At 58.8% G+C, this 60,948-nt stretch overlaps 2 protein-coding genes across 7 annotated transcripts; one reads left to right on the top strand and one right to left on the bottom strand.

Annotated features, from left to right (window-relative positions):
- The first annotated feature begins 207 nt into the window (after nt 1–207).
- On the top strand, nt 208–22,053 carry ATP8B3 (ATPase phospholipid transporting 8B3). 5 transcript variants are annotated; one of them, XM_068997115.1, is made up of 28 exons: nt 208–271; nt 4,230–4,304; nt 4,808–4,899; nt 5,505–5,618; nt 6,571–6,669; nt 7,079–7,140; nt 7,710–7,782; nt 7,908–7,978; nt 8,440–8,522; nt 9,007–9,165; nt 9,619–9,707; nt 10,292–10,485; nt 11,161–11,369; nt 12,675–12,709; nt 13,066–13,222; nt 13,914–14,102; nt 14,541–14,653; nt 15,030–15,194; nt 15,491–15,602; nt 15,851–15,926; nt 16,338–16,476; nt 16,902–17,169; nt 17,644–17,867; nt 18,425–18,508; nt 18,891–19,130; nt 19,331–19,469; nt 19,717–19,847; nt 20,644–22,053. In XM_068997115.1, exons 2-28 carry the CDS (start codon nt 4,250–4,252, stop codon nt 20,866–20,868), a joined length of 3,597 nt encoding a protein of 1,198 aa, XP_068853216.1. In that variant the 5' UTR covers nt 208–271; nt 4,230–4,249; the 3' UTR covers nt 20,869–22,053. The 5 variants fall into 5 exon arrangements, with proteins under 5 accessions (XP_068853216.1, XP_068853215.1, XP_068853213.1 ...); XM_068997114.1 differs by lacking the exon at nt 208–271 and having other exon boundaries at nt 3,953–4,304; nt 15,074–15,194; nt 15,882–15,926; XM_068997112.1 differs by lacking the exon at nt 208–271 and having other exon boundaries at nt 3,953–4,304.
- An 8,445-nt stretch (nt 22,054–30,498) lies between these two features.
- ONECUT3 (one cut homeobox 3) lies at nt 30,499–52,433 on the bottom strand. Of its 2 annotated transcripts, XM_068997119.1 has the most exons (3): nt 52,408–52,433; nt 51,298–52,211; nt 30,499–30,791 (listed from the first exon to the last, which is right to left on the bottom strand). In XM_068997119.1, exons 2-3 carry the CDS (start codon nt 52,196–52,198, stop codon nt 30,499–30,501), a joined length of 1,194 nt encoding a protein of 397 aa, XP_068853220.1. In that variant the 5' UTR covers nt 52,199–52,211; nt 52,408–52,433. The 2 variants fall into 2 exon arrangements, with proteins under 2 accessions (XP_068853220.1, XP_068853219.1); XM_068997118.1 differs by lacking the exon at nt 52,408–52,433 and having other exon boundaries at nt 51,298–52,327.
- Between the last annotated feature and the right edge of the window lie 8,515 nt (nt 52,434–60,948).

Genomic DNA, 60,948 nt, shown 5'->3' with positions numbered 1-60,948 from the left:
CTGACCGTGTCACCGCGTGCCGGAGCCCGGACAGATCGCACGGGAACGGCTCCTGCAGCAGCAGCCGGACAAATCCGGGCAGGGGAGCGCAGCGGGGGCGCCCGGCCGCGGGCAGGGATGGGCAGGAGGGGAGGCGGGCAGGTCCCCGCGGAGGTGTGGCATGGGCTGTCCCCGCGGTCCCGCGTGGGGCAGGACGGGTGGCAGCAGTCCCGCTCGCGGAGGTGGCAGGAGCTCGGCGCTGCCCGGGGTTGTCGCTGGGCATCGGTGCAAGGTACGGGGACCCCGGGCGCAGCGTGGCACGGTGACAGCCACCCACCCCGGCTGGGACAGCGGGGGCTGCGGGGGGACATGGCTGGCGGGTCCCGTGGGGTGTCCGGGGAGCTGCATCTCCCCCCGGGAGGAGCGGGGTGCCAGGGCAGCCCCTCGGCCGATGGTGCCCCGGGATGCCGGGCACGGAGGGGCGTTTGGGGATGGCGGAGCCGCCTTTTCACCTGCAACCGCATCAAAGCAGCTGGAAAATAGGGCGAGGGGAGGGAAACTCATGGCTCGGGCACGTCCTGGGAGCTGGGGAAATAACCCTCGAGAGGCTTTAATGATCCACCCGGCCGGAGCGCGGGGGCGTTTCCGGCGTGCCGGGGACGGGAGGTGACACCCACCCACCCGCTCAGCCCGTCCTGGGCCGCTGTCACTGTCGCCTGTCGTGATGGGTGACACGGGCTGGCCCGGGGGCGATGCCGGAGCGGGGTTGGCGCTGGAGGCGTCCCCGGGGTGGCTCTGGCTGGGGTCCCACTGGGACACTGGGATCAGGGAAACAACAGCAGCACTCACGGGGAGGGTGACGGGACCGAGTGCCAGCCCCGGGAGGGGGACAAGGGTCAGGCTGGTCCTGTCCCCGCCGGTTTTCGCCCGGGAAGGAGCAGGAGGGTACAGAGGTGACCGGGAACTCCCAGCTGTGGGCACTGCCTGTGCCGGACCTGCCGGGCGCTCCCCGGGAACGCGGCACTCCCGCACCGACTCCTGCTCTGAGCGAGAGCTCGGCGCTGATCCGGTGATTTCAGGAACAAAACCTCCACAGAATTCCCGTGGCAGCGGTCGGGTCAGCCAGGGACATAAATCTCCGCGTGTTTCACCACCCTGGGCCAAATCCTCGTGGCGCCGTGCCCGGTCCTCCTTAAACCTGACTTTTGTTCAGCCATGCGAACCTCCAATAGCCCAGAACGGCATTTTTGGGGTGAGAAAGCCCTGCTTTGGGGCTTCTCAGCAGCCGGCAGCACCACGGAGATGCTTTACAGCTGGAGACCTCAGGGATGGGACGTTCCCTGCGGGGCAGGGCAGGGGCCAGCTGGCTCATCCCAGGTGTTGATTTGGGGACATCCCGTGAGTTAAGAACTCACTTCTGAGGTGTGGGGCTGTGGTCACAGGATGTCCTGTGCCTTTGGCCATCGCTAACCCTCCCTGGCCCCCCAGGGAGCTCCGGGCTGGGGCCGGAGCAGGGTTTGGCTGTCCAGGCTGTCCACCCGTGTGACTGGGGCTGGCAGGGAGCCCTGGCACCCACTCCCAGCCTGTTCCCGCCTCCCCAAAGTGCACTTTTTATCTCTAATTACTGAGGCGATGAGTGAGCTTCGTTGAGAGCTTTCTTGGAACTGAGATTTCTTGGATACCTCCTCGAAAATATTTTTCCAGTGCTTTGAATCACCTTTTTTTCCCCCCTTTCCCCCTGCTCCAGGCCCTGGCAAGAGGCAGCATTCCTGGCTGCCTTTGCAGGGCGCTGAGCCCTGTGGAGTGTCCTGCCTGTGCCAGCTGCAGGTGCTTGACAAGCCATGTTTTGTTTGGCACCGACTGGGAGCAGGGATGCTCTGGAGCTGCCACGGGGAGCACGGCTGGGGGGAGTGGTGATCCTGGCTGGGCACAGCGGGGCTCAGGGATGCCAGGCGTGGTGGGGACAGGATGGATCAGCAGCTTCAGGCCTGATCCTGAGCGTGGTGGGGACCAGGATCACCACAAATAAAGGCAGGAATTCCAGCGTGTTGGTGAGGCTCAGGGCAGGGTCCAGCCCTGACGTCGCAAGTCTGGAAGCAGCAAGCCCGGGAAAGCACCTTGGCATTTCTCAGTGTCAGCCTCGCCTCAAATATCAGTGTCCTGGAGAGAGGAGTGAGGGCAGAAGATGCTTTGAGCCCCTGATCAGGGCCCTGAGGGCACAACCGGGGGTTACTGGCCCTGAGCAGCCACACTGGGACCCCCCCACCCATCACCCTGGGCTCGGGGAGCTCAGCCAGGGCTCAGTTCTAGACCAAGCCCCCGAAGGTGGGTCTGGCTCTGGCTTGGCCACAATCCTGGGCCTTGCTGTGGGCCCTTGGCCTTGGAGGTGTCTTGTCCCAATGGATGGGCTGTGCCTCACCTCGGCCTTTGTCCCCTTTGGAATCCTGACGCTGGACTCCCAAGCTTGAATCGGGACCTCTGGAGCTTGACTGAGGCTGAGGCTCAGGGCTCATCCTGGCTGCCAGCCCTGGCCCTGCCCTGACTGCCCTCACTTGGGGCCTTAGAAGCGGTGGGGTTGGGTTGGGAGGGACCTTAGAGCTCATCCCATCCACCTTCCACTGTCCCAAGCCCCGTCCAGCCTGGCCTTGGACACTGCCAGGGATGGGATCAGGGCAGGGATTGTCACCTCCAGCAGTCAAAGCAAGGGGCTCTGCCTGGCTTCGAGGGCTGTGAGTAGGTGACTCAGTTTCCTCCATTCTGGGTACCCTGAGGTCTCCTCTTGGATGTTCCCTATGGAGCAGCTGCCTCCACAGAGCCTGTATCCCTTGGCCTGTTTATGGTCTCTGAGGGATACCCCACATCCCTATCCCAGGGGAGCCCATCCCTCAGTTAGGAGGAGAGAGGGCGATGTGCCTGCCAGGAGCAGGAGATGGAGGGGTTTGGTGTCCCCCCGTTGTCCCTCTGCAATCAGATCCAGCCCTGTCTGTCTGCAGGGAGAGGTGTCCCCAGCTGGCAGCACCCTGGGGCAAGGACACAGGTGGGGGCACAGCAGGGAGGGAGGTGGGAGATTTGCATTTCTCTGAGTCAAATCCTACTTTGCCTAAATTAAGCGGGGGCAGCCAGTCTGGGCACCGAGGGGCTCCCGTGGGCTTTCTGTATGGAAGAGATCTCATCTCTCCAGGGATCCACCTGCTCTTCCTGCTCCCTCTTACCTGTGGGACAGATGGTAGCAGGAGCTTTGGGATGTAGCACGAGCATCCCACCACCCCCACAGCAGCTCCCTGAAACCCTTCCTTCCTCCTCAGCCGTGCTGTGAAAACAAAGAAAGCAACATTTGGATCCCAAATTTTCCCAGAGCAGCTGGGGCTGCCCCTGGATCCCTGGCAGTGCCCAGGCCCAGGCTGGACATTGGGGCTTGGAGCAGCCTGGGACAGTGGGAGGTGTCCCTGCCATGCCACTGGATGGAATGGGATGAGCTTTAAGGTTCCTTCCAACCCAAACCATTCCTTGATTCTGGGATTGTGTGCTGAGCTCATTTAGGATCCAAGCACAGTGACAGCACCAAGTCCTTGGTGGTAAAGAAGGATTTTGTGGATCAAAGCTTTTTTCAAGCTCTTTGCTGCAGGGGCTGAGCTGCTGTTGGTGTTTGGGGTCTCTTTCACCTGGAATGAGGATGGATGCCCAGCCAGTGGCATCTGTGGTGAGTTGGGATGAACCAATACCCACGAGGAGCAAGAGAGAAGTTGAGACTTTGGGTAAAAGAATGGAAAAAGTGATCAAAGAAGTGAGATAAGAAATAACGGCAGGGGCTGACTTCTGGTGGGATTATTTAATAATAAGGTAATTAATGCTTTATCCCTCACTGGCTCCTTTCATGTGAGGATCACAAAGCACTTCACAAACATTAATTAATCTTCCCCACCATCCCTGCAGGAAGGTCACAGAGCCACCGAGCGTGAGGGAAATCTTGTCATTGATGGAGCTGCTGCTCTCCCGGCACGATGGGAGCTCGAGTGGGATGGCAGGACAGGGAGAGCTCCAATTCCTCACCAATGACTGAAAATGATTTCCCATAACTTCCCCAGAGGGCAAAAATTGTCACAGGCAGCCAGGATGGGCGAAGGCTGCTTGGGAGAATGTCCCTCCGATGGGGTGTCCTGCCCTGGAGCCTTGGGAAGCTGGAGCATCCCAGTGGGATCACGCTGTCACCGCTCAGTGTTTCAAATGTCTGTGGTTGTCCTTGTCCCCAGGTCCTGGCAGTGGTGCCAGCATGGCTGAGCAGGACCCAGCCACAGGCTGCCCACGTGGGAAGCAGCAGCTGCCAGGTCAGTGTGCACTGGGTGTGGTTTGGGGGATTTCCCTGGTTTCAGACAGCTGATGAGGAAGCCGAATGTGGGGCACGGGGGAAGAAGAAGATCTGGGGTGAGGATGAGCTGGGGGCAGGTGTTGGGAACAGCGCTGGGATGTTCCCAGCTCGGCAGGGTCTGCACTGGGACGGCACAAACGGAACTGGGAGAGGAATGACCGTGACCAGAACAGGCTGGGGGCTCATCCTGCACGTGGCCTGAGCCCAAGGAGTGACCCTGAGGCTCGGGGGGGTGCGGGCAGAGCTCCTGCAGCTCTGGAATGTTCTGGTCTCCTGCTCTCTCTGTCCCCTGTCACTGACCATGAGACCCAGCCCCGTCCCAGCTGTGCCTGCAGCTCTCAAGGTCCCTGTGCCCTTGGAAGGCCACGCCAGCAGTGACCATCGCAGGTCCTTGTGCCCAGGGGGGCCGAGGGCAGGGCCTGGCTGCCATGGGAACTGCTGGATGCCCACTTGCTTTTCCAGCTTTCACCTGGGAGGTGAGGGCCAACGACCACGGCTACCACAGGCAGTTCAAGAAGAAATTTGCCTTCTGCCTGAGCAAGAGGAAATATTCGGTGAGCCAGGAGGGGCCTGGGCTTCCCTTCCCCAGCCCCTCACCCCGGAGCCAGTGGTGGCTGTGGGGGCACGGCAGAGATGCTCCAGAGGGGGGGAGAGTCACACACACAATCCCCAGGGAGGAGAAGCGCTGCTCCCTCCCTGCCTGGGGCCCCCCAGAGCTGTCAGAGAAGGAGCAGAGCTGTGGGAAGTGTTTTAGGCTGGTGGTCTAATCAAGAGAAAGATTTTTCAAAATGTGTTGAGGCAGCAAAACCAGATTATTTTTTTTTGCTGCTAAATACCATGGAGGTCAGTTAGCTGGGGCTCAGGTCACAGAATCACAGAATATCCTGAGCTGGAATGCACCCACAAGGACCCAAGAGCCCAACTCTTGTTCCCCACATGGGGAGCAAACCCACAAGCGAATGATTTTGTTCTCAATTTTACACAGCCCTTGGACCTGATAAATCCCTCTTTTCCCTTATGGCTTTGATAATTCTTTTGAGGCATCTCTTGTGCTGCGAAAAATCCTAAAACCACCAGAATGTTTTGGCACTTGCAGAGCAGGTCCCTGATTTCCCATGGCTGACCCTGGCAGTGGCTGTGACTCCCCTCTCCTCCGCAGGGCAATGCCATCAGGACAGCCAAGTACAACCTCCTCACCTTCCTGCCCCTCAACCTCTACGAGCAGTTCCACCGCATGGCCAATGTCTACTTCGTCTTCGTCATCCTCCTCCAGGTGGGGTGGCCACCACGGGAACACTGAGTGTGAGCCAGGGGTTTGCCCAAGGAGGCTTCTCTGGAGTTCAGAGAAGTCAGGCTAAAAGGTTTCCCAGGATGTGGCTTTTCCGTGGTGTTCGGGGTCTTTCAGGAGCTCAGAGGGGTTTAACCTGTGTTAGGTGTGGTTGCTTTAAATTAAAGCCTCCCAGCATCAGGAGCACGTGGAGCTGCTGGAGCCACTCCAGAGGAGGCCATGGAGATGCCCCAAGGGCTGGAGCCCCTCTGCTCTGGAGCCAGGCTGGGAGAGCTGGGGGTGCTCACCTGGAGAGGAGAAGGCTCCAGGGAGAGCTCAGAGCCCCTTGCAGGGCCTAAAGGGGCTCCAGGAGAGCTGCAGAGGGACTGGGGACAAGGCCTGGAGGGACAGGACCCAGGGAATGGCTTCCCAGTGCCAGAGGGCAGGGCTGGATGGGATCTTGGGAAGGAATTGTTCCCTGGCAGGGTGGGCAGGCCCTGGCACAGGGTGCCCAGAGCAGCTGGGGCTGCCCCTGGATCCCTGGCAGTGTCCAAGGCCAGGCTGGACATTGGGGCTTGGAGCAGCCTGGGACAGTGGGAGATGTCCCTGCCCATGGCAGGGGTGGCACTGGACGGGCTTTGAGATCCCTCCCAACCCAAACCATTCCATGATTCTATCAAATGGGTTTGGTTTGCCACGTAGGCGAAGTCACACTGGCCACACCAAAACAGAAATTCATCCCTCCAAATGCAGAGGCCCAGGAGCATTTCACACCTCAAGAAGAGGTGGAAGCCCAGCAGAACAGGCGTCTGTAGCAGAGGTGTTGATTTGATGATTCTGAGATGGGTTCCGGCCACCCTTGGGCGCTGGCTGGGGAGCAAGGGCATCACTCAGTCCCCTCAAGTGTCCCAAGGTGGGGTAGGACTTGTGTCAGTGGTGTAAAATTCTCCTTCTCTAGACCTTCCCTGAGATCTCCACGCTGCCCTGGTACACTCTGCTGTTCCCCCTGAGCTGCCTTCTCATCATCCGGGGGCTGCGAGACCTCATCGATGACATTGTGAGTGAGGGGGGTGGCCCTGGGTGACACGGCAGGAAGGGGCCCTTTGCTGTGAGCTGAACTTTGGAGCTCAGGAGCTGCTGTCACCCATCAGCCCTGAGCTATCACCTACCCCACCACATCCACTTTTCTTTTAGTTTCCCTTGGGAAAAATGTGGCTGCTTTCCTTGGGGTCTAAACCTCCACTTCTGCCATCTTTAACACCTTGGCCACTGGCTGTAGTGCCGGGTTGGTCCCCAGAAATACCTGGGGGGGAATTCAGCCTCTTTATTCATCAGAACACATCTCCCCGTGGCTCAGAACGCAGGTCTGGGGCTGAGGAGGGAGGTTGGTGCTGTTAAGTTGTTTTTGTGGGACAGGACAGCCTGGCATGGCCCATCCTTGGCCTCTCTGTCTCTCCTCCGTGCAGGGTCGTCACCAGAGTGACAGGAACATCAACAGCAGGCCGTGTGAAATCCTGGCAGGGACGAGGTGAGGGGCTTTGGGAAGCTCTGGCCGTATTTTCCACACCTTTGTGGAACGATGGAGCAGCTGAAGTGCTGAGAATCCTTGAGCAGCTGAGAAGGGGTTTGGTGGGACTGTCCCAGGCTCTGCAAACTCCCATCACCTCCCAAAATGTGCCACAGGTCCTCCTGGAGGATTGGTGACATTCCAGTCACGGGCAGCAGGATTACAAAAGGCCCAGTTTGCTGTGGTGTGCCGGGGGAGGCTTTCCTTGGCCACGGAATTCCTCCGGGGCATCAAATCCAACCCATGGGGCCGTGTCCCTGCTCAGCACTGGGCCAGGGAAGGATGAGCTTTTCCCACCTGTGGCCAGGGTGCCGAAAGTCCCTGTCACCTGTAGGTACAGGGACATGGATGTGGCACACGGGTCCTGTGCCACCCTCGGTGCTCAGCCCTCTGGAGGTCACCACGGTGGCACAGCGATCTGGAGGCCCAGATCCTACAGGAATTTGGGACAGACACGGGCTGAAACACCCCCAGCCCCCACTCCCACTGCTCTGCAGGGACAAAAAGTTGTCCCCTGAATCCCCCTGCAGCTTCCACTGGCAGAAGTGGCGCGACATCTGCGTTGGGGACATCGTCCGGCTGCGCAAGGACAGCGTCGTCCCGGTGAGCGGTGCCCGGAGCTGGTGGTGCCCAGGGCTGGCTGTGCCCGGAGCTGGCTGTGCCCCGGGCAGGGCTTGGTGACCAGGGGCTCATCCAGGTGCTGTCTGCCCCCTTTTTTGCTCCTCAAGGCTGACCTGCTCCTGCTGCGCAGCTCCGAGCCCAGCAGCCTGTGCTATGTGGAGACTGCCGACATTGATGGGTGAGGACAGGGACAGGGACCCCTCTGGCTGTGGGGGGACAGGGGCAGAGGCCGGAGACCCTGCTCTTGGGGACCCCCCAGCGCTGGGAGGGTTCAGCAGAAACCACAGGATGTGGGAGATCCTCCAAAACCCAAACCTGCAGACAGCCCAGAAATGGGGATTTGAGCCCCAGATTTTGAAAATGGGAGTCCAAAAGCTCTGGTGAGGCTTCCACAGAGCACCTGGCAACCTCCAGCCAGAGGCTCCATCTCCCAGCCCATCCTCCTGTGCAGGGTGATTTAATGGCAGGGCCCTTGGGCCAGGGCTCTTCCTGCGCCAGTGCTCCGTGTGTGGCACCACAGGTCCCTCCCTGGCATTCCACTGCCACCACTCGTGCGACCACCTGGTAATTCATGGCTATGAACAGCTCTGTCACCCCACGGGGTTGTTTTATTTCCCCTTCCCTGGCTCTTGCTCACAGGGAAACAAACCTGAAGTTCAGACAGGCCCTGCTGGTCACCCACCAGGAGCTGGGCAGCGAGGAGAGCATGGCTGCCTTCGATGGTGAGTCCGCTGGGTGGGGGGGATGTGGCCAATGCCACTGGGAGGGGATGGATTCACCTTGGGAATTCTCTGATCCCCTGTCGCCATCAGCCCAACAAGAGCCTGGCAGCCCAAGGCCTCGTGTGGAGGCACTGCCCATCTCTGCCACGATGGATCCACCAGGGTTGGGCACCTTCCCCCTGCCCTGGAGCTGGATTTTCCCGCTGGAACCACGCCCTGGTTCCCAAACCTGAGCTCAGACCCTGCTGCTCCTGCACAGGGTGCGGAACTCCCTTCTCCAAAGCCTCGGGGATGAGGGGGGTTGTGTTTGTACCTTCTCCAGTGAGCTTCCTACACTGACCAACCTCCCAGTGCCTCCTTAACCTGAGCCACCCAAATCCCACCCTGAATCTCCCGAGAGGCCCCACTTTGGGGGGGGACGGACACGTGGGGCTGAGAGGGGGGGAGGAAGGCTCTCTCTCGCCCCTGCCCTTCGCCGTGCCAGGGCGAGTGACGTGCGAGGAGCCCAACAGCCGCATGCACACCTTCACGGGCACCCTGCGGTGGCAGGGCCGCGCCCACGCCCTGGACATCGACCGGCTCCTGCTGCGGGGCTGCCGCGTCCGCAACACCGCGCTCTGCTACGGCCTGGTGCTCTACGCAGGCGAGTGTCCCTGCCCGGGCGGGAAGGGCAGGAATTGCCTGGCATCGCGGGGGTTTTAAGCTGCCCAAGCTGTTCCCAGCTGGCACAAGGTGGTGGAGGAGCTGCCACGGTGTGTTCCTGATGGTGGTGGGGTCGCTGGTGGGAGGTGAGGTGGTGCCAAACCTCTCCTCAGCCCAGGTTATCTGCCAGCTGCACCTCGACCCGGATCCAACCCATCCAGGGCAGCTCAGGGCTGGGCTGTGGGGAGCTGTGGGGAGAGGGAGGGTGAGATCTGCTGTGAGAATCATGTTTTGGAGCGTGCAGCCACGGCTCGATGGACGCTGATGGAGGGAGGGGCTCCTCTGGACTCTTCAGGGGAGGGGAGGTGTCGTTATGGAGGGGAGCAGCCTCACTGAGCTGCAGCTGAGCCTTCTGGGGACTTGCATTTTTACTTTGGAAATGTTTCTTGCCCAGGGTTTGATTCCAAAATTATGAGGAACTGTGGAAAGATCAAGAGGAAGAAGACCAAGCTGGACCACATGATGGACCGGCTGGTGGTCATGGTGGGTGTGGTGCAAACACCTCTGCCCAGCTCCTGGGGTGGCTCACAGGGCTCCTCATGAGAGGCCTCCTGCTTGGGTGGTGCTGATTTTCTTCATCCCACAATATTTGGCCCAAAATACCTTGGGTTTAACGTGTTCAGAGAATCAGAGAATCCCAGAGCGGTTTGGTTTGAAAGGGACCTCAAAGCCCATCCAGTGCCACCCCTGCCATGGGCAGGGACACCTCCCACTGTCCCAGGCTGCTCCAAGCCCCAATGTCCAGCCTGGCCTTGGGCACTGCCAGGGATCCAGGGGCAGCCCCAGCTGCTCTGGGCACCCTGTGCCAGGGCCTGCCCACCCTCCCAGGGAACAATTCCTGCCCAATCTCCCATCCAGCCCTGCCCTCTGGCACTGGGAAGCCATTCCCTGGGTCCTGTCCCTCCATGCCTTGTTCCCAGTCCCTCTGCAGCTCTCCTGGAGCCCCTTTAGGCCCTGCAAGGGGGCTCTAAATTCTCTTTGGAGCCTTCTAGAGAAGAGTCTGGTGGGCTCTGTGATCCTGGGACTTTCTCATCTTGGGACCTTCTCATCTTGGCTTCCCACCCCAGATCTTTCTGGTGCTGTTATTGACATCCCTGGGCCTCGCTGTCGCCTCTGGGTTCTGGGCCAGGACATTCCAGGAGAAGCACAGCTACCTGGCTGCCCTCTACAAGCACACAACCCCTGCCCAGCAAGCCTTCCTCAACTTCTGGGGCTTCACCATCCTCCTGAGCATCATCATTCCCATGTCCATGTACATAACGTAAGGACCACGGAGCTTGGAAGGGATCAGGGCTCAGCACCCACCCCCTCACCTGGAACTGGGGTCATGGCCCCAAAATGGGGCTGCACCGAAGGTCAGGGTGTGGCCAAGGTCATTCCCAGGTGCTCTCTTAGCTGGGAGAGGGGAGGGATGGATGGGGTGTGTATCCTACAAACACCGAGGATGTGCTCTGAGATCTTCCCAGGGGAAAAGCAGAGCAGGGATCCAAGCCCTGTGCTGGTGTTGGGCATCGTGGGCAGGCTGAGGATGGCTCTGAGGAAGGTGCTGCTCCCCAGGAGATATCTGGGATATTCCTGTGCTTCCTGTGGACAGCAGCAGGGTGGGGAGGAGAAAGACACAGCTGCTCTGTGCAGGCAACAATCACAATTTGTGTTGGAAAAAGCTGTTTCCAAACTTTTGGGCCCTTCACTGGACCTCCAGGTCTGTGAATTTGGTCACCAAGGGCCAGAATTCCAGACAGGACCCAGTGGGTGATGAGCCTTTTGGAAGCCTGGCCACAAGCAATGAAAACCCTCTGGCCCCCCCAAGCCCAGAGCAGTAGGATCAAGGTGGGGAGCTCCTCCTGCCTCTTCTTCCTGTGCCAGGTGCCCAGTGCCCCTGGGCTGGGAGGAACACCACCTCCTTCTCCTTGTTTTCTCCTCCTGGATTCCTTAGGCTTGAATTCATCTACCTGCTGAACAGCTGTTTTATTAACTGGGATCTGGAGATGTATTACGGTGCCAAGGACATTCCAGCCGAGGCCAGGAGCACCAGCCTCAGCGACCAGCTGGGCCAGGTCGAGTACATCTTCTCGGACAAGACGGGCACCCTGACACAGAACATCATGAGCTTCAAGAAATGCTGCGTCAATGGGACCATCTATGGTAACCTGGGCTGGGATAAGTTTGTAGAGGATCAGCTGAACCTGGAGCTGGTTCTTTCCACTCCTCCTGGCTTGCCAGGGTGCTTGGGACACGTGGATTGGTGTTGGTGGTGCAGGTGGTGCTGTAGGAATTCTCCTTCTCCTCATCCCCCACGTTTTTGGGGCTTTGCCACCCCTGAGGTCCCTCTGGCCTGGTGTTCCCAGCACACAGAGCCAGGGCACGGTCCTGGCCTCCAGCATGGGAGAGGTTTGGTGGCCCAAACTCAGCTGAGATCAGCAAAGTTTTCCCTGATAAAAAAGGGAGCCTGGGGCAGGACCCTGGGGCAGCTGCACCACGCACGGTGGGGGTGAGCTGGATCCCACCTGGAATCCTGAGCTGATGCTGGCCCAGGCAGGGGAGTAACGGGAGAGGGGCCAGGGGAGCCCGTGGATTTCTGTTTCCTCTTAAGGTCTCGTAGAGAAGGAGGAGCTGTTGATTTTCTTCTTTGCGTCGTTTTCTGGGGAATCTCCAGCTCGGTTTCCAAATCTGGGAAACTTTGGGGCTTTCAGGTGACCTGTGGAGGAGGCGAGGAACTTAACATTGTTTAATTAGAGTGAACATATGTAATTGCTCTTTGCTTTTTTGGGGTTGGGGTTTTTTTATTTGTCTGTTTGGGGTTTTTTGTTTTTTTTTTTTTACATTTTTTTTACATTTAAAAAAACTGTTATTTTTAATGATTCTGCTTGATTTTCCCCATAAAATCTTGAAAATTGCCAAGTCCTTCCTCTTCTCCTTGCTGTACTTGCTCCAGCTCTTGGCTCACTTTGGGAGCTGTCATGATGCTTAATTAGTGAAACTCAACGAGCAGGGCAGGCCCAAGCTTTAGCATGGAGCTCTGTTTGCCTGAGATAAGCATCATGTGCTTGAGACAAATGGACAGTGGTAAAAGCAAAAAGGAGGGCCAAAAAAACCTCACAAAGCTTTTAAGCAGGAACAAACCAAATTTTCCCTGCCTGGTGCAGCGCATTCCACCTCTGTGGAGCAGCCTCACCCTAATCCCAGCAAGTCTTTGGCCAAATGCAGAATCTCCCAGGAAATGGAGGTGAAAGTAGCCCTGAATTTTTAACATTAAAATCATGGTGAAAATCTGAACAAAAAGCCAAAAAAGTGAGGCCTGGGTATCCCAGCGGGGTCTGACACTGAGGAGATGCTGAATTGGTGACTTTCGGCCATTTTTTTGGCCAGCAGGAGCAGGAGTCCCTCCAGAGAAGCTGCTCCAAGCCCCCTGCCAGCCCTCTATTAACTGGGTTGGTTTTATTTTGGCAGGTCCAGGCACAGGCCACGAGAACAAACAGCCACCGGTGCGTAAGTCCCCCCTCCCACATGCCACGGGGCCGTCACTGGTGGCCCAGCCTGGTGCTGAGGAGCTCAGCTGGCTCCCAGAGGGGTCCAGGCTCTCAGAGGGGCCTGCCGAGTTTGCCCCTCCTCAGCTGCCATTAAGGATGGGGGAACCGGGGTTATAAAGTAATGCAGTTCTGATTTTTTGGGTTTTTTCGTTCCCACCCCCTTGGCGTGGGCAGTGCAGAGCTGGGCTCAGCCTCTGCCCTGGGTCTGTGCCAGCAGAGTGCCACTGTGTCCCATCCCCGGTGCTCCTGAGGACACAGAGCCCCGTGCTCAGTCCCACCGGGTTCCTGCATCCTGCCTGTTCCTCTTGCAGGGCTCGGGGCTGAGCTGGGAGCACCCCGGCGAGCAGAAGTCGGATGTTTGCGATGTGGCGCTGCTGGAAGCCGCCCAGAGGGACGATGACCCGGTGCTGAGGGAGTTCCTGAGGCTGCTGGCCCTCTGCCACACCGTCATGGTGGAGGACAGGGGCGGTGGGTTGAGGTGCCGGGAGCGGGGCCGAGCTGCTCCTCGGGGCAGTGGGGCTGTGGTGGGGTTTGGCAGCACCCAGCAAAGCTCAGCTGTGGGAAGCAGCGGGTGTGAGAGCCCAGGCGTGGCTCGTGCCGCTGCCCCTGTGTCGTGGATTTGTGTTCGGGGCTGTTTTAAAGCTCATGGGTGGCAATAGAAGCACCAGGGGGATAATCCTGTCTGGGACAAGGAGCAAAAGGGGTCATAGAATCCCAGAATGGTTTGGGCTTGAAGGCACCTTAAAGCTCATCCAGTGCCACCCCTGCCATGGCAGGGACACCTCCCACTGTCCCAGGCTGCTCCAAGCCCCAGTGTCCAGCCTGGCCTTGGGCACTGCCAGGGATCCAGGGGCAGCCCCAGCTGCTCTGGGCACCCTGTGCCAGGGCCTGCCCACCCTCCCAGGGAACAATTCCTGATTCCCAAGATCCCATCCAGCCCTGCCCTCTGGCACTGGGAAGCCATTCCCTGTGTCCTGTCACCCCAGGCCCTTGCCCCAGGTCTCTCTCCAGATGAAACAAGCAGCACTGAGTTTCCCCAGCCTGGTAGCTCAGGCTTCAGGGTGTCACAGCTGCTGCTGGGCAAGAACGGGGTGTTTCAGCTGTCCCAGTGTGGTTTGGCTGGGAATCCCTGTGTGCAATCCCTACCCCTCTCCTGCAGACCAGCTGGTTTACCAGGCAGCTTCCCCAGATGAGGAGGCGCTGGTGTTGGCAGCCAAGAACTTGGGCTACGTCTTCCTGGCCCGGACACAGGACACCATCACCATCAGGGAGCTGGGCAGCACCAGGACGTACGAGGTGCTGGCCATGCTGGACTTCAACAGCGACCGCAAGAGGATGTCTGTGCTGGGTGAGTGACGGGGGCTGTCTCAGGGGGACCTCCAGGGTCCCTTCCGTGCTCAGCCCTATAAGGGATGGCACCGGGATGGCTGCAGGTGGCCACAACTGGCACCGGGCTCCTAAGGGTCATCCTGGTCATGCCTGTGGATTTGCTCACCCTTGGTGAAGGCAGCCAAAGAAGGGTTTGAGCAGCCAAGAGAGAGGGGGTAAACGCAGGGCTCAGAGGAGTTGTGTGAGGAGCTGACAGTCCCTGAGGCCTGGTCCTGCCCAGTGGTGGTGCAGATCTGGGATATTCCTGTGCTTCCCATGGCCACAGATGGAAAAGCACCAGCGAGCCCTGTGGTGCCTTCTGGGGGTCAACACGGGCCAGTGTGGCCTCTGTGCAGGGGCAGTGATGAATGGGAGCCATCTCTGAGGGGACCTAAGGTGTCCTTCCCCTCCCTGCCAGTGCGAGACCCCCAGGGCACCATCCGGCTCTACACCAAGGGTGCCGACACCGTCATCCTGGACAGGCTGCGGAGGCGGGGGCCCAACGAGACCCTCACCGAGAGGGCGCTGGATGTGAGTCCCACACCAGCCCGGGGTGACAGGACCGCTCTCCCTCCTGCTGGCTTTGGGCTGGGTGTCCTGCAGTGCCCTGCTGCTCTTCCTCCCTCTGCATTAGGGATTTGGGTTCTGCCTTCTGCCCTAGGAGCCCCACCTGCATATGGGACAGGGGGTAAGAGGGCATGGAATCCACCTTCGGTGTTCTGCGTGGACCAGCTGCATCCGAGGATGCTCATGGGGATGCTCTAGGATGGGGGGAGTCAGAGCCCAGAGAGAGACGCCCAGGACCTGGAGTGTCTCTGGCTCTGCCCATGCCCCGCCTGGGGTGATCCCTGGTCCTGTGAGAGTGATCCTGGGGAGGGAGGAGAGTCCTGATGTCTCCTCCCTGCAGCGCTTTGCAGAGGAGACGCTGAGGACGCTGTGCGTGGCCAGCAGGGAGGTGAGCGAGGCCGAGTTCCGCGCCTGGAGCCGGAGGCACCGCGAGGCCACGGTGCTGCTGCAGGACTGCGCGCGGGAGCTGGACAGGCTCTACGAGGAGATGGAGCAGAACCTGCAGGTGCGATGGGGCTGGGGTCAGGAGGAGCTCTCTGTGCTCCAGAGGGCAAGCACGTGGGGTTTGGCTCTCCAGGATGAGGTGTGAGTGTCCAACCCAATGCCCATTCCCTGGGTGGGAGGACAGGAGGAGTTTTCCCCCAGGGTGACTTTGTGACGTGCCAGCGGACACCGGGGTGTGAAGCTGTAGCTGTCAAGTTGTGTCTACCCCCAGCAAGGGCTGCTGGTTGGATCCAGGGGTGATTCCCACCCCCGTATCCTGCCCTGCCCCATGCCATGACACCCCATCACCCCCTCCAGCTGCTCGGGGCCACGGCCATCGAGGACAAGCTGCAAGACGGAGTCCCCGAGACCATCCAGCTGCTGAAACTGGGCAACATCAAAGTGTGGGTGCTGACAGGAGACAAACAAGGTCAGTGGGGGCACCCCTAGACCCCCCAACACATTTCAGCTTCTCCCCTAACCAGGACCAGAGAGGAGAAGGGCCGCTGGGAGTGGGCAGGAACTGGTTCTGCTGCTCCCTTTACTCTCCAGTAGCAGCAGGGGAAACTGAGGCAGGGGAAGCAGCTGCTGCCCACCAAGGGCTCTTGGAGCCAAGGGCTGGGGGCTGCCCTGGGCTGGGGGGCAGCACCATAGCCCATTGACAGCTGGGTGTTGCAGAGACTGCAGTGAACATCGGCTACGCCTGCAGGCTGCTGACAGACGACATGGAGATCCTGGAGGAGAAGGAGGTCAGGTGAGGAATTGTCACCTCCTGGCTCAGGACAGCGCTGCCCCTACTGAGGACACCCGAGGGCAGAGGGGCCAGGGCAGGGTGGGCAGAGCTCAGCTCAGCCAGAGGTGCTTCTCCTTCCCTGTGCCAGCCTGGATGTTCATGGTCCTCATCTGATGCTTTTCCAGGCCTCCCCACCTGTTTCTGCCCCCCACGCTCTTCCTTGGCAGGCTTTGACCAGAAAGGGTTTCAGATTCTCTCCAGCCTCTAAACCAGGCTGATTTCTGTTATCAGCGAGCCTCCTCTTTGTCCCCTCTGTTCCCACCACAGTCCCATCTCCCTGGCTTTGAGTTTTGAGATGACCAAGCCCACTGTGGGTCTCACCAGCATTCCCAGTGTCCCCAGCTCACGTCCAACCCCCGCTTCCTCCCACAGTGAGATCCTCCAGCTTTACTGGGAGAGCAACAACAACCTCAGTGGCAGTGGGGACGCCCCGTGCAGCCGCCACCTCTCCCAGCAGCGCCCAGAGGCTCCGTGCCACCAGAGAGCCATCATCATCAGCGGGGACTTCCTGGTAAGGTGGCACCTGGATGTTGTTCTCTGCTCCCTGCCTGATGGTTGTTCCCACCCTGGCGGTATCAAAGTCCTGGGTGGCACCAGCACGTGTAGGACGTGGCGCTCCTCCTGCTGAAAGGTGGGAAAAGCCCATTTGGGGCTGGGGAACAAAGGGTGGAGAGGAGAACAACCTTGCACTGACCATTTGGTGTTGGGGGCTTTGACCAAAGCTGCCCAGTGTTCTGGGGTGACGTGGGCTGGGTGACACAAGCTCTTGTGGTCATACTGGGACATGCTGGGCTCATACTGGGTCACAGCACCTGCTCTGTGGTGAACGTGGAGAAAATCAGAGGCACTCTTTCGGAGCATTCAAGAGCATTGTTGAGGAGCTGAGGGCTCTGAGGGCTATGGGTGAGGTCCCAACCACGTGTGCTCTCCCCCAAGGACAAAATCCTCCACACGGGAGAGGTGCTGAAGGAGAAGAAGGGGTGGCCATGGCGGTGGCTGTGCTGTGACAGGGCTGAGGCCTCGCAGGACCAGGGAGGTCTGGTGGAGAAGGCCTTTGTAGAGCTGGCCACCAGCTGCCAGGCCATGATCTGCTGCAGGGTGACCCCCAAGCAGAAAGCCCTGATGGTGCAGCTGGTGAAGAAGCACAAGAAGGCCGTCACCTTGGCCATCGGGGACGGGGCCAACGATGTCAACATGATCAAAAGTGAGGCTTGGGGAGGGGGGTTTGGGGTCCATTTGGTGTGTCCCACTGGTGCTGGTGCTGCCCCGTTTGTCATCTCCACCACCTCAGCCTCCCCTTTGGGGTGAGGAGCTGGGAGGGGAAGCCCCAAACCTGTTCCCCACATTGCTGTGCTGGGAGGGGAGCGAGAGGCACAGGACAGGGACCAGCCCCAGACAAGTGCAGGGTGGCCTGCATGCTTTTGGCATCTGGGATGAACCTTGATGAACCTTCAAACCCCAACGTGGGCAGCTGGCAGAGCCGTCCCTGCCCCTCCCAGCAGCCTTGACATGCAGCTGTGCTCTTGGCACACCACGCCTGGAATATCCAGGACATGGGATAGAGGGGGATGGTTCCCTTTGCCTGTCACTCCTGGATTCACATTCCTGGGGACAACCCACGGGGAAATCAAGCCCCCAGCTCGCCCCAAACCTCCCGACGTGCGTTTGCCACCCGCAGCCGCGGACATCGGGGTGGGCATCAGCGGGCTGGAGGGGCTGCAGGCCGTGCAGTGCAGCGACTACGCCCTGGCCCAGTTCTCCTTCCTGCAGCGCCTGCTGCTCGTCCACGGCCGCTGGAATTACCTGCGCATCTGCAAGTTCCTCCGCTACTTCTTCTACAAGACCTTCGCTGGCCTCCTGGCCCAGGTGTGGTTCGCTTTCCACAGCGGATTCACAGCTCAGGTGAGGGCTGCAGGGGTCACATCCATCCCGTGGAGGTCTCTACACCAGAGTTACAACTCCCCCTGCAGGGATCGTGCCTGGGACTGCCTGCAGGACACGTGTCCACATCACCACCTCAGTCCCCTTTTCTCCCTTGCCAAGTCCAGTTTCTTGGGGTTGCCTGGCTGAGGCACAGCTGGTTATCTGCACCAGTTATCTGCTTGTCACCTGGCTGAATTGGGAAAAGCACCCTGGGGAAATTCAGGGTCTCCTTGTAAGCTGCAGTTCAGCCTTGGACAGATGCAGGATCCCACGTGCATTAAGCTGGTTTCCTCCACAATGGGAGCTTTGATCCCAAGGGCCATCATCAAGTGTGACTTGACCAGCAGCGTGGGGGGCTCCAGCCCCCATCTCTGTCTGCAGCATGGCCCTACAGACAGTGTGGGGCTGATGCAGGGGATGGGGCAAGTCCATGGGGATTTCCATGTTTGGATCTGAGTGTCCTGGGGCCTGGGCATCCTTTGTGAGTCTTTCCAAAAGCACCTCTGAGCTCACAGCTTCTCCCTGTTCCCTTCTAGCCTCTCTATGAGGGCTGGTTCCTTGCACTCTACAACATTTTCTACACTGCCTACCCCGTGCTGTCCGTGGGCCTTTTGGAGCAGGTACGGCTTCACCGGGCTCACCCAGCCCCATGCCACCCTCGGCAGGTGGGAATCAGCCTGGCAGTCCCTGCACCCATCTGCACAGCCCTTGGTGCCAGGACACAAAGGCACAATTGGCAGCTCGGTGGGCATTTGGAGCTCACCCTCAGTCCTGGGGTACCTGTCCCCCATCACCCCAGAGCCATTGGGCAGAGGGACCCGCACTGCGTGTGTCCATCTCTACTGCTGTCCCAGAGGGTGTGTGGGGTGGGGTGGCCCCATCCTGCTCCCCCCGTCCCTGCACCCTCTCTGGGATGCTCTCCCTCCCCTAATCCCTGCATCCCGTGTGGGATTCTCTCCCTCTCCCAATCCCTGCATCCCCTCTGGGATGCTCTCCTGGCAGGACGTGAGTGCCAAGAAGAGCCTGGAGTTCCCTGAGCTCTACACGGTCGGGCAGCAGGACGAGCTCTTCAATTACCGCGTTTTTGGTGTCACCCTCCTGCACGGGGTGGGCACCTCCCTCATCAGCTTCTACGTCGCCTTCTGGGCCTTTGAAGACCGCGTTGGCACCAAGGCTGTGGGTGACTATGAGTCCTTCTCTGTCACAGTGGCCCTGTCAGCCTTGCTGTCGGTCCTTGTGGAGGTGAGCACTGATCTGCTCTTCCTCATCCTGCCCCACAGCTGATCTTTAGGGTCCCTGGGTTCTGGCACTATCCCCCAGTGGCTTTATGGCTGGGGGTTGATCTCCCTGGGCTGGAGGAGGAATTTGGGAACAGCAGCTGAATGGACAAGGGTCACCATGGCCCTCATAGGACTCTGCCTGCTCTGCCCTTGTCCCCACAGATCATCCTGGACACTAAGTACTGGACAGTGTTGTCCTTCCTGATGGTCACAGCCAGCCTGCTCCTCTACTGCCTCTTCTCCTTCCTGACCCAAAGTGTTGATGCCTTCAGGATAGCCCCTGCCATCTTCCGCTTCCCAGGTGAGGTACCCCGGGGATCCTTCCCTTCCCTGCCCGTGGTGCTAGGAGCTGTTTCCCACGCTGTAGATCATCTCCTCGTTGCCACTTCTCGATCTGCTGTCTTGACTTTGAACTCCAATTTAGATGCCATCTCCTCTTTAGAGCCCCCAGCACCTTCCCAGGTGGGGGCCTGTCCCCCAGCACTTGTTCCCTCTGCCCCCTCCCCCTTCCCCGCCCAAACATCACCCCCAGCTCCCTGTGTTGACAGATGCCAGCTGGAATGCCCTGACTGACCCCTATGTCCTGCTCGTGGTCCTGCTGTCCCTGGTGGTCAACACCCTCCCCTCGCTCACTGTCCACGCCTTCCGTGCCACCCTGGGCAGAGCCACCACCCAGCAGGTGAGGCCTGGGGGGCACCGACAGGGGCGGGTCCTGCTTCCCACCGGTGTCGGTGTCTGGGACTGGTGATGGCAAGGGCAGGTTCTCCAGGGGTGTAGTGCTGGGACATGTCGCCTCTCCTTGATGGCCCCACTCATGGTGGTGCTCCATGACACTGGCACCCAGCTCTGATTCCAGGGGCTCTCCCCAAATTGTTCCATGGCCCAGCAGGGGGGCCTGGGCCAAGAGACCCGATTCAGGTCTTGGAGAGGGTCTGCCTTTGGCTGAAGTAAGAGTTGTCCTCCAGGAGGACAGGGTCTGGGGTCTGGTGCAGGTCCCGGTGCCACCCCAGCCTTGGTGGAGCTCAACCATCAGGGTTGTGGGTTCAAAAGAGTCCCAGGCGGAAGCTAGGGTTGGGATTGTGCTCCAGAGCTCTGGGAGCTTTGCAGACCCCTGGGAGAGTCCCCACATTCCTCATCCCACCATGGAAAATGAAGTCATGGTGGAGCTGGGATCCAAACCCTATCCTGCTGGAGGGTGTCCCTGTGTGTCCCACCTCGGGGTGAGGGCTTGCCTGGAGTTGTCCACAGCCTGTGTGGGAGCAGGGGTTGACACTGTGCTCCAGAGCTCCCTGAGCTTTGCAGATCCCCGGGAAAATCCCCACGTCTCTCACCCCCATGGAAAATCAGCTCACTGCAGAGCTGAGAGCCAAACCGGCTCCTGGTGGAGGTGCCCCTACGCTCCCTTCCTGTCCCCCCTTGGGGTGAGGTCTCTCCTGGCACGTGTCCCCAGCCCTGATGTCCCCTTGTCCTTGCAGAAGATCCACCTGAAGGCCAAGCGGGATCCCGAGCCCTCGGTGGAGCTGCGATCCCACGTCCCCCGCGGCTCCCTCCGCCGCCGCTCCAGCTACGCCTTCTCGCACCAGGAGGGCTACGCCGGCCTCATCACCCGCGGGGACAGCCTGCGAGCCCGGGCCACCGCCGGCACCGCCCCGGCTGCCCTGCGCCCCGAGGAGACCCTGGCCGTGTCCTCCCTGCCCTGAGCTGCCCCTCGGTGTAGCATCCCCGGCCATCAGCCTGCCACCCCGCTGGGACAGGGCAGGGCCAGCGGGGCACACACCTGGCTGCTCCCCTCCTTTCAGGGGCCACCTTTAATCGTATTTGGTGGTTTTGCAGCCCCCGCGGTCGCAGAGGGGCTGGCCCAGCCTGGGGGAGCTGCTGCTGCAGGCGCTGAGCCCTGGGCTCAGTGTCCCCCCCAGTGTCCCCTGCAGTGGCTGCGTGGCCTTTGCCACTGCCCGCTGCCACCAGGATTGTCCCCTCACCCTGTGCCCCCCCTGGCTGGCAGCCCAGCCCCCTTCCCTCTGCTGAGCCCTCGGAGCCAGAGCTTCCCCCTGTGAGAGGCTCATCCCACCCCAGGCTGGACCCACAGAAGCAATGCTGCTGACCCAGGCTCATTAACCCACCTGTGAATTAATTAAATGCCCCGATGGAGAGCAGCGGTGGGGCTGGGTGGGGGTGCAGCCCCTCACCCCTGCTCATTCCCACCCACAGGGACTGAGCTGCAGTGGCTGCACGAAGAACCTTGTTTTGTGTTCTCCACCAGGGGCTGGTTTTGGTCCTGTGGCTTTTCTGTCACAGAACAGGTCCCAGAATCCCAGAATCCCAGAGTGGTTTGGGTGGGAAAGGACCTTAAAGCTCAACTCATGCCACCCTCTGCCATGGGCAGGGTCACCTCCACCAGCCCAGGTGGCTCAGGCTCGAGCAGTGTAACTTTAAAATGTCCCCTAACTTCTGGAGGGGCAGTCAGGTGTGATTGATTGATTGATTGATTGATTGATCACCTGCAGGTTCCTCTTCTCCAGCCAGACCAGCCTGGCTCCTGCAGCCCCTCCTTGTCACTCCCCACCGCTCCCACCTCCTGCCTTTGCTGTCCCTGCACCAGGGCCAGGTGTCCTCTCTGTGCCTTGCCCCATCTCCACATGGCTCCCCCAGGCCTGGTGTCCCCGCCTTTGGGGACAGCTTATGGCCACAGGCTCTGCAAAGCCCCAAAAAGCACTTCTGGGGGGAATGTGGATAAGTTCTGCCTGGTGGGCACAGGGGCTAAGTCCCACAGAGCCAGGGCCACCAGCACGGGCTGCTGGAGAAGTTGTGTGTGAACAACTGACTGGTGACTGGGTCACCCTTTTATTTGGATTTGGTTTTTAATTAAAAGGACTTTTTAGCTCTTCTCTCCTCTCCTGGAAATCTCTGCTACACCACGAAGGGTGAAAGAGGCACAGGAAAGTCCCGTGGTGCCTTGGTCTGTGCCAGCAGTGCTCGTGCAGTGGCAAAAGGCACAGTAGGACAAGAAATTTGGGCAAAATGATACACAATTAAATCATCCACGGGTACTTGGCCCTGCCTGCAGCACACGTGATTCGATGGGTTTGTTTTACAAGTGCTTTGGCCTCATCTGCACCGGGTTTGTGGGAATTAAAGTGTTTCCCTTGGGCTCTGGCCAGAAGGGCCTGGATGGTGCCAAGAAATAAAAATCTTTCCTCTGGGAAAGCTCTCACTGCTGCAACTGCCAGGTGGAAAATGGGGAGAAACTTTCCCCAGCTTCCTGGGCATGATCCCCGAATCTCCCAGGCCGGGTCTGGGAGAGGAGCGAGGTGGTGAAGGGGGCACGGGGAGGGAACTGAGCCCCTCACCACCGCAGGACACCACACACGCCAGGGTGAATGACTAGAAAATAATTTATTGAAGAAACAGAAAGCTGCAGAAATTACAACACAGTCATGACCAGTAGAGGATGAACAAATAGAGATTAATTTTTTTCTCTCTTTTAAAACCTGTTGACAGGCTGGAGTTAAGTTTCCTGATAACTTCCCCTGCATGAGTCATTGCAAAGAACAAGGAACAAACTCCAGAGCACACAGCACAGTTTGGATAAAGTGCCTGACACATAAGACTCTTTTTTATTTTATTTTTTTTTCTTTTTTAACGTTTGTAAATAGCTTAAACAAATATAGTTGCAAGACACAGAGGAGTAACAATTGCATTTCGCTGTAGAATAAAACTTATCCCATGAGAGTAACAATGAAGCAGCAGCAGCAAAAAAATTAAATTAATTTAATTAGAAGGAAAAAGTCATTTAAAAACTCAGAGATGTGGCCCTCGGACTGCACAGGACGAGGACGAGCGTCACCTATTGCTATACAGAAAAATGAGCAATGTTTTCTGGAGGAGGCTGGGCTGGCAGAGCCGAGGCTGTGGGTTCTCCCTGGCCAGGCTGGATTCTGTCTGACTCCTTTGTTTCCTTTAGAAATCAAAAGGGAAAAAGGAAAACCAAAAAAACCAAACCAAACCAAACCCAAATTTTGTTCTTTGCGTTTTTAATTTCCTCTCTTTAAAAACCCCAAAGAAAGACACGAGAGGAAGTGGGTTCCTCGTGGCAGCTCCTGCAGGTCTGGCCCCGTGGCCAGGTGTCCTCTGAGACAAGGGAAAGGAGCCAGCTCCACGCTGGGGGCTGTGGTGGTGCCAGGGACAGGCAGATGGGGCAGTGACCACCCAACGGTGCCCAACGTGGGTTGGGGAGAGGGGTAACGAGGAGCTGATCGTCTTCCCCACCCAGACTCAGCATGTTCAGGAAAAAGGGTGAACGGTGATTTTTTTGGCAAAGCCGTTTCTCTCCCTCTGTGCCAATGTCCTACCAGCACAGCTGTTGTTGGAGCTTGGCTCTGCTTGTGCCAGAGTGGGGTAAAGATGTTTAAAATCAACCCCAAGAGCCTCCTGCTTTCCCGGTGGGATGGGGACGGCGCTGCCCCACTGCCGGCGGTGGGGTTTCAAAGCATAAAAGCCATCGTTGGAAAACTTCCACCCGAGGAACAGCTGGGGTGGCCGAGGGCACCACAGGTAATGGAATGACCCAAATCCCTGAAAACTTCCACAATTCAAGTAGGAGACAGCGGCCAGGATGAACCAGTAGGTGTCAGTGGGAGATCCCAGGTCTCCTCCTCTTCCTCACTGCCCTCTGTCACCCTCGCAGGTGTTCCCGGGGCCCCGTTTTCGCTCCTGCTCCCCATAGCACAAAAATGCCCTTTGGGTGCAACCCTGGTCAAGAGAATTGTCTTTAGGACAGAGCTCAGATTGTCATTACCTGCGGGGGAAAAAAAAATCTTTGGTATCGTGGCAAGTTGCTCCTTCAAGGCATTTTGGTTGGGGCGGGCAGCAGGCACGGCCAGACCCAGTGTGGGCAGGACTCAGCTGAGCCAGAGAGTCCTGCTGGGCCAAAGGACAGGGAAGAGGGCTCAGATTTTGACTTCTCCAGGGTCTCCCCTGGATGGAATCCAGCTGGTCTCTGTAAGGTCCAAGGACTTGTGACTGGGGGCTGTATCCAAGCCTGGCCAACCTTCTTGCAGTTGGAATCGTGGTCTTGGCCTTCAAGCTTCTCATGGTGGAAAAGGTCTCGGAGGAGGAAAAGGGACATGGGGGAGATGCTGAGCTCCCCAGAGGACAGAAGGGTTGGTCAGCAGATGAGTGGTGCTGCTGGAACCAACATCATCTCCTCCTAAGAGCCAGGTCCTTGGGCAGTGGGTCTTCCTTCCACTACCTGGTGCTGAGCATCTCGGGGCTAGCGGCAGAGGCTGCAGGGACACGGCACCAGACAGAAGCTGCAGACTGAAAATCACCTTCCTTGGCTTTTGGGGGCCACTCTGGTGGGGCCTGAGGAAGCTGAGATCTCTTTCCTCATGGTGAGCTGAGCTTTGGGTCCACCTCGAGTGGAGAAGAGGTCGGAAAGGGCTGAGGAAGCAGCAGTTTCAGGGAAATGCTCTGGGAATGGCACCACTGCCTCCTCCAGGTCCCCATCACCCTCCTGGCCTCCCTTCTCACTGCTCCTCCCCCCCCATCTTTAAGCAGGGAGAGGAGGAGGAGCAGAGGGAGGAAGGAGCCACTCAGGGGGGTGGACTCTGGACACTGCAGAAAGCTCCAAAGCCCTTCCAAAATGCCCTGAGCCCAGCTGGTGGGTTGGGATCCTGGGTTGGGATCCTCCAGGGCCTCTTCCATTGCCTGCACTCCTCTTCTTCAGCCGGGACGGGCATCTCTGCACAGAGTGAGAGCCAGGCTGGCGGCACAGGAGAGTCTGTCAGGGACAGAGCGCTGGGTGTGCCTCTGACCCAAACCACGTTCTTGGGGACAAAGACCCCAGAAATGGGTCACTCCATCCCTGGGTCCAGCTGGGCCTTGATGCAGCACCATCTTCAGCAGCTCTTTCTGTGCAGGGCAAGCACAGAGGCAGGGCTGTGAGGTGGTCCCAAGGATGGGAACATCACCTGGAGAGGACTCAGCCCTGAGAGGGGTTTTGGGGTGCCCAGGGCTGTTTCCCTTGTCTCAGAGCACACGAGGAGCCCCGTGGTTTTGCCAGCTCAGGTTCTGGTGGTGGCTGATTGTCTCTCCTCCTCTTGGCTGCGCTTGGGATTTGACCCAAGAGCTGGATAAAGCAAAAAAACCAAACCCAAAACCCACCAAAACCCCCCACAAACAAACAGAAACCACAAAGCAGAGCGAGGAGCCAGAGCTCAGGGGGAGGCAGGAGGGACGGGTGGGCACGGCAGGGTCCCGTGTCCCAGATTCCCTTACCCTGTTTGCTGGGAACGGGGCCAGGCTTTGCCCCCCACCCTCCCCAGGGGTCCCCCGAGCAGCCCCTGCCTCCCCCTGTGGCTGCCACGCAATTTTCAGGGTGAGGAAAGGAAGAAAAGAGGTGAAGGAAGAAACCAAGGGGATAAAGGATGACTTTCCCGTGGTTGTGAGTTGGAACAGAACCATGATCCATGCAGAGAAATCTTCATCAACCAAAAACTCGTGGACAAAAAAAGCACAGTTTGTCCCCTCCCGCTCCCACCCCACCACCCCTCCCCGAATAATTATTACATTACTTCAAGAAAGAGTATATTTTTTTCATGCATAAATCAAATTCTCATCTTGTCTTTTTTTTTTTTTTTGCCTTTTTTTTTTGTCTTCCTTAAATTACATTTGAACACAGAACACATATAATAAATACTCTTGTACGACATGACTCAGAGAAAAGTAACACATCTGAACGCAAAGGTATCGTCATCATCATTAGTTTTTCTTTTTTTTTTCTTTTTTTTTTTAAAAGGACTTGTTTAAATATGAAATCTGTAAACACCAAGGGTCCTTTTTTTTTTTTTAATCTTTCTCTCTCTCTTTCTCTCTCTCTCTTTCTCTCTCTTTTTTTTTTAATCGTGAAACTATCCAGCTTTCATTTCCTTAACATTCAATATGTCTCCCATTGAACGCATCAAAGAAATAAGAACATGCCGTCTTCTGCAAAATTATAATTTAACAGTATAAAGCTTCAAGTCACAAATTCCAAAAACTAGCTAAGTAATTTTTTTTTTTTTTATCACATAAACTATACATTAAATATTTTGAGGTATTTCAGAGAACATTGTCAAAGGCTTGTAAGGTCTGTGCTGGGTGGCAATGAAGGCTTTCTCCTGCATAGAGAACGTCTTTGGTATCACAAGCCAGGTGGGGATTGGGGACAAGAGGGGTGGCGTGGCCAGGAGGGCGGGCAAGCCCTGGCCAAGGCAATAGTGTGGAGGGGGACGGGGGCACAGGGAGGTGACAGGGTCTGACCGGCCCTCTCAGGCTGCCCAGCAGGATGGGGAACCCGCACAGGGTTGCTCTCACCAGGGGTGTTAGAATCCTGGAATCCTGGAATCTCCCGGGTTGGAAGGGACCCCCAAGGATCACCAAGTCCAGCTCCCGGCCCTGCACAGGACAACCCCAAGAATCACACCAGGGTTGGCCCTGGGCAAGTTTGGTCCAACTCAAAGGAGTCGCCTTGGCTGGAGCCTGAACCAGGCAGGTACAATTCAACCCAAGATTTCCCTAAATTGGGCATTCTGGAGATTGCTGGGGAAGAGCATCTCTGGCAGGTCCTCCTGCTGAAGCCAAGGGGCAGAATGGAGCAGACGGGGCTGCAGAGACCTTCCCCAGTGAGCCAAAAACGCCCCTTTGGGGACCTGGAAACGGCTCCTACTGAAAGGACTCGCAGCTCCAACCCATTCCCTAAAGGAAGAGTTTGGAGGAGGAGTTTGGTGAAGCTTTCCACGGCTCCTGCCTTTGTCCAAACAGAAATGCCACGAGCTGTGCTACCAAAAGCGGGAACCGAAGCCCGAATCTGAGCTGAGTGAAGCAAAAACACCTCGTGAGGAAACTCACTTGGTCACCTGGTGAGGAACTCACTTGGTCACCCTGTGAGGAAACTCGGTCACCTGGTGAGGAAACTCACTTTGTCACCTTGTGAAGAAGCTCACTTGGTCACCCCATGAGGAACTCACTTGGTCACCCCATGAGGAACTTACTTGGTCACCTTGTGAGGAACTCACTTGGTCACCCCGTGGGCTTCTGCGGGGTCGCAGCACTGAGAGGCTGGAGAAGGACACGGAGCAAAGCCTTTCCCTGGGAGCAGCGTCCCTGGACACCAGGTCTGCGCTCCTGGGGCAAGAGGGGCTGGATGGAGGGACCCTGGGGACCAAGCTGGGGGACACAGGGACATCAGAGAGGGGGGACATGCCGGGGAACCAGCACCTTTCCCTCAGCGAGGGGGATGTTTTCTCTTCAATTAGGACAAGTGTTGGGTTTCTTTCCTTCATCCCAACACCCAAAGACTACGAGAGCTGTGGGAATCTGTCCCTGTGGAGAGCTGAGGTAACCGTGAGTCTTTAGGATCAAAGCAGAGGAGCAAAGAAATGGCCACACACCTTTGGTACAAGAAAAAGGCACTCATCTACCACGCTGCCATCCCGGAGTCGCTCGCTCGCCTCCTCCCTCGCTCTCTGGGGACTCGACAGGGCCGGGGCTGGGGCTGGGGGTGGCCAGGGGCTCTGGGCCGGGCTGGCCACAGGGAGCAGGGAAAGTGGCTTTTCCAGCACAGACCAGACAAGGCAACAAAATCTTTGGTATCAGACGTGATTTTCAAATCACAAAAATTGAAAACTCAAGTGAGGTAGCCTTTAGTCTCGGGTTCTCACTAGAAATGTCTTTGCATCCTTGAGGGCCTGTGGCATTTACTCTTTTTTTTTTTCTTTTTCTTTTTTTTTCTTTTTCTTTCTTTTCCTTTTTTTCCCTTTTTTTTTTAATTTTTTTTTTTTTCCTGTTGTGTTTTTCACTTCCCAAACCAAGGCCCCCTTCCTGGCTTTTCAGCCCTTGAATACTACTCGATGGGGTTCAGGAATCCACCACCATCGTCACCACGTCACGACAAGACGAAGAAACAACATCAGGGGAAAAAATCAGTGGCGGGGAGCGGGGTCCTGGGGGGATGAGATTCCCATTAGGTTTTGGGTTCTGGTTGGCAAAATACGCTGCGGCACCCGCCCCTTCCTGCTCTTGCCTCTCTCCATCCCTCTCTCCCGCCCTCTGTCCAGCAATGCATTGGTTCAGTTTGGTGTGACCGTGTCCAGTCTGACACCCCCCAGCCCCTCCACCGCCCACCTACCCCAGGAGCTCTTTGGTTCAAGACGTCCTCTGACCTTGCCCGCTCAGGGCTTCGTGTGCAGGGTTTTTTTTTCTTTCTCTCTTCATTCTTTCGTCCTTTCTTTCCTCTTTTTTTTGGGGTGTTTTTTTGGTTTTGGTTTGTTTTTGGTTTTTTTTTTGGTTTTGTGGGGGTTTTTTTTGGTGAACACATACCCTTTTCTTCTCGTCTCGTTTCTTTTCTTTTCTTTTTTCCTTCTTTTCAACAAGGTGCCTTCCTGTGACACAACTGATCACTCTCAAAGTAAAGTGAATCGAAGAAACCATAGCGCTAGAACACAGATGGTACTTTTTACCCGCATAAATTCAAGAGTGTCCCTTTTTTTTTCGTTGATGGTTGGTTTTGGAGGATTTTTTTTCTCCCCAAGTGGTGGGGGAAGAAGGGGACCTTGCCTTCCCCTTCATCCCCAAGCCTCTCCCAGCCCTTCCCTGTCCCCAGCGGCACCTCCTGCTCCTCGGAGCCCTCGGGGGGCTGGGAGAGGGCTGATTGTAAGGGTTTGGCCTCGTGATTGCTTTTTTATATGGCACAAGTCACCATCGAGAGCTCGGAGGAAACGATCCCTTTGAAGCTAAGTACCATTGCTCCAGAAATCCGCATTTAAGGCAGGTTGTTAATTGGCACAAAAAAAAAAAAATCTGGTGTCTTTTTGGTAAGTTGCCGGTCTTTGCTGAGCTTGTTTGGTTGTGGTTTCGGTTGTTATTCCTTTTTTTCAGAGGGTTGCTTTTTATCCCTTTCAATCTTGTGGGGGAGTTTTCCCCCTTCTCACACCCAGGGCTGGATTTCGCCACCAGATCCCTCGGATTTTTCTTTTCCCACCGTGCACCGACGTTGGTTCCCAGGAGGGAATTTTTTTTTGGTTGTTGTCGTTGGGTTTTTGGTTTTGTAATTTCTTTGGTAACAGAGATGAAGAGGGGGGATGGGAAGGGACAAGAGTGTGTGTCGAGGGGCGGATGGGACGAGACGCAAAGCCAACAAATCTGCTTTGTCTGTGTCCATTCCTCAGCCGAAAAGTGAACCAGAAATCCACAGGTGAAAGGTGGAGCCAGTCACCAGGAAAGATCAGATCCTTCTCTCCAAGTCTCTCCTCCCGTCTCCTTTCGAACAATTGTTATTTTTAAATACCCGATTTCTGTAGCTAAAATGTGCTTCTCTGACCTGCTGGGGCGCCAGGCGGCGCGGAGCAGCTGGGGTCCCCTCGGGACGGGGGTGCTCGGGTCCGTGGAGGCAGGAGGGGACTCCTTCGCCGTGGAGCTTCTCCGGGAGGGATCTGGGGCCGGGGTGCTCTCGTGGGTCGAGGGCTGTGAGTGCGTGAGGGGCCTGGGGTGTGGGTGCTCCTGGGAGGGTCCCGGGGGGATCAGAGGAAGGTGCCCATAGAGGATACGAGGGCTGCAGGAATGTCCTCAGCCAGGTTTCCAAAACCCTCAAGGGACAGAAGTGCCACGGGGAGATGGCACAGAGGGTCTGGCTGCCTTGGGGAAGCCACTGCACCTCAGCAGGGGAAAACCTGCAGCAATCACAGCCCTGGCAGCAGCCCGGGAGGCCTCCAGGCACACCAGGAGCACTTTCCCTGCTCAGCCCGCTTTGAACCGTGGCAGGTTTGGCCCTGGTCCAGCGGGGTTGTGCCAGAACCCAGCCCATGACAGCGCTCCTTGTGTCACCCCCACCTTTACCCCTCCCCTGTGGGAGCTGTAAGGATGGCTGTGACAGAGATCAAGGTTGGGTGAGAGGTCAGGATGGGCCCCTCTCCCCCAAAACCTTCGTGGGCAGGTGAAGACAAGGCTCGGTGATCCCCAGGGACCAGGGATGCTTCCTTCCAAACAGAGCCTCTCTCCCTCCCTCCATCCCACGCCACCCCTTGCTCCACAAGGGTTTCCTCTGAGCCCTTCTGGAGACGGAGCTGGTCACAAACCCTGTCCCTGCTCCACGAGCTGGCAGGATGTGGCAGCACAAGGTGGCAGCAGGAGGTGGCCCGAGGCCCATGCCCATGGGTGACACCCGGCTGAGGGTTTGGGAGGCTGATGGACCCACCCCAAAAGCACCCACCCCGGTCAGGCCATGCGTGTGAGTCTGGGGTTGGCTTTGTCATGAGGGGGGACATCCAGGAAGGGGCAGGGAGGGCTGGGGGACATCATGCTTTGGAGAAAGTGCTTGTAGACGACGAGGGGACCCCGGGGTTGGCGCCTGGCTCCTCCTGCCAGCGGTTCATGCACCGCCGGCGGGCGTTCATGAAGAAGTTGCTGACGGTGTTGAGCTCCAGGCCCAGCTGCTGGGAGATGGTCATCTGCATCTCCTTGGACGGGCGCTTGTTCTCCTTGAAGATGGCGATCAGGGTGCGGCGCTGCAGGTCCGTGAAGACCAGGCGCTGCTTCTTGGGCTGCAGGCTCCGGTCCTTCTGCTGCTCCTGCTCCTTGCGTTTGCAAGCTGGAGACGTTCAAAAGAGAGAACAGGGCTGTTAACTGGGGCTCCCCACCCTGGCCCGCGTGCAGGCTGCCTGGCTGCCTCCCGAAATCCAGGCCCTTCCCTCCAGGAAACTTGCTGGCTCGTGTCCCACCTCTCCCTCCTCTTCCTCCCTGTGTGCCTGAGCTCCTGCTGAGATGGGACAGTGGCCTCTTGTGACACCAGTGTGACAAAAGCCATGGGGAAGGCCAGGAGAAGTGTCAGCATCTGCAGCTGACCCTGGGACTAGAGACTGAGGAAAGCCCTGGACTGCTCTGCTCACAGAGACTGGCTACCGGGATCCATCCCCAAATCCATCGGCCTCCCTCGGCACGGCCTCACTCGCCTCCTCATCACCTCTGTGGGTCTCCCTGGAGGACTCAGGGACCTGGTGTCTCTTGGCCACCCCAAGCTGCCAGCTCGGAAGTGCAGGGAAGAGCCGGGGACAGGGACATTATGGAAAGGTCACTCTGCAGCCTCCACATCCCACAGCACCAGCTTGGAAGGACCGACCATGGATGCACCTGCTCTGGGAAGGGGTTTTCCTGCCTGAGTCACAGGAAATTCTGTCTCCCCTGTGTGCCTTTGCTACCAGATCCTCAGGCACATTTGTCAGCATCGAATTAAAAGCCTTCCCTACAGGTTTGGCCCAAGCCAAAGGTCAGCACAGAGGGGATGTCATGTGGGGAAGGACAGCGAGAGCCAGGAAAGCCCCCCTGACCCCACCCCACTACATGAGGGCAGAGGGGGGAATGAGTTAAGTAAAGAAATAAATGAATTTTAATTGTGGGGATATCAAGCACACTGTTGGTGGAAGAGGTAGGGCAAGGGGACCTTTGCTATGGTGTTTTCCTAGAAAACTACAGAATGGTGCAGGTGCCCCATCCAGTTCCTGCTCAAAGCAGGGCCGGCCCTGAAGCTGTCGAGGTTTGATGTGGGTGCTCACGGACTTGGCTCCTCAGGACTCAACCAGACACGGAACTGCAGGAACCTGTGATGCCACAGGCAAGGCAGGGCATGGATCTGACCCTACACGGCTGGGAACAAAGCATTTCCTCCCAGGAAGCTCCGAAAAGAGTGAGCAAACCGTGGGCCAGGGGAAGTCCTGCTCTTGCCCGGGGCAGCAGCAGTTTTCAGCCTTTGGGATTTCTCGGTTCAGATCTTCTGGAGGATTTTGCAGGGAGGGCACAGGTCCCTTGAGACATTCACTGTCTGGGTGGAAGATTTCAGCTGGCTTCTCTCAGGCCTGGAGGGGTCAAAGCAAGTTCCATGCTCTGAGCACAGAGCCTGGAGGGGCTGGAGGCCAAGGCAGAAACGCTGCAGGGATGGGGCAGCACAGGGCAGGTATTCCCCGTGGGCTGAACACCTTCCTGCTCTCCCAACACACCTCCACAGCCCAAGGGGCGGCCGTGTGCAGCCTAGGAGGAGTGGGAGGGTGTTTGGAGTCATTTCTTTCTCACTAGAACACAAGCCAGCTCCTCGTCCTGTAGTTCCTCAGCTGGCCGCCCCTACAAGCCCTCTCCACATCACCTCGAACTGAGAGAGAAGGATGATGTCCACCCCTTCCACCCAGAGCTGGGCAAATCTGCAGCTCAGTGGAGCAGACAGTTTATCCAGCAGATTTAGCTCTGTGTCCCAGCTGCTGGGCTCGCTCCTGGCCCTGTCCCCACGTGGTGCTGGAAGCCACCAGTTCTGCTCCCACTGGGGTAGGGGACGGGAGGCACCAAGCTGGACACAACCAACCACTCTCTGTCCAAATCACCCGCCCCTGGTACAGCCAGTGGAGAATCTTCCCCTCCCCTTCTCCCCCCCGGGCAGGTTTGGCTGCAAAGGGACACTCTGAGTGATGCCAGGGGACCCTGTCCCAGGGGTACCTTACTCAAACAGCCAGCAGAGAATGTGGAAACCTACCCTATGACCATCAGATGCTTGCAAAAAGAACAAACAAAAAAAGCCTTTATAGAAAATTTGACTTTTTTTTCCCCAGACATGAATTTAAAAAAAAAAGACCCTCCCCAAACTTCCCCCCCAAGCCAAACAATGAACAGAAAAATTCCCCCCACACTTGTGCCCCTCACCCACCCTCCCCACACCCTCCCGGCACTCGTGGCACACTCAGCTCCTCCTGTGTCCATGGTGGGCTCCTCACACTCCATCCACAGGGCTTTTGCTCTGTAGGATGGCACTTGGAATGTCCCCCACATCCCCACGGGACCTGTGGATGTGACCCAGCTGTCACCCCGGCAATCCATCTTGTCCTCTTGCTCTCCTGCCTGCTGGCACCCATTCCCACCCCAGTGCTGGGCCGCCAGCCCGAGATTCAGCCTTTCAGCTTTCCAGCCTCACATTCCAACCCCCATCCCATTTTTAGGAGGGATTGTTACAACCCAGGCTCCCATAACAACCCCGAGCTCCGAGGCAAACACAAACCATCAGGGCCTTGCTGGTGAAACTGGGCTCCTGCAGCAAAACCGGTGCCATTGCTCAGGCACAGGTGACATCCCCCTCCCCACCCCTGAGCCCCCTGGTATTTTGGGTTATTTTTGGCCTGCTCTGCCGCCGGCGGCCGCATCCCACATTTCCTGTGCTCGTTTGTTTATTTATTAATTTCCCTTTCTGCTGACGCAGCCCAACACCCCTCTCCCCCAGCTCAATCTAATTACAGCTCCGCACAGCAGCGATCGATGGGGACGCTGCTCAGATCTATTTACGGCAGCCATCAACCCCTCAACGGAGGATCTTTTTCCCATTCCCCATCCCCTGGGCGCTGCTTTCCCAGGCAGGCTGGCGGTGGCCGTCCCCATGTCCCCGCAGGCAGCCAGGGACGAGGGGCAGCCAGGGGCACGGCTCTGACTCCCACCCAGATCAGCCATGGGTGAGGTGTTTTCTTTGTGCTTCAAAATCCCTTTTTCCCCCAAGTCCTAAGATCCAAACAACCCAACCTTGGCTTAATGTTGTTTTTCCATCATGTCCTTCCCGGCTCTCTGGGCTCAGCTGTGGTTGGTGGGGATGGGGACATTTCCAGCCCTGCCTCTGCAGGATTTATTCCTGGGCTCGTCCTGCTCCTCCTGTGGCACAGAGGACCCTGGCAGTACCAGGACCAACCATGGCAGAGATGGATTGAGGTCTCCCATGGCTGGGGGATGCTCTGTTGGCCAATAATGGGTTGGGCTCACCCACAATGGGGGTTTCCTCCTCCCTCCACCTCTCCCCAGCTCATTTCACACCCTCCAAACCCAACCAAGGAGCCCAGAAGTCACAAGGAGGGGAGGCCAGACGCAGTGGGACGGGGTGACAGCACGGATCCTGCCACACGCCAGGCACACAATCCAAACAATCCCATCCCTAAGGCAGCTCTGACCTGGCTGTGGGAAAACCGCAGGGAGCAAAGACAAGGAGGAACCTCGGGCAGGGAAAGCAGGAGGAAAGAGCTCCAGAAGCAGAGGCGTCCCACCCTCCTCCCCCGAGGACTCTGCCGAGGGTTTCTGCCTCCCGGGAGCCTCATGTCAGAGGGAGCGCGTTTTCCTTGACTTAACCTTGACAGCTCCGAGCGAAACATCTCCCAAATCATTTCAGAGGGGACATAATAGAGACAATCAAATGGCTGCTGCTCAGGAGCTGTGATTATGCCTCGCAGCGTGAACCCCGCTAAGCATTTAACTAATACCTGATGGCTTTGCAGGCTTCCGCAGCCTGCCAGTCCCTGCTTGCTCTATTACACCCGCAAACCTCTGTTTTTCGGCCCCAGCGTGCTCTCCCTCTCCATTCACTTGCAATACAACCTGTAATTTTCTGCCCACTTTGCTTAAGTGCTGGTGATTTGTTGAAATCACAAAAGACAGCCAGGGGCTTTCAGAGCCGGTGCGCTGGCTGTAAGCAAGGTTAGGGGAGAAAAAAAACCTCACAAAAACCACCAGTTTCTCTCTTTTTCTCCTTGTCAAATCATCTCCCAGGGGTGGAAGGGGGACCGAGGAGCATTTATGGGCTCAGAGGGAGGTGGAGGAAGGGATGGAGAGGGGGAACCTGGATGTGGTTGGCCAGGTTGGGAGAGGTTTCACCTGGGGCAAAGGTGGGATGAGCTGATGCCACTGCTGGGCACCGGGTGGGAAATGGGCCTGAGCAAAGCTGCCTTCTCTCCATGCCTTCAAGACGGGTCCAGCCCCTGGACTGCCTCAGTTTCCTCCTCTCCTTGAAGGGGCAGAGGGATCTGAAAGGAGAGTGTAGCCAGGTGGGGTTCGGTCTCTTCTCCCAAATAACAAATGATAGGAGGAAATGACCTCAAGTTGCACCAGAGAAGGTTTAGATTGGATATTAAGGAAAATTTCTTCATGGGAAAGGTTGCCCAGCCCTGGCATAGGGTGCCCAGGGAAATGGTGGAGTCACCATCCCCGGAAGTGTTCAAAAAACCTGCGGATGTGGCACCTGGGGGCCTGTTTTAGTGGGGAACATGGGAGTGGTGCTGTGTTGATGGTTGGACTTGATCTAAGAGGTCTTTTCCAGCCTTAACAATTCCATGGTTCTGTGATGTCACTCCCCTTCCCAGAGAAGGGGGCTGGGTGTTACTGGTTCAGCCCCCACCCTGCTGTTCTGGAAGGTTCTGGGAGCTCCAGCTCCCAGCAAATGGGGTGAGCCCAGTGCCTCACAAAGGGTCGGAGTGAACCTCAGGGCATCTGCTCCCCCAGAGCTGGAGCAGAGCCTGGAGCAGACATCAGGGAGCTTTATCTCCAAACCAGAACCCCTTTGGTGCACAGTGCTGGGGTGCTGGGGCAGCTCTGAGAGCTTGGTTTCACTTCTCTTTGCACTGTAGGAAAAGAGCCCAACGAAATTTGTCACAAGCAGAAATTCAGATTTTCTCCAGCTGGGAGGACACGATGCTGACAGGACAGGCAGAGCAGTACAGAACAAAGGAAAAGCGCTCAAAAAAACAAACTTCAACTTTCTTTTTGCCTTTCTTTTTTTTTTTTTTTTTTTTTTGCTGAAACCCCATTTGGTTCCAAACACAGACGAACACACAGATGTGAGGTCAACCACAGAATGACCTGAGCAGAGCCTGCCCTGCAGTGCCCATTCCTGGGATCCCCCTGTTTTCAGCAGCACATGATAAAAAAAACCACCTTCTGGGCTCCAAAACTTGGGAATTTTGGGTGCCATGGTCCCAACAGCATCTGAGCCACTCTGCAGTGAAAAAAAAGAGCTCAGAGGCCGTTCAGAGTCCGAGAGAGGCGGTCAGGAGCTGCGATGCCTCTGCAGAGCCTCCCAGCCCGGCTGGGTAGGAATGGCACGGCCCAGCCCTAGCTGCCAGCCCCACACGTGTCCCCGTGCCACGTGTCCCCGCCTCGGTGGGGCCAGGCTTCCCCGCTGCTGTCCCTGGCAGCCCGGGGAGGACGAGGAGAGCCCCTGGTCATTGGTATGCAGCCAGCGCTGCAGGGGGAGCCGCTTCCCCGAGCCCAGCAAATTAAATCTTCCTCTGAACGCTGCAAACGAGGAGATGAGATGAGACGAGATGAGATGAGATGAGACGAGATGAGATGAGGCAAAGCGCTGCCGCCTGCACTTCCCTTCGCTTCCCTGCCCTTCCCACGCCGAGGGTTTCGGTGGCTCATCGCAGGGAGCAGCTCTGATCCACCCGGACGGGGCTGCGAGGCTCTGCCAGCCGCCCACACCGACCACCCCACACATTGCCCACAGCCCCGGGGCTCCCAGGGGTTGGCACCTGGAGGGACAGGAGGGGAGAGGAAAGCACAAGCCTTCCGTCCTCCTTCCCGAGATGGGGGGGGTCCCGTCTCTTTCCAATTTGGGATCACCAGAGCCGCCCCAACACGCAGAAGAGCCCTCAGGACACCTCATTTCCTCTCCTGCACTTCTCAAGCTTGGCCTGTTCTTCCACGGGCAGCATTTTCAGCTTTCGCAGCACTGAAGCAGACGAGTTTGTCTGGTCTGAGGGCGGCTGAAGGGATACAAAGGAGCTGTGGCTGCTGCAGCTGTGCTTGGCTCCATCCCTCCACATTTGCCCTGCTTTTATTCTTGTCCTTTCCAGGTGAGCTGTTCTGGCACCAAACCCCTCTCAGGGACACCGAAATGGTTTCACATGACTTAAAGAGGTGAGTTTGTTGTTAAAAGCATGTCCTTTCTGCGGGGGTTTCATTTTCCACTTGCTTTTCCAGCCACCTTTGTAAAGGCAGACCCGGTGCCCCGCCGGGCCCTCCCCATCACCCAGGGGAGCCGGGATCAGCTCATGGCTCTGCTGGGAAGTCGCTTCCCCCCATTCGTCCTATTTCCTCCCTTTCCAGGCCTTTCGTTGGACCAGGATCTGCTGCTTTCATTGTTCCAGTGGAGCCCACGGCCATCGGGAGCTGCTGCCGGGGACCGGCCCAGCTGCTGGTGTGAGGCAGGGCCGGACACGGGAGCCCTGGGAGTGCTCGAGGCTGCTCCGCTCTCCTCACTCCTCTCTCCGAGTCAGCACCACTTAACGTGACGGGAGCAAATTGGTGCTAATGAAGTGCCGGAGTCAGGCAGCAGCCGGCAGCGCCCGGAGGGATGGCAGTGCGGAGGGGATGAGGTGGGGGTGCGGCTGGAAAACCTCCATCCCCTGAAATAAGTTTTCCTTGGAATCAGTGGGACTTACTTGGGCTCAGCGTTGGCGCAAAAGACCCAGCTACGGAATCTGGGGGGGGGGGGGGGAAGGGGAGTTTGGGGTTTGATTTGTGTCACAGCTTCAGGGGAGGCTGGTGTTGGGTCAGACATTAGGGAAAGGTTCTTCCCCCCGAGGCTGCTGGGCACTGCCCAGGCTCCCCAGGGAATGGTCCCGGCCCCGAGGCTGCCAGAGCTGCAGGAGCGTTTGGACAGCGCTCTCAGGGATGCCCAGGGTGGGGTTGTTGGGGTGTCTGTGCAGGGGCAGGGGCTGCACTGATGATCCCTGAGGGTCCCTTCCAGCTCAGGATATTCCAGGATTCTGCCATTCTGTGAGAACGAGGTAATGCTGGACAAGGAGCCTTGTCCCGGGGTGGCATCCCTGTGACACTCGTGGCATTGCCTGCCCTCTGTCCTCGCCCCTTCACGCAGGAAAGCAGCAGCAAGGATCTCCCTTCGGCATCAGGGATTCCCACCAGCCTGTCCCTGCCTCCAGCTGCTCCTGGACCTGGAACTCTGAGCAGGGACAATGAACAAATTCAGCGTCAATGACACATCTTTCATCGGAGCGTGTGTTAGTCCTGAGCTGGTCTCAGCAGAGGTGGTGTCCGGGAGGGCCCAGAGCCATCATCAGCCACAGAATGTGTGCTGGAGAGAGGGAAAAGGCAGTGGGGGGAAAAAACCCGAGAGTTTCCTGCATTTCCTGATTAAATTTGGTCCCGGGTGTGAGATGGGAAGGTCCCTTGGGGCTTGGCCGAGTCACTTCTCAGTGGGCTGCTGGATTTCTTCCTCTGCGGTGCAGGGAAAACCAGGGCAGTCTGTAATCCTCAGGGTGGGGTGTCCAAGGATTGTGTCTCCAGGACGCTCTGAAGGTGGGCAGGATGGTCTGCACAGGGACATTGGCTGCTCCGGGTTATCCCTGAGCTCCAGCAGGAAGGAGATCCAGACTGGAGCCCTTCCAAGGTGTGAGGCCCCTCTCCAGGAGGCCCCCAGGCTCTCCAGGCAGTTCGCAGCCCTCTATCAGCCCATGTCACAGCCCGGCTCTGATGTGACCCCAAATCCCAGGTGTTCCCACCCAGCACAGAGCCAGGACGGCTGGCAGGTGCCCAGCCCGACCTCCACACAGCAAGCAGGGCCCTGAGCACAGCCTGGGGGATGAACTCAGGGAGAGCAGCCCTGGGGAGAAGGACTTGGGGGTGTTGGTGGGTGAGAGGCCCAACCTGCCCCGGCCATGGGCACTGAGCCCAGAAACCCCCCCTGTGCTGGGCTGAGCCCCCAGCGTGGGCAGCAGGGGAGGGGGGATTCTGCCCCTCTGCCCCGCTCAGCTGAGACCCCACCTGCAGAGCTGCCCCAGCCCTGGGGAACAACAGCAGGAGCACGTGGAGCTGCTGGAGCCACTCCAGAGGAGGCCACGGAGATGCCCCAAGGGCTGGAGCCCCTCTGCTCTGGAGCCAGGCTGGGAGAGCTGGGGGTGCTCACCTGGAGAGGAGAAGGCTCCAGGGAGAGCTCAGAGCCCCTTGCAGGGCCTAAAGGGGCTCCAGCAGAGCTGCAGAGGGACTGGGGACAAGGCATGGAGGGACAGGACCCAGGGAATGGCTTCCCAGTGCCAGAGGGCAGGGCTGGATGGGAGATTGGGAATCAGGAATTGTTCCCTGGGAGGGTGGGCAGGCCCTGGCACAGGGTGCCCAGAGCAGCTGGGGCTGCCCCTGGATCCCTGGCAGTGTCCAAGGCCAGGCTGGACATTGGGGCTTGGAGCAGCCTGGGACAGTGGGAGGTGTCCCTGCCCATGGCAGGGGTGGCACTGGGTGGGCTTTAAGGTCCCTCCAACCCAAACCGCTCTGGAATTTTGTGGGGACAAAACCGCATTCTGCTGCCCGGTGTGGCCCCTCAGGTGTGTTCCCCTCACCACTCCGGCCCAGGGTGATGCCGGCTCCTCCCGGGCTGAGGGTGAGGGGGGGTCCCAGCCCGCCCCCCCCGCCATTTCGGAGCGTTGGTCCTGCCCGACCCCCCCCCGCCGCCGGGAATGGTTTGTTCCGCCCCCCGCAGCCACGTTGGGCCGTCCCCGCCGCGCTGGCGCCCCCCTGCGGATGGCCGGGCGCCCTCCCCCCCGGGGCGGTGCAGTGGTACAGCCCGCCACGCCCCCCCGCTGCCCAATGGACCGACCCTTCCCCCCCTCACGCTCAGCGCGATGGGCCGGTCCGGCCGCTCCGCGCACACGGGACGGAGCGGTCCACTCGCGTCCCGGGGGGGAGGACGGCGGGGCAAGGAAGCTCTGTCATTGCCCCAGCACTGCCCATCACTGCCCAGCACTGCCCATCATTGCCCCAGTGCTCCATCGCTGCCCCATCTCTGCCCCATCGCTGCCCCAGCACTGCCCCAGCACTGCCCATCATTGCCCATCACTGCCCATCATTGCCCCAGTGCTCCATCATTGCCCATCGCTGCCCCATCACTGCCCATTGCTGCCCCAACACTGCCCCAGCACTGCCCATCATTGCCCATCACTGCCCATCATTGCCCCAGTGCTCCATCACTGCCCATTGCTGCCCCAACACTGCCCCAGCACTGCCCATTGCTGCCCCATCACTGCCCATTGCTGCCCCAGTGCCCCATCACTGCCCATCGCTGCCCATCATTATCCCATCAGTGCCCATCCCTGCCCCATCCCTGCCCCACAGCTGCTCCAGTCACCCTCCACCGTGTCCCACCACTGTCCCATCACTGCCCAGCGCCTCCCCATCCCAACCCCACAACTGCTCCACGCATATGGGGAGGGGGGCAGGAAAACCACCCCAAAACCCCCACCCAGGCACCACCCCTGTGCCCCCGGGGTGTCCCCGGCCGTCCTCCCACGCTCGTGGGCCGCTGTGGCGTGGCCGGCGCTAAGCCAGTGACTCTTAATACACCGGCCCGGCGTTATTAGTTCAGCTCCCAAGGCATTTCCCGCAGTAATTGCACTGATCTGCCCGGGATTATGCGCTGCCACTGTAACGATGGATGATGTTTTAATTTGAGCTGGGCATCTCCGGGGAGGGCAGGGCAGGACCGAGACCCCCTGAGCGCTGGGGAGGGCGCAGAGCCCTTTCAAAGTCCCGGTGTGGGGTGAAGGGGCTGCTTAGGGGTGTTTTAGGGTGAGGGGCAGCCAGAACTGGACACCGCTGGTCCATCAAGCTGGTCCTGGCTGGGAGCTGAGCCAGCTCTACAACAGGGACACCAGTGATCCTCGCTGGATGGGGTTCAGCTTGCCCTGCGTGGCGGGGAAGGGCTCTTCCCAATTCCCAAATCGCTGCTGAAGGCTGAATGACCAGTTCGTGCCCTCGGGGAGCTGCTCCCGGCCCCATCCTGCCGGGAGGGAACCCCACGGGAGAAAGGGCTTTTGCCTCCTTCCCTCCAAAGACAGCAGAGAAACTCCCTCCTCAACGTTACCTTTAAAAATGACCCCCACCCCGCGCTGTTCCTTCTGGTAAAGCAGCAATTAATCACGGCAAGGATGGGATAGATTTGTAATCAGCTCCCCCCTCCCACCGCCCCCATTTCGCAGCCCTGGGTGTTTTTCCTGCCCCCCGCCCCATTCCGTGTGGGGATGGGGCCAGCGCAGCCCATTGATCCTGCCCGGTCGATTTTATTGAAACTCCCACGAGTGGCTTTAACTGCGTGTTGGATATTGCTGGCACATCACTTTGATGGCGACGTGACCGGCGGGAGCTCGCGGGCAGGTTTGCAGGGAGGGCTGCGGGAAGGGGGGATTCACCCCGGAGGAGCTGCCCTATTCCCTGCCCTATTCCCTGCCCTATTCCCCGCCCTATTCCCCGGGAGGGAGCTGCCCGTCCCCAGGGCTTCCCCCCAAAGGTGGGACGGTGGGATGTGACAGCACAGCTCAGGGAAGGGGCTTAGGAGAGGTTAAAGAGAATGGTTTCTCTTGGAAAGTGGCTGGGAAAGGGGTTGGGGGGTAAAATGGGAGAGGGAAAGGGGGAAAAGGGAAAAAGAGAGAATGAGGCAAGAGGAATGAGAATGAAGTGAAGGAAGAGAGAGAGAAGGAAGAAGAGGAAAAGGAGGAGGAGATGCAGAAGAAGAAAGAAAAGCGGGAAGAAAAATAAATAAGAAAAAAGATAAAAGAAAAGAGAAACATAAGGAAAAGAAAAAGAGAAAGATAGGAAAAGGGGAAAGAAAAAGGAAAAGGAAAAAGGGAAATAAATGAAAAGGGGAAAGGAAAGAAAGGAGGGGGGAGGAGAAAAAGAAAAGGTAAAGAAAAAAAGCAAAAAGGTAAAAGGAGCAGAAAACAAGGAGGAGGAAGAGCAAAGGGAGGCGAGGAGGGAGCGAGAGCACCCACCGGGTGCCACAGCTCTGCCCAAGCCCAACGCCAGCAGCCCCTTTGTTCCCCACCTTCCGTCCCCCTTTCCAATCCTGCCTCTTTTCTCCCGCTCTGGCACAACAGGAGACGCTCCCGGGGGCTCTGCCAGGTGACAGTGACACTGCCAGGGGCTCTGCCAGGTGACAGTGACACTGCCAGGGGCTGCCCCCTCCCACCAGCAGCACCCCCGGGGTACCCGGGCTGGGCTCCGGGAGCACCGGAATGAATCCATCACCCAGAGGAAGCACAAACCCTCCACAGACCCTGAAAAAGTGCTGGGGTACAAGGCTGAGGGGGGCATCTGAACGCCCCCAATGCCCTAAATGTCCCCTCAAGGTCCCTTTTCCAGGGGGGTTATGGACCCCCCAAGGATGAAGAACCTGGCTCACCTCCAGGTACCCACAGTGGGGCAACCACCGTGCCACAGTGACAAAAACCAGAGCAAATAAACAATCTGGGTTTTTCTTGGAGGTTTTGGAGGCAGAGGAATCACCAATTTGGGGTTGAAAAGGTTTTGGGGAGATGCTTTCAGATTTTCTGCAGGAAAAGTGAGCCAGTTTGGAATCAGCTTTTCTCAAAGAAATGCCCTGATTTTGATGATTTATTTTTCAATTTCTGTTCTTTCTGGCTGCCCGTGTGTGTGGGCAAGTGAGCGAGTGGCCTTGGGTGGTCCAGCAGGAATCCAGTAGAGGAGCTCCCTTGGGAATACCAGGGTAGGGATTCACTGCCTTCTGCTTGAGAAATGTCACCAAAATCCTGCAGTTTGGCCCCAAAAAGAGAGTTAACATCAGGCATTGATCCAGGGGATCCATTTCCAGAGGCCTTGGGGTGACTCCGAAGCCTGGCAGGGCAGTGTCAGCATCCCACCTCCCCCTGCGAGCTGGGGGGGAGATGGGGAAGGGACCCCCCATTCTGGGAAGGCTTTGGAAGCCTTGGCATCATTGAGCATCCCATTCCAGCCAAACTGGGCCAGGTGCTGCTCCATCCACAGAGGAAAACCCAGTGGGATCCATCCCCCATCCCGAGCTGGAATTTATCTGGGGGACACCACGTCAGGGCAAACAAGGAAAATGGGGGAAAATGCAGAGTAGGGCCAGATCTGTGGGAAAATTGCAGGGATGGGATGCTGCCACTGCATTCCCCGGCCCTGTGCCGGGGTCTGCGCTGCTCCGCAGTGGGAGCAGCTTCCCCGGAGCCGCTGAGATCTCTGTCAGCCCCTGATGCTATCGCCCGTCAGCAGCTCCCGGTGCATTTGCAATTTTATCCCTAATGGAGAGACTTCGCTCATTACCTGCTCGTTATCGGCCGGGAGGAGCGTGACTCCCACGGAGGGGCCTTATCTCCCGGCTGAAAGGCTCCGTGGCATCCCCGAGTTCCTCGGATTTGATAACCCGGCGCTGCCAGAGCTCTGCCCCACGCTGCCAAAGCCCCCCCATCCCCACTGCTTCCCGGGGAAACTGAGGCACGAGGGGGTTGTGGATGCTCGGCCTCTCAGTCCGTGGCCACGTCACAGCTGGTGTCGCTTCCACGTGGTGGCACTTGGTGTGGGGAGGCTTTGGGACATTTCCCAGTGGCCCAAGCCAACCTTGCCATGGCCCTTGGCTTCCCCAGACTGGGGCTGGGCACCGCTGTGGGCACTCCCTGGGGACACCAGCACCTTTGAGGATCGCTGTGGCCCGAGGTGTTTGCCCTGCTGTTGGTCCATTTGGGGGTTTTAGAGGGTCCCTGACAGCCAAGCCTGATGCGTTGGGTTGCCAGCAGTGCCCTCAGAGCTGTGCCACACTCCGAGCGCCCTCAGCGCACCCAGCCCTGCAAGCCCCAGTGTTTAGGGCTCCCTGGATTCATTCCTACAGCAGGAGACCTCTGTTCTCCTCCAGCCTCGATGGGAGACCAGCAGCTCCCCTTGCTCCTCGTCCTGCTGAGCCCTGAGCTCAGCACAGCGGACTTGGTACCCCTGGCCATGGCAGCAGCAGCAGAAAAAGCTGCAATTTGCTCTTCCCTCTTTTTTTTTTTTTTTGTCCAGATGTTGGGATTTTCCTCCCTTCTCCGCAAGCAAGGGGAATACAGCCAGTCCCAGCCTCCCCACAGCAGCCCCTGCTTTCCCCTCCTGCTCCACACAGAGATTTTTCATCTCCTCCTCCGAGGCTGGGCAGAGCTGAGCCACCCTGAGTCTGCCAGGGGTGATAAGGTTTCCCAGATCCCAAAGTGAAGACGAGCAATACAAGGAACACGAGCAACCTGCAGCCCTGCCCACCTCAGCCCACCGTCCCTGCATCCCACCCGTGCGGGGCTGTGGGCAAAGCGTTGACTTCACCACCCGTGAAACACCTCGAACCCCAACTTCTCCAGCCATAAACCACCCTGAACCCCATGGAATCCCTCTTGAATCACTTCTGAACCTCCTCGCCTTGCACTACAGAAAGCACCAGTGTTTAGAGCAGTGGTGCAGGTCCCTAATGGAATATATAAATATATATAAATATGCTAAGATTGAGTTATTAAGGTCATTCTTGAAATCTTACCCATGCCCATACAAACATCTCTCAAATTTATTATCGGGTCTTTATTTTTCAAATACCCTGGTCCCTCCTTCCAGCACCAGAGAATCCACGCCACCTTTTTCCTTCGCTATTTTTTAACAACCCCAAATGTTTTAAAAATCCATTTCTCCCGTCCAAGACCGACTTGGTTTACGTCCTGCTGGATGCAGAGATCACCCTGTATCATTCGAGGTATTAACGAGATTTTTGAATTTCCATTAAATCAGCAAATTTTGCCGCTCGATGGCCCCGGTCCTGCACGGAGCCAGGATTAAACACACTCGGCTGCCAAAAGCTGCTGCTCGCCAGCACCTCCCCGCCCCAGCGCCGCCCTGCATCACTCCCATCGCTTCTGGATGAGGATGGATGGGCTGGAGGGGAAAATTTTGGCCTCCAACTTTCCCATTTGGGCCAGTTGGCTGGCCCCAACCTCTCTGCGCTGCCCTTGGTGCTGTGCAGGAGTAGGGCCACGGCCAAGTGCACATCTCAGCTGGATCAGACCATATCCCAGGTTGATGGGACACATCCCGGGTTGATGGCACACCTCCTGGGTTAATGGGACTCATCCTGGGTTCCTTTAAGCCTCAGCTTCATGCTAAGCTACAGGAATTTGGACATCTCAGCTCAAATCCAGAAAAGAACCCACGGCCAGAGCCATGCGGGGAATGTGGATATGGGGTGAGGGCAGATCAAAGCTGCCCAATGCCTCCGTTCCTGCTCAGGGTGCCGGCCTCCCTCTGCCTGAACCTTCCCAGGAAACCTCAGGGAACCTCAGGAGACTCTTCCTCCCCAGGCAGCGAAGTGCTGGGGCTGGGGGGTGACGGCTCCAGCTCTGTCCCAGCCGGGGAGGCAGCAATTCCCGCAGGGAATGCGGCCCTTCCTAAGGCAGCAGCGTCCTAAATTGCACCCCAAGGTCTGGAGCAGGAGCACAGTTGGATTTCCACACCCCCACCGAGCTGCCAAGCCTCAGTTCATTCAAACCAGGCTCTGATGGAGTTTATTTCATTTTAAATCTTATTTTTGTGTTTGTGTTTCCAGTCAACCATCACCACCCTGCTCCAAGCCTGCCACGGGCTCACACCAGGAGCCCCCTGTGCCAGGAGGTTTCTGCGGGGATTTGTGTTCCCTTTACACCCAGGTGATGCCCAGGGCAAGGCAGGACATTCCCAAGGCAGGAAAACAGGAGCCTGGGCCCTGCCTCTGGTCTTCTCCTGCCTTCACCATCCCTCTTCCTCCTCTGCTCTTTTGGCACCAAGGAAGCTGGGCAGAAAATGAAGTGATGGGAGCACAGAGCTTCTTCCTCAGCTCCTCAGTGGGGCACGGATGCCCTCCCAGAGCCACAGGCTCCCCGGCCCTGCAGCTGCCTCTGAGCAGAATGAGAAAATATTGGATTTGTTTTGTGAAGGGAAGAAAAAAAAAAAAAAAAATCCAATATTCTGTCTGCGATCCCAGACTCCGTGCCTGGTTATGGCAGGAAAATGCTGTAAATCTCCTCTTTCCCCACCAGCTGGGAGAGAAAAACCCCTTTTCTTTTAATATTCTTATTTTTCTCCTGGTCTAAGCCCCATCATTTTGCAGTCAGCTCTGCAATCTCTTTGTTGACCAGGGCTTAAACCTGCTCTCCCGGCTCCCCCGACCCCGGGAAGTCGCCTCGCACACCCTTCCCAGCAGCTCCCAGGCAGCGGCAATGAGATTTTAATAGATGTATTTTCAAATTAGTTCTGGGCCTTTCAAGACTTATCAGTTAAATGAGGTTTTTCAAATTGATTCAAAGGTCACTCCGAGAGTTTTCTCTTCTCTGTTATCTCTCCCTTATGGTTTCAGTGGCGATTGACAGGACAAGGAAAAAAATTATCACCCCCGTGTTGTACACCCAGAAAAAGATAAACCCAACAAAAACCCACCCAAAATGTGAACCCAAAAAAAAAAAAAAGAAAAAAGGAGGCAGCAAGAAAAGCCCCAGGTGCGGCCCCCGGGGCTGGGCCGATGTGCAGAGCCCGTGGGGGATTTGGGGAGCAGCGTTCGGGGGAGCAGAACCCCGCGGGCGCGGGTGGGTGGGAGCCGGCACCCCGCGGAGAGGGGAGGTTATTTCCTGCGGGGTGGGGGGAAGGAACCCCATTTAATGTTTAACCTGCGGGAGGTTTATTGGCCCCTTCTGACGCGCAGATCGGGAGCAAACAGAAAAACAGCCGCGGGCGGAGCGAGGCGGCCCCGCCGCGCTGATAAGGCGGCGGCGCGGTGCGGGGCGCGGTGCGGGGCGCGGGTGCGGAGCACGGAGGGGTGCGGGGAGGCGCGGGACGTGGGGTTCAGGCAGTGAGAGACACGAGGAGGTGCGGGACACGGTGCAGGGTGCGGAGCGGGCACGCCGGCGGTGGCTGCTCCGTGCGGGCGGCTCCGCACCGGCGGAGGAAGTCGCCTCTTATTCATGGGATCCCAGAACGGGTTGGATCGGAAGGGATCTTAAAGCTCATCTCGTTCCAACTCTATTAACGCGCTAAAAAAAAGTATAGCAAGATAAAATAGTAATTTAAGGGGAAAAAATCAAGAAATTCAAGTTTTTTAAAAAAATATAATCCAAACCAAAATTAAAACCCACACTTTTTTTTCTTCTTCTTCTTCCCAACGGGGACAAAGCTTTGCCACCTTTCCCGAATCTTTCTCGGAGTCCCGGCGTGGGCAGCCCTCCCGGGTCGGGAGAAGCCGCTGGGAGCCGGGACCCCCAAACTCTCGTTTTCGCCCATTTTACGGCGACAAAACCCATTCGCTCCCGGTCCTGCAAAGCTCCCGCGGCTGCGGCGCCTTTTCCCCTTCGCCTGCGGCCACGCGCGGATCGAAAGCAGCGAAACCGTCCGCGGTTTTCCGCCGCTCTCCCGGGCCGGAGCCGGGCCGGGGTCGGGGCCCGGGGCCGGGATCGCCCGGAGCTGCCCCGGTGCCCGGTGGCCGCGGGCCGGGAGAAGCCGTCGTTGGGCCAAAGTCGTTTGAAAGAGGCTGAAATTAAAACAAAACTCGTGAAAAAAAATTAAATATATATCTATATTTCCCGAGGTTTTATTCAGCGCCATCTTGTTCCTTTTTCTAGCAAGTCTGGGTATTAGTTCGCGGTATTAATTAGTGACATTAATTATTGGTGTTGTCAAAGCTCTCGGGCATTAGTTTCGGCCCAGCCCCGCGGTCGTGTTCGCAGTTTTGGGGTGGTTTTGGGGTTTGTGTTGAATAACGACGGTTTGTGCTGCGGAGGAGATATGTTCGGGGAAGGAATTCACTGAAGGAGAGGAAGAATTAAAAAAGAAAGGAGAAGAAAGGAAGAAAGAAAAAGAAAGGAAAAAAGAAAAAGAAAGGAAAAATGGAAGGCAAAAAGAAGGAAGGAAAAATTAAGAGGAAAGAAAGAGAAAGAAAGAAAGAAAGAAAGAAAGAAAGAAAGAAAGAAAGAAAGAGAAAGAAAGAAAGAAAGAAAGAAAGAAAGAAAGAAAGAAAGAAAGAAAGAAAGAAAGAAAGAAAGAAAGAAAGAAAGAGAAAGAAAGAAAGAAAGAAAGAAAGAAAGAAAGAAAGAAAGAAAGAAAGAAAGAAAGAAAGAAAGAAAGAAAGAAAGAGAAAGAAAGAAAAAGAAAAACCAAACGAAACGAACAAAACCAATTTAAAACAAAAAAATTAAAATGGAGAACGAAAAAACGGGGGTGGGGGGTGAAGGGTGGAAGTGCTGACGGAAAAATAAAAAGGTGGGAGAAGGAAAAGGGGAAGCGAATGTAAAAGCGGGAGGAACTGCCCGGCTCCGAGGGCTGCCCAGGCCAGCCGTACCCCACCCGCGGGGTGAATTCCACGCACAGCCGCGGGGAAAACCACGGGAGGAGGGATCCCCCGAACGCCCCTTCGAGTAAGGGATGGAAGAAGACGGCGAGCGGGGAGCGCCTTGTCGAGAAAGGGACACAGCGGTGTTGTCGTCCTCCCGAAAAATATTCACGAGCGAATTTCCTGGTCCTGAGCGCCGGAATAAATCCGTGGCGGGGAAGGGGTTCCCATGTCGGGGGCGCTGGGATGGGAGCGCACCCACGGCCACGCGAGGTTGGAGGGCACCCAGGGACACGCGGGGTGGGAAGGCACCCACTGCCCTCCGCGGACACGCGGGGGTGGAAGCGCAGGAACGCGCCCGATTCCTCATCATCCCACGGGGAAGAAGCCGATGCCTTTTCCTCCCCCAGGGCACGAGGGTCCGGGGTTTAGCGGGTGGGGGTGTCAGACCCGTGCGGGGACCCCCAAAAGTGCCACGGTGGGAGCTCTCCGACACCCACGAGCCCTCGCAGGCCTCGTGGGGTGGTCACGAAGTTTGTGGAGATGAATCTGGAGCGGGCCCGGGGGTCTGCGGCCGCGACTGGGAGTCGCAGAGATGAATGGCCCGGGGGGACGGGCTGGGCACCGCCAGCTGCTGCCCAGATGTTTCTCCGTGGGACCCCTCCTCTTTTGTGGAGCCCCTTGGGGCGAGCGGGGCCGGAGGGAGCCCGGGGCGGCGGGAGCTGCAGCCCCCTCGTCTCCCAGCTGAATAATTAATGGTTCATCTGCGGAGGGGCGGCGGGATGGGGGGAACTGGGGTGGAAAGAGGAGAAAAGCGGCGGGTGCCATTTCTAGGGGCCCGGCGTGGTCATCGATCCGCGGCTCACTGACTCGGACTAATCCATCAGATGGTCTCCTACGGCCGGGCGGCCCCGGACCGGGACCGGGACCAGGACCAGGACCAGGCCGGGTTCAAAAATAGGAACAAAAAAAAAGGAATAGGAATAAGAATAGGACCGGGACCAGAACCAGGACCAAGACCAGGAATAGAATCAGAAATAGGAATAGGAATAGAACCAGGACCAGGACGAGGAATAGGACCAGAAAGAGAAATAGGAATAGAACCAGGACAGGACCAGGAATAGGATCAGAACCAGTACCAGTCCTTGCCCCGGCCGTGCCCCACGTAGAACACTTTTTTCCTTTTACCGGGAAGGAAAAATTCCGCTCGCTTCCCAGGTCCCTTCCCTGCTTGCGGGGGGCGAAGGTTGCAATCATCCGGACCCCTCCGGGCCCCCAGCGCGGGGCAGCCGGAAAGAACGAGCGGAGTCAACCCGAGGCCTCGGGCTGGGCCGGGCTGGGGATTCACCTGCATCGATCGGGGGGCTCGGGTCCGGCTCCCCCCAGCGCGACCCCTTCCCCCAGACGCCGCTGCTCGGGGCAGCCGGGCCGGGGCCGAGCCCGAGGGGCTGGGACGGACCCCACGGCCGAGTTCGGGTGGGCGAGAGGGTGGCAGGAGCGAAACGAAAGCGGGACCCAGCAGGGATCGGGGCCGGGAACAAAGCGGCAGGACCGGGGGGGCAGCTCGGCCGAGCCCCTCCGCGAGCGGCGTGGGGCGGCCCGGGCCCGCGTGGGGAGCGAGGTGCGGATCCACGGGCGGATTCGTGACCGGAGGTTGGGTTGGTGGTTGATGGGGTTTTTTTTTTCCTGTTTTCACAGAGAGCAAATGAGCAAACCCCGTTTCCCCGGAAATCTGGGGGGTTAATTCCCGTAAATAATGGGGACATGGCGGCCCTGGCGCCGGGGAAAGCGGCGCCGGGGAAGAAAAATCATTTTGGGGAGAATAAACCTCCCACGGCGGCGAGAGGAGCAAAGAGGTGATAGCAGGGACAGGGACCCTCCGAGCCGGTTCAGGGACAAGGAACCCTGACCCGGGCCGGGGACAAGGACCTCTCGAGGCAGTCCGAGAACAGGGTTCCCCCCGAGCTTCCCCCAGCTGCGGCCGCCTTTTTATCATCACCATCACGGTTAATTTTAATTATTATTGCTATTATTATTTTTGAATTATTAATTATTATTTCTGGCGAGCCAGAAGCCCAAGCCCGCTGCTCAATTAGCCCCAACAACGGGGGCATTAAACGGCCGATCGCGGCAGTGTTTAAATCTTTATTTACCAGAACCTTGTAAAGCCAGGAACAATTTGCATTCTATTAACTGCTTTTCAATAGGGCATCGACTGGAACTAAAAGATGCCACTACCCTGCCCTAATTAAAGAGCAACTGAATTACACTAAATACATATGAACGCTGCTCTTCCCCATAAATAACGGCGGGTCCTCGTCGCTGGCTTTGTCCGTCCCCACGGGGAGCTCGGATTTCTTAAAAAATAAATTAAAAATCACTAACGCGTGTTTTCTCCGCCACGGCTCGGCCCCGCGGAGCCAAGAGCTCCGGTCGTTTCCGGGGGGAGCGGCTCTGTGCCGGGGCTGGCGGGGAGCCCCAGGCACGTCCCCGCTCGCCGCTGTCCCCCCTGTCCTACCCTCCGGCCCTTTTCCCCGTGACCCCCGCCCACCCTCGGCACAGAAACCCGCGTTTCTCCCGGAAAGCCTCGGCCCAGCGCCGGCCCGAGACCTCGGGGAATGGCGCTGCGGGACCTCAACCCAGCTGGGAACCGGAGACACGGGGCAGGCGGGTCGCGTTCCTTCTGCCGAGGGCAGCCGGTGCCTGGAGGGAGCGGAGCGCGGCCCCGGTCCCGCAGCCCCGGCGGGATGGCCCGGAGATTCCCCTGAGCGCGGCCCCGGTACCGAGCGGGGGCGGCCGAACCGACCGCGGAGGAGTTCCAGGATATCCCAGCGCCAAGGGGCCCGTTCGGCGGCACCGAGAGGGAAATCCCCGAGGCAGGCGGACGTGCGGCGGCGAGAGGCGGGCACCTCTCGGCTCCCTCCACCCTCGATCCCGCGTCTCTCGCGGGCAGCAGCAGGCCCAGGGAGGCGGGAGGTCGCCTTAGGTGTAACTCACCTTTAATCTAAATCCCTTCCCTTTGGTCTTAAGGTTACAAACCGGGTCGGTAACACTCGCCCGAGCTCGGCCCCAGTTGGCAACCCCGGAACCCCCGAGGGTTCCCACGCGTGTTCGCAGCACCCGCTGACCCACCCGCCCGGAGGTGCGGGGCGGGCGGCCCGAGCCGTGCCGTGCCGTGTCCTACCTGCCAGTCTGAGCGCCGACATCCTCTGAAATTCCGGCTCCTGCAACCATTTCCACATCCTGCGGAAAGTCTCCCGGCCGGACTTGAGCTTACTCCAGGGCTTGGGGTTCCTCAGCAGGTCCGAGAGGGTCCCCTGGGAGCGGCACAAGATCCTCTGTGCGAAGATGGCCTGCGGGATGCTGTACCGCTTCAGCTCGGCCGTGATCCGCTGGGCCACCTCCTTGGTGTTGATCTCCTCCACCTGCCCGGAGCCGCCGGGCTGGGAGCCGGGGCCGGGCGCCGGGCGCTCCCGCTCGCCCAGCAGCGAGGCGCCGGGCTGGCCGTGCGGGTGGCCGTGCGGGTGCATCCCGTTGAGCGGCGGCATCATGGCCGAGCTGGGCGCCGCCAGCCCCCGCGCCAGGTGCTCCTCGCCCCGGGACAGCATCGCGGCGTGCGAGTCGAAGCCGTTGGGCGAGAGCATCTTCTCGTTGGGCAAGTGGCCGGCGGGGCCGTAGGGGGCCAGCGGCTGCTGGGCGTTGTGGAGGCTACCCAGCCCGTTGGGCAGCGGCGACAGGGGCTGCCCCATGGCCGGCATGTCCTTGGGGTAGTGGCTGTAGAGGTTGCCCATGGAGGCCAAGCTCCGCTCGTCGCGCATGAGGGTGAAGCTGCCGCTGACGTTGCCGGCCAGGCGCTGGTGCGGGTGGTGGTGGTGGTGGTGGTGGTGCGGGTGGTGGAACTTCTCCGAGACGGTGGAGATGGGCGGCAGGTGCTGCAGGGGAGTCAGCGTGGTGTAGGTGCTGCTCAGGCTCATGCCGGAGGGCGACTCGCAGGACATGCTCATGGCGGGGTGCAGCGGGGCTCCCAGGCTGTGCTCGCCGCGGTAGTCGCCCCCCTCCAGGATGGAGGCCATGCCCGAGACCATGGCAGGCCGGCCGTGCGGCACCAGGTTGCGGTGCGAGCTCTGCCGCCCGTGCGCGGGGCTCAGCAGCTCGGCGGGCTGCGAGTGCGGGACGCCGTGCAGGCTGCCCAGGTTCTCCATCGCCAGCTCCATGGTGGCCGCCGGGCTCTGCCGCTGCCTCGCCCGCTCGCTCGCTGCCTTCCTCCCCCACCCCCCCGCCGCCGCCGCCGCCGCCGCCTCCTCCTCCTCCTCCACCGCCGCCCCCCCTCCCCGCGCCGGCTGCCCGGATTAATTCAGACTCCGCGCCCGGGGATCGATGTCCGCGCCCCGCGGTCAGGCCGGCATGGTGCGCCCGCCGCCCGCCCTGCCGGGCGCGGGGCTCGGGGCGCGGGGCCGTGCGCGGGGCTGTGCGCGGGGCGCGGGGCTCGGTGCGGGGCGGCTGCGGAGCCTCGGCCGCCGGCTCCCGGCAGCCTCGCTCTGGCCCGCGGCGTGACGTCAGCGCCGCCCCGCCCCGCCCCCCCGCCGGACCGAGCCCCCCCCCCCCCCGCACCTCTCCCGGTGCCGCCGGGGGCGGGGGCGGGACGGGCGCGGGGAGCGCGGGGTCGCGCCGCGCCCTCGCCCGGAGCCCCGCCGGGGTCACCTTCCCCCCGCGCCGCGGTGACACCGCCGCCCCGGGGTGATCCCTTGCCACCGGGATGACCCTCCCCGCACCGGCTGTCACGCCCGCCCCGCCGCACCCGGTACCCAGCTCGCGTCCGGAAGCGCTGCAGGTGGCGAGTGCCCACCTGCGCCCCCGCACATCTGGCTGAGCCCAGCCCCCTCCCCGTGCACACATCTGGCTGTGCCAGCCGCCCCTGGATGTGCCTCTCCCCCCTTCCGCCGCTGCCTGCCCCGTTCTCCACCCCGTGCCGCTCCCAAGGGCCCGGCTGTCCCTGCCTACACCAAGTATCCTGTTCCCGCAGCCCCGGGTTTCCCCACGCGTGTGCCCCCATCACCACCTTTCCCCTGCCCCTGGGCTGGCACTGCCTCGGGAAGGGGGAGGTCGCCTTGGCACGGGGAGGGGAGCTGACAGGGACACTCTCGGGGCGACACACGGTGCTGCAGGGCCCTGACAGCAGCGGTGGAGGAGGAAAAAAAGGAAGAAAGGAAGGAAGGAAAGAAGGAAAGAAGGAAAGGGAAAGGGTAAATTGAAATGGAAAATGGAAAACGCAAAGGGAAAATGGAAAATGGAAAGGAGAAATGGAGAATGGAAAGGGAAAGGGGAAACGGAAAGGGAAAGGGGAAAGGAGGGTGAGGAAGATGGAATGAAGAGACAACGTGAGCCGGTTTTAGGCCACCGGAGGGGCTGGTGCTCGGTGTCCTTCCAGACAGGTTTTCAGCTGCCCCTGGCCCCGTTTCCCCGAGCTGGGCTCCCCGCGCAATTCTGGCCTTTCCCGGCCGTGTCTGCTCATCCAGGTCGGCACGTGCCGGTTTCCCAAGCTTTATTGAACAAACCGAAAAAATAAAAATAAAATCCATAGCTTCCTGCGGGTGAGGCCCGCCAGCCTCGCGTGGGCTGCTCAGTTCCCGGCCACTGCCGGGCTCCGGGCGGCTTCCACAGCCGAGGGACGTCCCGGAGGACCTGGGAGCTCCGGTGCGGTGTAGCAGCAGGGCCCGGCCCTTCCGGGGCTGTTCGTGGGGACTCACCCGGCACCCGGCTGCTCAGGGAGTAATTCCGCCAGATGTCACATCCCGTCCAAATTCAGTGCTTTTAACACAAGCCATCTCAAGCCGCCCCATCTCGCCTCACCCCATCCCAACCATCCGTTCCGTCCATCCCATCCCATCCATCCCACAGTATTCTATCCCACCTGACACCCTCTCCGGGAAGTCAATTAAGGGCCCAGTTCATTAAAATAAAGCCCCGCAAATTCCCGGGACGTGAGAGCAAGGGCAGATGATGAACCAAGGCCGGGGGGTCTCCACTCAGCCCCTTTTCTGCCCCTTACACCGCGATCCAGCCCCTGGAGCCGGCACGGGCCGAGCCGAGCCGGGATCTGGAAGGACTCCGGCCCTCCCTTGGTCTCCCCCTCGGTTTATCCCTGCCAGGAGAGCCCGCGGGCCGTGAGCAGGACCCCCAAAACGGAGGCAACCACAGTCCGAGGGTTCTGCCGGGGACGAGAAGTCCCCGATATCCAGCTGCGGGGGGGGGGGGGGGGGCTTCCAGTCAGGTAACGGGACCCGGAGCCGGGCAGGGATGGACAGGGCGGTCTGGAGTCCAGCAGAGATGAGCGGGGGTGCCACAAGTCGAGGTGCCGGGGGTGGGCAGGGAGCCCCAGAGCCGGACAGGGACGGGCAGGGGAGGGCTCGGAGCTGGGCAGAGATGGGCAGGGAGGCCCGGAGTCGGGCAGCGCCAGAGGATGCTGAGCGGGGGTGTCGTGGTGAACGGCGAGGAGGAGGTGGGGAACAAACCAGGGATGAAGCAACCGCGTCTGGAAGGGTTTCATTGGGTGTAATAATGGCGATAGCGCATCGACCGGCCCATCGACCGCCCATCGATAGATCTATCCCTGCAGCTGCCGTCCCGCACCGCGGCCCCGTGCCGGGCTCACGCCGCACCACCCCCCCGCCCCATCCCCAGCACCGCCGGGCCCACAGCACCGGGAGCCCCCCGGAACGGGCTCTGGACTCTGCCCTCCGCCGAGCTTCGCACCGAGCAAACAGCAAAAAAGAGAGAGACTTTTTAGTAATTAGTGCGACATAATTGAGTAATGCGGTAGCCCCGCGCCCCCCTCCTGCCCCCCCGGCCCTTCCCCGATCGATGCAATATCATTAGGGCGAGAGGCACCGAGACACGCGGGGCCGGGGCGCGGGGAGGCGGCGGGAGCTCCCCGGGCCGCCCTGCGGGGTCCGGCCCGGGGCCGAGTCGCTGCGGTCCGCACCAGCCGCGGGGTTCGCTGCCTGCCCGGCGGCCCCGGCCCGGGGAAGCCCCTCGGAGCGCCCAGAGGCTCTGGCGATGGGCCGGGACGCAGCGCGGGGGAGAGGCCCCGGCTCCATTCGCCAGCTGGATGCTATTGATCCCTTCCCTCGCCACCTCTTTCTTCCTGAGCTCCCTCTCCCTATTTAATTCCCTTCCCTCTGCTCCTCCGCAGCCGCCCGGGCAGCGCTCCGAGCGGAGCCGGGCAGCGCGGGCACCCGGGGGCGCAGAGCGGTAAGTGCGGAGGGGGAGCGGGGGCCCGGGGCAGCCCCCACCCGGCCCCCACCCCCACTCCCCCGCCACGTCCTCGCAGCGACCACGGCTTCGCTTAGGCGGAGCGAGGGGCAGAGAGGCGCCGACACAGCAGCCCCCCTCCCCAACCCCCCCCCCCAGCCTCCCAGAGCTGCGCTCAGCACCCCCGCCCGTGCCCCGCTGCCCCCGGGCCGTGCGGGGCTCTTGGGGCGGCCCGCAGCGGAGGGGCGGCGGGGGGTGCGCAGCCCCGGAGCCGGGGGAGGTATCGAGCATTTCCGCCGGTACCCCTCCCTGCCGGTACCCTGCCGGTACCGCTGCCCGCCGGTGCTGCTGCGCAGCTCGAGGGATGTTTTGAGCGCAAATCTGTTGTATTTTTCTTTTTCTTTCTTTTTTTTTTTTTTCTTCTTTCCCCCCCCCCCCCCCCCCATCGCACTTAGGAACAGCGCGAAGGCACAAACGCCCCGGCCAGGACCAGCCCCAGCGGAGGGGCCGCACCGCGGACGGTGCTGCCGCCGAGCAGGCACCGGGCACCTGCCAAACCGTCGGGTTTTACGGGGCAAGGAAAGAGAAGGAGCCGGAACGTGGCTCCACGCACCCCGCCGGGAGCCAAAAAGTTCCTTAAAGTTCTTTAAGGCTTCAAAATAACAGCACCATCGCCTGGCAGGTGAATTATTTAGTGCCTATAGATCCCTCGCAAACCCTTTCATTTCGGTTCCAAACCTTCCCCAGCCCAGCCTTTGCCTATGGATGTCTCGATTTTCCAACAATCAAGCGGGAGGCAAAGAGCGTGGCAATTCCTGCTAATCGATTTTCCATACAATGGGCCCCAGATGATGTTTTAAAATGTGAGAAACTAAAATGTGTTGGTTTAAATAAGACTTTTGCAATCAATAGCTTTTAAAAAAAGAGACTTTGATACCGGTTCTTGAAGGGGATTCAAACGCTTTCGCTTCCAAAACAAAACAAAGCAGGAAAAAAACCAGCCACGCCGGAAAAGTTCCGCCTGGATTTGGGGTCATTAAAGTGGAATATGGAGAAAGCTGCTCGGGGGGCGCCGCGCCGGGACCGCAGCCCCCAGCCCCGCCGTCCCCTACCGCGCCCCCTCCGCGGGGCTCCGCTCCCCCCGGGCCGGCCGCGGGCTGGGGCAGCTCCGCACTTCTGCCCCTTTCCCTCCCTGTCCCGCCTTTTCGGGTGCGATTTTCCCTTCCCCGCTCTCCCGGCGGCGCCCAGTCGCGTTGCACTGTGGTTTGTGGCGCCCCGGGAAGGAATCCAGCCGGGAAAAAAAACTCCGGCCCCTTCCCCACCGACCGCTTCCTCTCCTTAAAATTCCGGCCCCCCTCGGCCGATCATCGAGATCTGCGCCCTCGCAGGCTTTTTTTTTTTTTTTTTTTTTTTTCAATTTTAAGACATTTTAGCTGCAAGATCAGGCCCTTTCCCCACCCCTCCCGGCTTCTTTTCCTTTCCCTTTCTCTTTGGCGGGATATAATGCAATTTTTTTAATGTCCTGCCCTCGTGAAAATTTTCATTCTCTCTGCAGATTCGGCCCAGGACGTGTTTAGGGACAGGACCAGAGCGGGGGTCCCGCCGGGACCTGCCTCCTCCCCCGCCCCGCTCTGCCGCCCGCCTTGTCCCGGTCCCGGTGGGTCGGGCCTGGGCCGCGCTGGGAGGGGGGAAAAGCAGCAGCAAAGGGGGGAAGCGAAGCGGGGGGGTCGGCGGGGAGGGCTAGGGGGTGAACCGGCCCCTCCACGGCCTTTCCGGAGACTTTTCTCGTTTACCCGGAAACTTTGGGCGGCCTCGAAACTCAGCGGGAAGCAGCGGCGAGGTCGCGGTGGCGGCGGGGAGTGGGGCCGGGGGGGGGTTTCCATTCGATTTCGCCCCGGGGGAGCACTTTGAGGACGGGCCGTGGCTCTTTTCGATGTAAGCCCCGCAGGTTTTCCGCGAAGGAAGCGGCCCCGCGGAGCTGCGGCGCATCCCGGGCCGGGGCCGGGCGCCCCCGGGGTTCCGCACCCACCTCGGCCGGGGACCGGGCCCGGGTCCCCCCCGCCGCCCCCGCCCCGCGAACGCCACCGGGAGTCTCCGGGAGCCTTTTTCAGCTGCAATTTGTTTTCAAAAGTTCCCCGCAGAGCAGCACTGAACTTTACACCCTGGCAGCGGCACGGAGAGGGCTCGACCCGGTTGGAGATTTCGGGGAAAAAGCGTTGAAAAATTTCTGGGATTTCGCCCAGCTGCGAGATATAAAAATTATGCAATCGAATTTTTATTTTATTTTTTTTTCCTAATTTTCCCCCTCCCTCCCGTTGTCTCTCCACCTTTCCCTGGTCAGGCCCGGCCATCCCCGAGCCGGGTTGGGATGCGGGTGTCCCACAGCGGGATACATGCAACGAGTCTGCCCGTGCTCTACGGGACGGGACCGCGGGTGTCCCCCAGACCCCCGAAATGTCCTTGTTCCCCCTGCTCTGCCTTCTGCCACTTTTTGCTCCTTCTGCATTTTGGGGACCTTCAAACCCGCGTCTCTGAGCACCCCAAAAGCTCTGTGAGGCTTCGGGGGGTTGGCGGCAGGAGCCGGGGCGGGGCCGGGGCCGGTAAAACCTTGAGGGACGAGGAGGAATCGGGTGCTTTCTGCCGCGCCGCGTCCCACTGTGCACCCACAGCACGCGAGCCAGATGCAGTTATTTTATACACAATATAGATAATCTATAGTATATATGCCTTATACACATTATATGTACAAAGCGAGAGGATTTATTTTATATAAATGCCATTTTAAAAATACACGCTTTATATATTTTTAATTTTCTTCCCTCTGTTTCTCTGTTTCCCGCAGGTATTTTCCTGCCTCTTCAGGCTCCTTCGCCTGGCTCGGGAGAAGCCGTCTCTGCTTTTTCGCTAAGATCCCGGCTTTGGACACTTTTCTCCCCGCTCCCGAGGGCAGAGGGAAGGCAGGGCCTTGCGCGATCTGCAGAGCGGCCCGGGGAGGGGGAGCGGGCCCGGCCCCCCGGTCCCGGAGGCTCAGCCCCGCAACAGGTACCGGGTACCCCGGCCCGGGGCTGCGGGGACCGGCCCGAACTGCGGGAAGAGCCGTGGGAGGCAGGGGTGGGGGCGGGAAGGGCTGGGGTGAGGGAAGATGGGAAATGAAACTGCAACGGGGACAGGCAGGGACAGAGACCCTGATGGGGGTGAGGGAAAGTGGGAAAGGAGACAGGGAAGGGGACAAGGCAAGGATGGTGACACGGCAGGGAGGGGGATGAGGAAAATGGGAAATGATGCAGGGATGATGACAAGGCAGCGATGGGGATGAGAAAGGGAAGGGGACAAGGCGGGGACGGTGACGAGGCAGGGATAGCGACAAGGCAGGGATGGGGATGAGGGAAAAACAGAAAGTGAAGCAATCAGCGGGGACGAAGCAGGGACAAGGCAGGGACCTGCCCACCCCCAGCCAGAGCAAGCAGCTGCCCTGGGCCACAGGCAGGCGGTCTCTGCAGATTGGGATGCCCGGGCCTGCCCCTCGCCCACCCCGACTTGCTTGGGACACGCGGCGCTGGTCACCACAATAATCCCGAGTGGCTCAGAGGCAGCCGGGGCTGTTCCACACGCGCGGAGCAGCCACAGCCGGCACCACGGCACAGACCCGCTCAGGGAAACGCGCATCCACCCCTCCCGCGAAACCCGGCCGCACAAAACCACCCCGTGGCACGGCCCCCCCGGTGGCAGATGCCACCCAAGCCCCAGCCTGGCTGGGCACCCCCTTTCCCCGTGACCTCCTCTCTCCCGCGGCAGTAATTGCTGCTGTATTTATCCAAACTGGGAGGGGGTGCCAGAGAAAGACTTCGAAGAGTAATTTTCCGGGAATTCTCCTCGGTGTAATTGTCTTGATAATAAATCCAGACTCTTAGACTGTGTATGAATTGCTTTTTACCGTTTTCATTTATTATTGAACACAGTGGGGAGAGGGGGAAAACGCAACAGGGCTCTTTCTTGTGAGAGAGAAGGGGAGAAGGGGCTGAGGAGACGATTTCTCTGCAGATCCGGGAAACCAGGATGTGTTCATCATCCTGCTCTCTGGTTTGCTGGGTTTTTTTCTCCCCTTAATACTTAACCCATGTCCCCACCCCCCACTTTTTTGGGGGGTTATTGAAAACTAATTAAATAACCCGTTAGCTAACACGTTAAATTAAGATCCACTCTTGGATTTAATGATGTCTCCGGAAGAATTGACAGAAATGTGAAGACAGACTGTCAATAGATTCCTTCCCGTGGTTACAGTGTATAAATGTGATTAAAACGGATCTCCAAGAAGGGTGTCCCGCCACACAGGGATGGAGCCAGTGGGGCACCTGTGCGGCTCTGGAAAGAAACATCACCCCGGAGTGGGTGCTGAGTGGGGAGACGGATGGCAGGACAAGACTGCTGCTTCCTGAAGGGTGAGAAACCATCGTGAGCCATGATTTGGGCTGGGGGGAGACCCTGGAGAAAGCTCTGGGGAAGGGGGGAGCATCTCGCAGACATCCCCAGGCTGTGCAGTGCAGCACCGAGCGATGCAGCCAGAGCTGCTCCTTCATCCCTGGCCCTCGGAGCGCTCTGGGGCAGCCTTGTGCCACGAGGATGGACGCAAAGCTGAGCCCAGCCGTGCAAACAGCCGGCGTGGCGAGCACACACCCATGGCTTTCTGCCTAAGCTCTCAGGTAAAGGTTACCTTAGCATCCAGGCTGGAAAAAATCAATGGCTGATACAGCATGAGACTCAGAGAGACAACATACATCTATCACTTAGGGATTCGATGGGCTTAGAATAGTCTTGTCAACAAATGATTGTTTAAACAGAATATCTCAACTGTTTATGGCACCCTTAATCCATACATCTGAGCACCACTGGAACATGTCGGGAGCATGGATTGCTCTGTGGAAACCTCTGTCGTTAGGTCCGGGGCTGCAGAACACTTAAGCATGTGCTTAAGTCTCTTAGACTTCAAATTAATCATGTACTTAAGCGTTCTGCTCGGCCAGGCCTGGCCTAAGAACAGGGAAATACCTGTCATTATGTTAATGGATGAAGTTTTTGTTTCCTGCTCTTCATTTGTAAAGGGCTGTGCACACACGTGTGCGCTGGGCACGGAGGCTCCCGGCTGATTTATCCGGTGTGCAAACAGAGCCTGTGTCACCCGGCTTTCCAGGTTATTCCACAGCTCTTCCCTCTCCCCTGGGCTCTGGAGTCCTCAGTGTGGCATTTCAGGGAGGCCTCGGGTCAGTAGAAAGGGGGGTGGTGGGTGAAAACCCCCCCCAGGGGCTGTGAGCTCAATGGTGAGGAGAGGAGCAGATGGAGAGGGCTGCGAAAAAAGCTGCGGAAGAGTGGAGAGGAAAAAGAAGCTGGAAAAGCAACAGCGACGATGTCCACAGGGACCTGAGCAGGGAAGTGCCAGATCCAAGCACCCTGGAGATCCTCTGTGGAGACCTGCAGCCCCCCCAGAGCCCCCCCAGCACCGGGAGATGTGACACACCGGGAGTGGAGGCAGCTGCTGAGGAGACGCTGTCCCAGGGCCCCTTGGTGGCTCGGCTGTGACCTGGGGAGC

This window comes from Aphelocoma coerulescens, chromosome 28 (genome assembly GCF_041296385.1).
Source record: "Aphelocoma coerulescens isolate FSJ_1873_10779 chromosome 28, UR_Acoe_1.0, whole genome shotgun sequence".
Taxonomy (NCBI): domain Eukaryota; kingdom Metazoa; phylum Chordata; class Aves; order Passeriformes; family Corvidae; genus Aphelocoma; species Aphelocoma coerulescens.
This window is presented reverse-complemented; position numbering and strand designations above follow the sequence as displayed.

Coding starts and splice junctions, on each gene's coding strand:
- ATP8B3 (XM_068997112.1), top strand. CDS start 4,127: ATGGGGTGTCCTGCCCTGGAGCCTTGGGAAGCTGGAGCATCCCAGTGG. Junction 16,477..16,901: donor TCATCAGCGGGGACTTCCTG/GTAAGGTGGCAC, acceptor CTCTCCCCCAAG/GACAAAATCCTCCACACGGG. Junction 19,131..19,330: donor TGCTGTCGGTCCTTGTGGAG/GTGAGCACTGAT, acceptor TTGTCCCCACAG/ATCATCCTGGACACTAAGTA.
- ONECUT3 (XM_068997118.1), bottom strand. CDS start 52,327: ATGGAGCTGGCGATGGAGAACCTGGGCAGCCTGCACGGCGTCCCGCAC. Junction 30,792..51,297: donor GTCGGCGCTCAGACTGGCAG/GTAGGACACGGC, acceptor GAACGTCTCCAG/CTTGCAAACGCAAGGAGCAG.